Source organism: Impatiens glandulifera, chromosome 9 (assembly GCF_907164915.1).
Source record: "Impatiens glandulifera chromosome 9, dImpGla2.1, whole genome shotgun sequence".
In the NCBI taxonomy this organism is placed as follows: Eukaryota; Viridiplantae; Streptophyta; class Magnoliopsida; order Ericales; family Balsaminaceae; genus Impatiens; species Impatiens glandulifera.
In genome coordinates, this window is record NC_061870.1 from 23418232 (window position 1) to 23490320 (window position 72089).

Here is a 72089-nt window from a genome sequence, read left to right on the forward strand (position 1 = left end):
AATCAACCTCTTAAAGGACTTGATCAATTTCTTGATGAGTTTAGAGAAGAGGGATATGCTGGTGCCATGAATGAATCTATATAAATGGCAAGTGAAATAAGAATTGAACCTAAATTTGAGAAAAAAACGCATCATTCAAAGAAAAAACCCATTAATGTAAGTGGTAATGATGATGTGACACAATCTGGTGAAGAGTCTTTTAGAGTTGAATATTTTTTGTTTATAATTGATCAAACTCGATCTTTACTTCAAGTTCAGTTTGAAAAATATCAAGAAATATTTGGGTTTTTATTGAATTTAGATAAGTTAAAACGTGAGCCTTAACTAGTTTGATGAAGTCTTGTATGGAACTTCAACAATTTTTGAGTCACGATGGACGTTCAGACATTAATGGTGATGAATTGTATTTAGAGTTACTGGCCGTGAGATGCAATTTAACAAATGAAAAAAGAGCAATTGATATGCTAAAATGTTTGGTAGAACTGAATGATTTATTCCCAAATACTTACATTACCTATAAGATTTTGTTAACCATACCAGTAACAGTATCGGTAGAAAGAAGTTTCTCGAAGTTGAAATTAATCAAGAATTATTTTCGATCAATAATGTCATATGATAAACTAAATGGGCTAGCAATGTTGTTGAGAAAGAAATAGTCCATCAATTTAATTATACAAATTTGATCAATATTTTTGTCTCTAAAACATTTAGATGAGTGATGTTTATTTAGTTATTTCAAATATTGTTATTTTTTGTCTTTTTATTTACGTGACATATTATTTATAGAACACAAGTGCATATTACTCCACTTTAGTGATGTTAAAATTGAGTGTTATTTCAACCCAAAAAAATGTTTATGAAAGATATTATGTATTAGTGTTCTTTTATGTTAATGACGGTAATAATTGTCGTTTATGAAAAATTTACATTCTTTTGATTCATAGTCTAGATGATTATTTATGATTAATTTAATGTTATCATAAATAATATATAACTTATTAATTTCTATGAATTTTTTTCCATTAAATTTTACTTAATACGATAGTAATTTGATTTTTTTTCATCCGTTTTGATATAAATAATCATTGTAGATATACATTTTTTTTTGTATAACTAAACTAATATTTATTTATTTATAAGTTTTTTTTTTATAAAAATAAATTATTTTATTAATCAACTAGAAATGTCATTATAAATAAGGATAGAAAGTAGATCGGCAAATTCTAATGTCAGACAAAATAATTCTAAAAAATATATAAAATTTTGCGATCTGATCTAATCAGTCAGACGATTAGTTTCATGATTACTAAATTGAACTTTGAATTCGGGATTGAGCGTGACTAAAAGGCGGATGTCTTCGAGAATCGAAAAAATATCAACGAGTGATGCTTAGAGAAAATGACATCAGTTACTGACTTTAGGTTAGATTCATCAGAACATTATTCGAAGAGTTATCGATTACGATTTGAAGTTATGACTTCTGCTTAGGCTGCTGAGAGGGTAATTGTTTTAACTGATCTGATCAAAAGTGGAGTCCAGAATAGTTGTGGGTGCTGAATTTCTCGATCCTGGATTAAAACTCGCGTCAGAGTTAATCTTAATTATTCATTCAGATGATTTTTTCCATTTTATTTTCATCCTAGAATTCTCATCACATGTATGTCATTTCTACTATTAAAAAATTCACATTTATTAACACAACATAGTAAGATTGTAAAGTGAAGAGATCCAGTTTTTTTTCCTAAACACAAATTCATTTTTTCGTTTTCAAATAGACCAACACAGATTTGTTATAAAACTGCATACAAAAATCAGAATTAAATAACAATCAATTATTTAGGAAGCATACGTGTAATAATCAATTATTATTATATTGGATTAATATAATAATAATAATAAGTTAATATATTAAAGTGAAAGAGACAACATGTTTTGCAAGTGGTTTGTTTATAAACATACACATGTACATATACATGTCAATCAGAATTAAATAACATTCCTTCTGTACAGATCTCTATCCCCTAATTAATTTCATCGTTTTTGCCCCTTATATATAAATAAGAGAAATTGAAAGATAAATAAGAAGAAAAAGTTTATTTGGAATTCTAACCGAAGAATAAGCTGAGATCAAATAATAAGAATCTTAATCTTTATAGTTCAATCTTTATAGTTCAATTTTATTTTATATATAGTTATGTAGAAAAAATAAAGACGAATGTAAACATTAAAAATTTAACTATCTAATTTATAAATTTTTAAATAATTATTTTATTTATTTTTAAATAAATAAAATTAAAATAATTAATTTAAAGCTAAAACCTAAATAAAAAATTAATTATTAGGATAATTAAATCTAATTAATTAAAAATAATGACTAAATAAATAAATAAAATTATTTAGAATAAATATTATACTCATTTTATTTTTAGAAAATCAAAAGGATTAAAATAAATAATTTAGGATGAAATGTGGTACCCATTTTATCCTAAAAAATTATTTATTTAACCTAAACATATACAAATAAAATAAAATAAATTGACAAAAATATTTTTCATATTTATTTTAAATATTTAAAAATAAAGTCAAAAGGTGAAAGAAAAATCAATTTTAAACAAACTCTTAAAGTTCTAAAATAATAATTAAATTTACAATCGGGTGTAGCCGAAATTTAGGAGAATGGCTACATCCTACAACTTAAACCGAAGCCATCAGATGAGCGATGGATTGTCATCCAATGCCCATGATCTATCCCCGTCTCCCGCTGGAATAGAAGGAACGCGCGCCCGCGCCGCACCGGATCAGCTAACAACTGAAATGCAATGGAGCGCTCGATCGCGGACGAAACGCGATTAAGCGCTAATGGAACACTCTGCGTTCGCCAAATATTCTTGAAACAACGACGTTTCGCCTGTGGTCGTCGTCTTCGTCGCGATCACCGGAAGGATAAGAACGACAATCATCTTTGATTTTTCAAAGATAGAACTCCGCCCATAGTCCACCATTTTGGCTAATTTAAAAGGTGAAATAATCATCCTACTTCGGTGATCATTCCCCTACTTCGGTGATCATTTCCCCTGCTTCGGTGATCATTTTCCCTACATCTAGCCTAGGACTGAGAGATCCGACCGAGGATCCTCAATCAAGACCGAGACCTAGGACCGGTGTTCTTGAGTTAGGACCGAAACCTAGGACTAGTGTTCTTGAGTTAGAACCAAGATCTAGGGTCGGTGTTCTTGAGTTAGGACCGAGAAATTCGACCGAGGATTCTCATTTAGGACCGATAAAGTTCGGACTTAGGACCGAGAGGTCTGACTTGGGACCGAGACTCTTAGCACCCATAACCGAAAAACCCAAACATAAGACCGAGACTCCCAAAACCTAGGACCGAGAGGTCCAAACCTGGGGCCGAGAATCCCAAACCTAGACCGAGACTCCTGAGACCAAGGACCAAAGAAATTAGCCCAGAGCTAGCCCCGGACCAAAAGGCTTACACACCTCGAACGAGAAACCTAGTCTTATGTTAGTCTAGGACCGGTAGGTTTTTACACCTAGACCGATAATTTCATCTCAGAACCTATCGTCCTTAGCACCTCGATTGAGAGACTCCAATACTTAAACCGAGAGCTTTCGAGCCTAGGCCGAGGGTCTCTAGACCCCAACTGATAAAATCAAACTCAAACCCTAAGACTCCAATCCTAAGAATTGTTTGGTTCAACTTTTCAAAATTCAAAATTATTTTTGTAATTTGGGGAATCTAAATCATTTTCTAAAAAACCTGAAAAATTAAAAAATATATTTTAAATATTTTTGAGATATTTCCACATATAAATTTCAACAAGGGCTTGTTTGATGTTTATTTCTAAAAATGACTTATATTTTTTTTGGTATTTCTACCATAGTCATTATTCATAGCAGGTACCACCATTTAAATATTTATGTTTCAATACTTTAAATAACGCTAAATCTAGAAGTATAAATATGACTAGAAAAATAATTGATTAAAACTCAAAACGTGATACAACCGATTTTCAAAAACAAAACTCTAGTATAAAATATGTTTGTACACGTACACCTCCTTTAATTGATTTTTCTAAATCCTAGAGAATTTGAAAAACAAATCAAGGAGCACCCCAATTAGATTCTCGGTCGATATTCGGTTGTGTCTTTGGTCGAATTTTCGGTCGAGTCCTCGGTTGAATCGTTTTACCCTCCGTTTCCATACCTTGCAAAAATATTAATCAATTAAAATCCATCCATCTAACTAACAAACTAATTAAACAAATAAAGACTCAAGTATAATAAAAAAAATATCTTAAATACATTAAATATAATAATAGTCCAAACTATTTTAATTTAGATTATTCACTTAACTTATAATAAAACTCTGAAATCAATTATCTTTAGAATTCAATTGATACCTTAATTTTGCTTCAAAAATAATTGTTCATTAATATATGGATTTTATATGAAATAGACTCGTGATTTATAAAAATATAAATTATATAATTGAAGAGTAAAAAATGAGTGTTTATAGATAGTTCAAATTAAAATTTTATGAAAATTACCTCTCCTAAAGTGATAATTATGCTGAAATATTATCTCAATATTTTATGGAATTAAAAAGTAATGTATATAATCTATTTTATTTACAGGACTTAATACACTATATTCTTTGAGGTAAAAAATTTGACACTTGGAATTTTAATATTTGATCATTATGAGCTGCTTTTGAACAAATTGTTTGAAAAGAAGTAATTTTGTCTATTTATTATAGCATAAACATATTTATTATAAAACTTTAAAAACCTAAGGGTCTAAATAAAAGAGATAAATATTGAAACTTTTGAAGTTATGGGCCTTTTGGGCCCGTGGCAAGTTATGAGTTTACTCCAAAATCCAAATACATAATCAGTCCAACTATCCGAACCTATAATGATTTTTCCTTTTTTTTCTGGGATAGGATCCTCTACTACCAAATGAGCCTGCTACCCATGTTGCCTCTCACAAAGAGAGGGGCAATATGGTAAATAAATGAAACAGTTTTCATTTATTTACCATATTGCCCCTCTCTTTGTGAGAGGCAACATGGGTAGCAGGCTCATTTGGTAGTAGAGGATCTCAAATGTTTTTTCTAAAGTTTTATGCTACAAAACTAGCATGATTTTACAAGATTAACACAATTTTATACTTTCTAATCTCCTCGTACATACCATTAATTATCATATCAATAACTTTACCTAGAGTTTGCAAACGTCTAAGAACCCCTCTGCGAGAGATCGCCTTAGCCCAGTACCTTGGCAGGCCAAGAATATCCAACTTACTAGGCTAGAAGAGGGTATATCTCAAAACCTAATCGAGATATTGCAATTTGGGTAAGGTCTATTGAGTAAGTTGTCATTAATAAAGTATTTTGTTCATAAAAAAAATAATGTTCAGGTAAATATTTAAATCGAAACCAATTTAATAATTTTGGAGTGTTTAGTGTGAATATATAAATGTTGACTTTCAATCTCTACCAATTTCTTAGTTGCTGTAAGCCCAACAAACCTAGGTTAACCCATCAATCTATATATAAATGTCAGCAAATATGTCAAATTTTTTTTTTAAAATTGTGTTATATATAAGAGTTCAATCATTTACAAATAAAACAAAATAATTTATATCTATTAAGTTAAAACAACTCATCAATAATATTTGTTAAACTAGATAAATATATATATATATATATATATATGTATCATTTACATTTTATATTTTTATTTTAAGTAAGAAAAGGAAACAATTTCTTAAAGAAAAAGTTAAAGTGCTTCAATGGGTGGTGGGATCTATGAAATTATTAATGTTTTGACCCTCATGAAAGTGATATAATTGGTCACATTAATTAGTTTACATATACGTAAAGTAGAAGAAATATTCATTATTTAGTGGTGGGTACACTGAATAAAATGACATTGTATCTAACATTATTTTATTTTTCTTTCATGCTTACATACAAATTTAATTACTTACATAATACTTAAACCAAAAAACTTCATGAGAATGATATATATAATAATGGATTAATTGAAAATACTCACCTCGGGTCCTCTGGATATGAACTTGAAATCTGACTAATATAAATAGATTTTATATATTGATCAGTTTAAAATGAAGTTATAAACTAAAAACAATCAATAACTTGTGGATTTGGTTAATTGAACTTTTTCAGGGATAATCCATAAAGGTCTCAAAGTATTCATTATATTAAAAAATCATCATAAAACTTTAAACTATGATCAATGAAATGGTTTGGTACTTTACAAAAATCTTTAAACTAAAAAAATGTTTTAATATAAATAGTTTATAAATCACAACATTTAATGGGAATTGGAGCAACTACAATTGAACACGCCTGGAAAACTTCTACATTATAACTCGAATTAAACACCACATCTATATATTTATTTTATTAATTTATTTGAGAATTCATTATAACTTTTGTTATAACTTAATTAGTAACTTTTTTATAGGGTTTTTTTCAACATAATTTTATAATATTTGTAAAAATATGGATTAATGAAATATGTTTATCTTAAGAAAAAAGGTTTAGTGAGATTTTTTCCCTAACAAATCAATTTTGCTTAGTAGGCCATTTTGTTTACCTTGTGAAATAAAAAAAAAGTTTAAAATTTTCACCTAGAAATGGTTAAATAGCAAAATAAATTTATAATTTGTTCATGATTTTCAAAACCAATAAATACTTTTAAGACTTTATTTACATTATAAATAAGTTCTTCAAAATATATATATATATATATATATATATATATATATTTATTTAAAAACATGACAATTTTATATATTTATCAACAAAGTTATAGGATTTAAAAAAATTCTTAAATTTCTAAATTAATAAAAAATAATAATAATAATAATAACTAAAACAAAAACTCAATAATTTATAGACAATGTGTTTACATTATTTTCTTATTGTGTAAGAATGAAAATTTGACTTACCTTAATTTTTAAATAATATTATTATTTTTAATAATATCAAAATAATATTTTGAATTTTATATTCAAAATAACTCAAAAAAGAATTTAAATTCTAATTAAGGGTTAATTATTGTGATAATTAAATTCCAATTAGAAAAATTATTCAAAATTTCAAAATAATGTGAGGATAAAATATTGTATTTATTTTACCCAAACTAAATTAAAGAAGAGATAAAAAAATATTTAATTGTGATTTAATCATCAATTATGTTTAATTTATGAATTAAAACAATTAAATAAAATACCTTAAAATTCCCAAATATATCTAAAAAAATAAAACATGAACATAATTTTTATTATGATTCTATAAATATTTTTTGTGAAACTTTTGGTAATAAAAAACGTAAAAAAGGGAATTAAAATCTATTTTAAATAACAATTTTTTTATAAAAAATAAAACTCATAATCCTATATAGCATAAATTATTTTTAATCTTTGTAGGAGGATCTTGGATCATCAGATGAGCGTACAGGCTTCATCTAACAGTCCATACGTTCCCACACAACCCGCTGCAACGAATCAAGCGCTCGCTTGCCACACTAGATTAACTAACGGGATGGACTAACCCCGTTAGTCAATATCGTTGACCGCAGACGGAACGCAGACGTCGTTGACGTCGTTTCAACCGTCTTCTTCGCTGGAATAGGCCGCTCGCCAGATTTGCGATCATCGTCGATGTGATTCTTCTAGAAGCTCTAGCTTCCTCTATAGACGATCATATCCCTTGATTTTTCGTCCACATGCTCACCTCAACTCCTCCAGCAAGACACCCTTATCTAGAAACTTTATTATGCCTTGGATAAGGCTGTCAGCGAAATGGATAGAACTTAGGGATAAGTTCGTCGGAGGTCAAATTTGTCTTGAATTATCCCTCTCTGACCGACCTTAGGACACTATAAATAGTCCCCCGATACTTTGTAAAACAAATCATCAAACAATTACACATCAATAACACATTAATCAAGCTCTAAAGAATCCGACCAAAACTGGTTTTTGTCAAAACCTTCTTCGGCGACTCCCGCTTTGATTCAGGCTTCTATATAGCTTCCAACACCTCCAATGAGTGTTCTCAGAGTGTTGGTATGAATCTAGAAGCTTTATATTTCGATTTGTGATTGAAAGTTTGAATATTTTTCAAATTTTCTTATTTGATCGGGTTTGATCTTTTCTTACGCTTGATTATGAAACTTCTTTGTTTAGAACTATTTTATATAACATGTATGAACTTTCTGTTGAAAGAAATCAGATCAAATCAACATAAATCAAGAATTTCGAAAATTTCAATTTGAAAACTAGATGTTTAAAATTTGTGTGTTCTTGGTTTTAATCTGGATTTTTTGATCCAGTTAGTTTCTATACATGTTTGTTGATATGTTAGGATGATTTCCAAACAACTGTAACAATGTTTTGATCATGTTTTGATCAAATTGTATTTTTTAAAATTTAAGCTTAAAACCTGGATTTTTGAAAGCATCTGTTTGTTGATATGTTACGATGTATCCCAAGAAATTGTTTCATCATTTTTTTCATGTTTGATCAGATTGTGTTTTTGAATTTTTTTGGATTTTGATTCAATTTTTAAAAATTGTTTTAATGTTTGAATGATGTTCTTTTTTTGGTTGTGTTCAACTATATTCATCATTTCAAAACTAATAGAACAAAAATCAAACATTGAAATAGTCTAATTTGAAAAATCCCAAAATTTGCCATAAAAATGGTGTTTTTAAATTGATCTTTGTAAAGATCTTAAAATCATGATTTATGTTAGGGCTTTTGTTCTTTATGATCATATGAACTATCTGTAGCTTATGGATTATGATTCCATTATCTGAATCAAAAGTTATGGACTTATGAAATTTTTTACCAAAATAAGAACACCTCGGTCCTAAGGTTTTAGCCTAGGACCGGTAATCCTCGGTCCTATTTTTCAGCTAGGATCGAGAAAACGAACCCAAGGTCAAAATCTCCGACCGAAAAAATTGACCTAGGACCGAGAATCTCAGGACTACATTTTCTGACCTAGGATTGATGTTATTCATTTAGGACCGAGCCCTAAGACCAGTTTTTCAAATCTAGGACCGTGGAGCCCAACCGAGTTTTTAACTTAGGACCGACTCCTCCCTTAGTTTAAGACCGATTTTTCTAACCTAAGACCGAACCTTATTTTAACCTAGACCAAGAGCCTTTAGCATAGAACCGTGGTCTAGGACTGAGAGCCTCTAACCTAGGATTGATGACTATGACCAAGCCTCCTAGACTTAGGACCGATAAAGTTAACCTTAACATTAGACCTACGATTGAGAACTACCTAACCCTAGGACCGAGAACCTAGACCGGTAGACTTGACCTGGGACTGAGCCTCCCAGGTCTAGGATCAAGCAACCTGATTTTGGGATCGAGCCTCCTGAACCTAAGACCAAGCTCTTTGATCCCTTGACCCATACGACCCGAGCCTTAGTTCGGACCACCCTAGTTTGACCGAGCCTAGAACGACCAAACCGAACCCAGACCCTAGGACTCCGGTCCTAAGGCCTGTTTGGTTCCACTTTTCAAAATCCAAAATTATTTTTGTAATTTTTGAACCCGAATCCATTTTCAAATAATCTCGAAAGGTTAGAAAATAATATTTTTACATTTTCGTGATATTTCCTAAACCAATATTTTGGATAAGGCCCCGTTTGGAGTTTATTTTTAAATTCTAACACCTTCCTCTAATATTTTCAAGTTTTGTTAAATCTAATACCAACGCAATAGGTACACACCCCTTTTAAATAATTTTGTACAATTATTTACGCAATCTATATTCATCATTGTTTAGGACCCCTGGATTATTAATTAAAAGAAATAAATGTTATAATTTAATTTATCATAGCCATACTTTGTTTATTTTAAAAGAATTTTTAAGAACCGTCTTTAGGCGGGCGTAGAGAACATAGCGCGAAAGCCCTTTCTCAAACGTAAATAGATCACGAACCATTTTTCAGAAACTCTGGTATTAATACGTTTATACACGTATCATTTTATTGATTTCTATAATATCACTTGGCGACTCTGATTTTCAATCAAATAATCTTTTAAATTAACTATGTTTAATTTAAATCGGGTTCTAGTTAAATTATTATTTAGCCCTCAAATTTTTAAGATTTGAACAAATAATTAATTGTTTTTACATAATTAATTTCTTACCGCTCCGAGTATTCTCAAAATCTTTTAAAAACTAAATGTTTAATTTAAAATATGTCTGGCACGTAAACCAAAGTTGAAACGCATCGAACATTAAGCTACCTCGTGATATTTCCTCCATATTTTCACGCGTTCGTGTTCGCTTCTGCGGCGCGTGCTAAGCTATGGGGATGGGATAAAGATCCTAGGGTTACAGTTTGGTTACTTTTTATTTTATTTTCTCATGTCATATTTGTGGTTAGGGTTGTAAACGAGTCGAACCAAACTGAATAGTTCTAGACTCGAACTTGGCTCGTTTAACCTATATTCAGGCTCAAACTCGACTCGTAAATATTTAATTACACTCACGAGTGGTTTGAACTCAACTTGTTTAATTAGAGCTCGTTAATAGCTCATTTACCACCTAAAAATAGGTTTCTCGTTTTGAGAACTCCACCTTTTTAGGGTTATTAATTATTAATTTATTAATATATATTAATAAATATTAAACGAGATTTTAGACTAGCAAAGTCGAGTATAAATTATATCATGACTCATTTAAATTTTAAGTTTTTAAATAAGCTTCACTCAAATATACCAACTAATGAACTTTTTACTCAGCCTAGATTTGGAATAACTCGGAGTAGGTCTGCCCAATTGTTCATTTACTATTTAAAAAATAATAATAATTAAAAAAAAAGAAGAGAAAATAAAATAAAATCTTGTAACTAGATAATCTTTTCCACAAAAATGACTATAATATGCAATAAAGTATGATCCGTATTCATTCATTCCTGCACCTTCCACAAGCATCCAATTCAAAGTACCCACCCCACCTTCACTCTCTCCTATTCACTTCCATGAAATGCTTTCTATGAGCAAAATTTCCCATCATCCTCATTACAATGGAGATTAAGCTTTTCCTCATCCCTTTCATTCTAACCTCACTTCTATTCTTCCTCCTCTACATCCCCACCCATCTCACCATTTTCAATCCAAGTTCATCCATCATTCTCAGAAATTCAGGAGAACAATATCCAGTTACCTTCGCCTATCTGATCTCATCAGCTAGAGGTGACACAGAGAAACTGAAGAGAACCCTTATGGCTTTATACCATCCGGGTAATTACTATCTCATTCACGTGGATCGTGAAGCACCTGAAGAAGAACATAAGGAGATCGCTAGGTTTGTGTCAAGTGTTGCAGTATTTGTTGAATTTGACAATGTTTGGATAATTGGAAAACCTAATTTGGTTAGTTATAGAGGACCAACTATGTTGGGTACTACTCTTCATTCAATTTCTATTTTACTCAAGATTGCGAAATGGGATTGGTTTATTAATCTCAGTGCTTCTGATTATCCATTGGTTACTCAAGATGGTAAGGTGAGTTCAATACCCTTCTTCTGGTTTCTTTTTGTTCTTGATCTGTCTTTCTGTTTCATTCATTCTTTATTGTTGTTGTGTTTAGATCTGATCCATGCTTTCTCTGATTTGCCAAGAGATCTGAACTTCATACAGCATAGCAGTCATTTGGGTTGGAAATTGTGAGGAATTAATTTTAATCATTTTCTGTTGAGAAAGAAGATTATTATTATTATTATTATTATTTATTGATGTAAAATGGTTTAAATCATATATAAATTTGCAGTAATAAAAGGGGGAAACCAATAATAATAGATCCAGCTCTTCATAGCTTGAATGAATCTGAGATCTGGTGGGCAATCAAACAAAGGCCTCTCCCAACTTCATTTAAGCTTTACACAGGTATATATTGTGTCTATTTGAAAAATGTTATTTTTTTTTCATAATTTGTAAACATTTTTGTAGGGTTAGGGATTCTAACTATTGCAATTCGGAAATTTTTTTACTATCATTCACGCCAAATTTGATTTTGAAAAATTCATCCGGAACATCTTTTGTTTAATAATTTTTTATTTTTATTTTGATAAAGTGACATTTTTATATCCTATATAGGGTAATTATTATAAAGAAATACACTTAAACCCTTATAAAGTATTAAATATATGTAGACAATGTTACATAGGTTAGCTATGTTTATTAGTGTTTGGGCCGGAATTAAAGCGAAATTAGGGTGAGCATATATAAATTCCTGCTTCATTCCCGATCAATTACTGGTTAAACTGGAGAAATATCGTCCCAAATAAAACAATTCATATCCAAAAGTGTCGGATAATAATTGAAATACTTAGTTTGAATTAACTTCTAACTAAAAAACATTCATAGATTTATTTTAAAACACTATTTTTTTTTTTTTTTGCGAAGCATCTCATATTCCTGATGTTGATTTTCATAAATTTGTTAACATTTTTTTTGTCTGAACTGACTTCAAATTTATTTGTTTCCAAATTGGTTTTTCTACAACTTTTTTGTTTTATTTAGTACTTTTTGTATAAAGATTAATTGATTTTATTTGATATTATGATGATCTAAATTGTAGATTATATAGGTGATTTTGTCTTATTTGGTATTCAAATTGTTTTCTAAATTTTAATTTAAATTAAATTGTGTTTTTTGGATTTATTTGATATAAAAAACAATTTTGAATCATAATTTAAATTATTTTAAATTTTTGATAAACATAACAAATTGAGAATTTTATAGATTATAACAAAACAACATAATAAAAAGTGTTAATGTGATAAAGTTTGAACACAGGATCAGCTTGGACCATATTATCAAGATCATTTGCAGAATATTGCATAGTTGGATGGGACAACCTGCCTAGAACCCTCCTCTTATATTACACAAATTTTGTGTCTTCCCCTGAAGGGTACTTTCAAACAGTTGTATGTAACTCGGACAACTTCACCAGAACTATTGTCAATCATGACCTCCATTTCATAACATGGGACACTCCTCCTAAGCAACATCCTAGGTCCCTTCTTCTTAAGGATTACCGCAAGATGGTCCAAAGTGGTCGACCATTTGCTCGTAAGTTCAAACAGGACGATCCTGTTCTAGACAAGATCGATATGGAGCTCCTTAAGAGACATAAGGGCAAGTTTTCGCTTGGGGGTTGGTGTTCTGAGAAGCCACAATATGGTGTTTTGAAAACCGGTTCTGGTGCTAGACGGTTTAGGGCTCTGTTGAGTAAGCTGGTTTCACGTCGGAAATTGAATTTGAGGAAGCAATGCAGATAATCTTGCATTAAGTTCTTTCAGGTTATACACATGAAGATGATGATTATCATATTTCATGTCTGCATTGTTTGTGGCATAACCCATTTAAAACTGTTAAACTGTCACATTCACAATGTGACAATAATGTAAGATAAATATGTTTGGTTCCTTTATCGAATGAGTTAAACCCTAGACAAAAAGATTCAGTTTTTTTTATACATCTTGCGTGAGATTTGTGGGTATTTATTGATATTTTCATTTCAGATGGTTGTTTTACAACATGCTTGACATAGGTTCCATAGAAGCTATGGTAATTTCAGACATGTTTGACATAGGCTCACTAGAAAAAGTTACTGATGGTCCATTTTGGCATTTTTTTTATCTGATTTATTTGAATTAAATAGATTAATATTTTACAGCAATCATTTCTTACATCAAATAATGATTTACATTTATAATTAAAGGTATGTTTTACCTTATTTATTACAATATTTCAAAATCTTATCTTTCAATAATTTTTTATTTAAACTTATTAACAATGCTGAGAAAATCTCGGTTATGTTATATAAGACTTTGTCAGAGTTCAAATGTATTGAGGATGAACAAAGTTAAAGATGTGGAATCATTGACTGTACATAAATATTATGATTTGTGGATACTTATAAATGTTAGTCTTTGTCACAAGAATGTTGACAAAGAATGTATAAATACATACTCATCTCATATTACTGACACAATTGTCATTTTGTGGATGAAGTATGTAAATTTCTTTAGAATGTGTTCAGTCTAATTTATGAATGACCAAAAATATGAGTGGCTTGTAATTGAGAAGAAATGACAAAAGGTTATACTTTGCAACGAAGAAAATATGATATTTTATAATATAAATGTCCATAATAGTCATCAAAGAGTTGATGAATACTCTTTTAGTCTAGATTAATTAGGTACGCCAAATTATTGCTCTAGAGATCAAATCTGTGGCTTTGTATTTAGGTATGATCTAGAAGTGTGGTTGCACACTTATAAATTATAACTATTACAACATTACTCCATCAATTCTAGATATGTAAATACTTCATTTATGTTTGTTTTTTCCTGTTTTCTTTATTTTATTTGTTCGGGTCAAAACTATCCTTTTTTTTAAATGGAAATTTGTCCAATGGACCAAAATCATCCACTTTCATCGTAACACCATTATTTTCTAAAAAAAATCATTTTATTTCAAAATAAAATATCACTAGGGTTGTCAAAAATGAACTCGCTCTGTCAACCCGACACAAGTCGACCCAAAACATATTAGGTTAGGGTTTGAGGTTTTCAGGCTCGGGTTAAACCCAAAATCAGACCTTAAAAAAATTAAGTTGGGCTAGTTTGGGTCAACCCAAGTTAATCTGAAATAAAAAATCAGGTCACTTATAAACCTAAACTAGTTTTGTTATTTTATTTTTAAATTAAAATATTATTATTATTATGTATTTTTAATTTTTATTTAACTATTTTAGTAAATAATAAAAGAATAATTTTAATATTAAAAAAATCGTTTCAGGTTGATCGAGTTGGTCCGAATTTGGGTTCAAGTTGCTTGTTTTCAGGTTAGTTCGGATTCGAATCGGGTTCAAATTGAGATTTTTTTTTGTAATGCACTGATTTCAACCCAACACGAACTCACACGACCCACCCAAATTGACACGCCTAAAGATCAGGGTCCTCTATATATTTTATACAAACATTTCTTTTTCATGCTAAATTATATGCTTATTAAGACTGTTTACAAATTCCAGTATGAAATTTGACTTTTATTGCATTCACATTTTTTGTATTTTATTTATTAAAGTCTTTTTAATTATATAATAGTACAAGTTCATGATTGTAATAAATAACTTTGAAAAAAATACTCTTGAGTTTTAAAACAATATATATGACTTATAAAATTAATCTGACCACTGACTAATTCAATTACCTTCAAAAAAAAATATAATTAATCTTTTATTTTTTTCTACAATAATCTTTTATTCATCGGGCCAACGGTCATATTTGCACATTAAGAGAGAAATTTGATCAAATAACCTCAAAGATGAGGTTATTTGATCTGATGGTAATTTATTAATTTTATTGCGCTCGTGGTAATTTTATTTTTTTTGGACGATTTTGTCCTTGTCGCGAAACGCTAAGTGACTTAGCGTTTCGCTAAGTGGATTAGGTTTAGTATAAATACTCTAATTTTTCATTTCTTTCATTTTCTTTCTCTCTCTTCTTTTGTTCTCTCTTTCACGGCGGCGACAGCGGCGACGGCGGCAACGGCGGCGACGAAGGCGACGGTGCTTATGCAGATAAAGATTTGATTCATATTCAAACCTGGGTATTTAGGCGACGGTGCGGTGTTTAGGCGACCATGCTTCTTTTCTTCATTTTTTCAAACCCTAACTTTAAACCTATTGTTATATAAAATAACCTGTTCTTATTTGGTTCATATTGGTTTATATTTGGTATTTGATTCATATTGGTTCATATTTGTGGTTCATATTGGTTCATATACGTCGATGATAATATTTGCAGATAATCTCGGATCATATGGGTTCCGTTTCAGGGAAGTTTCTCCAAGAACTTATCGTTTCGCTAAGTGTTTACCGTTTCGCTAAGTGCTTACCGTTTCGCTAAGTGCTTATCGTTTCGCTAAGTGCTTACCGTTTCGCTAAGGACTTTTCGTTTGGTGAATTGTGATACACTATTTGATATTCAATTATGTTAAAACTACATACATAAACATGAGTTGTCTTAGCTCAGTTGGTAGAGTGCGTTTCTTTTGAGTATGTGGTCGTGGGTTCGATTCCCACAGACGGTGTTTTTATGTTTGTTTTTTTTTTTACTTTTGCATAAATCAAATTCTCATTTGTAGAGAAATGGTTATGTTTATCCAAGGACTTATCGTTTCTCTAAGTGCTCAGCATTTCGCTAAGGTGAGACTGAGCTCAGGATTCCTAAAGGCTCCAGTTAAAGCCATAAACCTTTGATGGTTGCAAAAGCCTCAGGTGGAAAGTTTACATGTTATGTATCATGTATGTATGTAATGTAAGAAAATAAGAATAAAATTGAAATTTGTTTGTTTGATTGATTGTAGTTTCGAGAGGGATTGGAAAGATCTGAACGTGATTGGGTTTGGGTTGATCGGATGGTTAGCACCTTCCAGTATTCCGGCGATCAACGACAACAGTTTGACCGGACTCTTCTTTTCCAGCATTGGGACTGAGCTTGCTCACTTCCCAACTGGCCCTGCTCTCACTTGGCACATGAGATTGTTCTTGGCATTGACTTTTGGACAAATTGGATTCAAGAGTAGGACCGAAGATTACTTCAATAAAATAAATTAATTCTAATTAAGAAAATAATAATATGTAAAAAGTGAACTACTTTCTTTGGATATTTGTTAATGAATGTTTAATTTTGGATATTTGTTAATGAATGTTTAATTTGCTTTTGTTTCATTTCTTTCAATACTATTTCATTTATGCAAAAGTAAAAAAAACAAACATAAAAACACCATCTGTGGGAATCGAACCCACGACCACATACTTAAAAGAAACGCACTCTACCAACTGAGCTAAGACAACTCATGTTTATGTATGTAGTTTTAGCATAATTGAATATCAAATAGTGTATCACAATTCACCAAACGAAAAGTCCTTAGCGAAACGGTAAGCACTTAGCGAAACGGTAAGCACTTAGCGAAACGATAAGCACTTAGCGAAACGGTAAACACTTAGCGAAACGGCAAGCACTTAGCGAAACGGTAAGTTCTTGGAGAAATTCCCTGAAACGGAACCCATATGATCCGAGATTATCTGCAAATATTATCATCGACGTATATGAACCAATATGAACCACAAATATGAACCAATATGAATCAAATACAAAATATAAACCAATATGAACCAAATAAGAACATGTTATTTTATATAACAATAGGTTTAAGGTTAGGGTTTGAAAAAATGAAGAAAAGAAGCATCGTCGCCTAAACACCGCACCGTCGCCTAAATACCCAGGTTTGAATATGAATCAAATCTGTATCTGCATAAGCACCGTCGCCTTCGTCGCCGCCGTCGCCGCCGTGAAAGAGAGAACAAAAGAAGAGAGAGAAAGAAACTGAAAGAAATGAAAAATTAGAGTATTTATACTAAACCTAATCCACTTAGCGAAACGCTAAGTCACTTAGCGTTTCGCGACAAGGGCAAAATCGTCCAAAAAAAACAAAATCACCACGAGCGCAATAAAATTAATAAATTACCATCAGATCAAATAACCTCATCTTTGAGGTTATTTGATCAAATTCCCCCATTAAGACAAGTAAAGTGACAACACACCACATAAAGAGCCGGTTCCTTAAGTAAATACATTTATATCCCGCAACTTCAACAGTTACTTTTCTTTTCAAGTACTTTTTTCTTAATAAAAAACAAAACAAAATGGAAACAACTTTCTGCCACACTTTTTTTACGCTCCATTTATTTATTTCTTTTTGCTATGACTCCTTTTATTTAATTTAAATCCCAATAAAAAAGACAATCAAAGCTCTGCGTTCGAGAATACTTAGATGACTGGCATTAACGATAATGTTAATAACTGACAATAACAAATCAATGTACATGTGTTAAGTATATATTCACTAGTTCTTTTTTTTTTTTTAAGTATGTATTCAGTCGTTATTCATTTTTTAAAAATATGAACTCAAAATAAAATATATACAATTTATTATTATTTAAATATTGAGATAATAAATGTTTGATATAAGTAGTAAGTTTTTTTTAACTAAGTTTAAGATCAAGAAAGATACAATTTCTACCTTCATTTATTTTTATTAAATTTTAATTTTAAATAAAAAATATTTTAACAATTTATCTTAATCTAATTTCAAATAACACATTCTTACTATACTTTAATTAATATATATATTTTTTTTTGTTAATATAGATTGAATACTCACATCTTAATCAATATACAAAAGTTTGTATACAAAATATATATATTTTAAATTAAATTGAACCAGTCCACATGTTAACCATATGTTAAAGTGTTTCTAGTTCTTAATAATGTTGCATAGTAATTACTAATATTTCAAAATAATTTAAGAACCAAATTGAATTAATCAATCTACCACAAATAATTTAAAATGAAGTAAATAATATTAATTAGTACAAAAAAAAACCTAAAACAACAACAAAATCACAGAATTTGGTCTGAAAGAGAAGGCAACCGCCGGAAAAAGTTAACCGGAATAGAAGGCATATCACCTCTAAACCTTGGATGCCGGAGCAAATAAAAACCAAAACCAAGCACAACCACCTTAAACGGCACCGCATAAAACATCAATGAAGCCAACAAACAAACCACCACAAATATCCCTGTAGCCCTTGGATCCTTCCAGCTAAACAAACCTTCCAATCTCTCTCCCTGCGCCGCCACATCGCCCAAAAGCGTCTGAACCCGTCCCCCAATCGCCCGAAGTCTATCATATCTAACTCGAATTTGCTCCGGCGACCTCACCGTCGGAAACCCATCAAGCTCCTCATCAAGATCATCAATTCCCACCATATCCAAACACGACAGCCGTGTATCCACCGCAAGTGAAATCCTTTGCCGGTATCGAAACCTCAATGCTAGTATCAAAAACGCATACATGAAAACCGTAGGTAAAATCAAATCAGGAAACAAAACGATTGCCAATAGTAATATATGCATCAGAATTGTCGTCGGTGGGTGTATCCATTTCCTTATTCCATCAACCCATTTAGCCAAAGACGCCACCTTGCACAAACATCCAACCACTCTGAACCAATTCGCCTTACTTCTTCTCATGCTCCATATATGAGTGTCCGAATCAAGCATATGTTGTACAACTTCCTGCCCTAATGCAGGTTCAGATCGGGCCATTCGAACCATTACGATTCTCATAGCCGTGTGCCTCAATATATCCTGTTGCGCAGGTCCTAATGGGTTTACATAATGCATTCTTGGAAGCATTGGAGTGTGATAGGCTTGAATTAAGCTTAACCAAGATGAACATGTGAATCTAACTGCAATTTCTATCTCACCCATCTTCTTCACCCCACCTGGAAGTAATACCATCAATGAGTATGAACCCACATAAGCTCTGTTTGTTTCTAATGTAGAAAGCCTCAATCTCAATTTCCCAATTCTCAAATCCTTCCCACTTTTCTTCATTTCAGCTGATTCGTATCTCCCATTGTCGAATACTCCAATTGTTAGTACAGTGCAGGGATCATATACATCCCATGTATACTGTTCGTTCCAACGGGGATTGAACCGGTCGAGAATTGTCCGTGTTCGGACCCACTTTGGTCCGTATTTCGCGACCACATAAGCATCGGTTGTGCCGTGTGAACCGTCTCTGGTCTTCACCGGGAGCAGATTCGTGGCGCCGCGGATACCCAATTCGAGTAGTCCAATTGGCGGCTTAGATAGCTCTTTGGCGGCTGGTCGGACATCGCTGGTGAAATGGGGAACCTCGTCAAGCACGTGATACCCTCCTTCTAAGCAAACACGCACGTGTATTCTACCGGCGTAAGGAGTGTTTTCGTCGCCGATTAAATTGAACCATCTTGATCTGGGTTCGGATTTGTCATCGGTTATCCTGTCAATGCTTGCCACGTGGATTTTTGATTGACCTATGGACCGACCGTTGGATAAGTCTTCGACTGTGATCATTAGATACGGCTCGAACGGCTCAGCCGCCACGAAAACTAGATCTTCATTCCATGTAGGGTTAGAGGAGGAGCTTGATGACCCGATTGTAGTCCGACCCGTTTTGAACAACTGTGAACCGAGCTGGGCTTTAACGTATAAATCTGGATTCTTGACTTTAGGCTCGGATTGACCCGAACCTAATCGGAGATCTTGGGTTTGGATAACCGTTACTCTCAGATACCACAGCTTCGGTGAGAGGTAAACTTTGGCTCGTGTCTCCGGTATTAACCCGCCTGAATCTGATTGCCATGCTTCTTGAAACGATTCATCGGCTTGAGTTCCGATCCAAACGGCGAGCATGATATCGGATGCCGGAGAATTTTCCGGCAATCCGTCCATAGTGTACCATTGCGGCGCAAGTGGACTGTCCGGTGGGACTCGTTTTGGGATTTCTAGAAGATCAAAAGATACAGTTCCGAGAGATGTTTCAATAGGGTTACCGTCTTCACCTTTCTTCTCCGACCAGACTGAGACTTCTAGCGAGGTTGAATTCAAGACTTCTTTGTTGAAGGCGAAAACTTGGTCCCAATCTTTCCCTTGTAACTGGGTTTTTGTTTTGATGCTGTGAGTTCCGATTACAAGCTTTGCATATTGTGAAGAATCGGCTTCTGGATTTGTTCGTTTCACCTTCATGACTCGTACGAATAGGAAAGGCATTGGATCGACAAGATCATAAGACCCTCGATTCCGATCGCCTGTAAATGACCGGAGCTCCCGATCGTTCGCAGATAGATCTGTTTGTTTTCTGGGAGTTATGATCTTGTCTTGTTGTTTCCGATTGTCTGTATCGTCGGGTTGCGGCGGCGGCGGCGGCGGCGTCGCAGGCGGAGGAGCTTCCTCTGTCTTTGGATTCTCAGCCGGCTTTGGATTCTCTTCCTTTTTAACTTCCTCAGATGGGTTCGGCTTATCGTCTTTGTTCTTACTCTCATCATCATTCTTCGCCTCCGTTTTTTCATCAGCTTTTTTCTCTTCTTCCTTCTCCGGCGGCTTCTCTTCCACTTTCTTCTCCACCTCCGTTGTTTTTCCATCCTCCGCCGGTGGTGGAGGTGGAATAATTTCATCAACAAACCAAACTTTGAGACCAATCTCGCCTTTGATCTGAGAAAAGACACTTCTTTTCTCCAATGGATAATAAATGAGTGCCTCCGATCCAGATTTCGCAAACATATTACCAGCAATTTTAACTTTACCAAGAAAAGTGCTTCTTTTTACCGTTTTCTTGTCATTATAAAGATTGACTTCAAGAACTTCAGACGCCATTGAATCGGTATCATGAACGAAAAACTCAAGCTTTTCATTCCATTCAGGATTTAGATCGCGAACAATAGTCTTACTCCTCTTCCTCTGGCCATCGAAATCCGCAATCGCATAAGCACTTGCGGTTCCTAACCCATCTTTCGGCATCAAATTCTTTGCATTACAGACTTCAACAAAGAGCTTTCTGACTGAACCAGCCGCCATTGAAGATACAGATAGAGAGGAGCGGAGGTCTGGGTTGTGAGTATTTGATTGATTTTTTTACCGTTAGAGAGGCGGCGAAAGAAAGAAAGAGAGAGAAAGGTTATTGTGAGAGGTTACTGTGAAGAGAGGGTTTTATTAATGGAGGAGAGTGGGGAGTGGGTGGGGAAGATGAAACGAACGTTGAAGTAGCAGGGGAATCTAGATCCATTTCAAATGATCTTGTCCGTTGGTTTGTTTCTTGCTCTTCTAAAATATATATTACTCAAATCTAGGGTACATTTCAAATTAAATTTAATTAATTATTTATATGTTTTGGAATATTTTGATTTAATTAAATTAATTAACTATATGTTTTGGAATATTTTGATTCAATTAAAGTATATAATCTTATTTATTAATATTCAATTGTTTTTAGAATCAACTATATTTCTTTATCTTAAATGTGAACACCTAATTAAATTTATTAATAGCTATATTTCATTAAATTAAATTAATTCTTTTAATATTACCCAATTAAATGTATTAATAAAAAATATATATAACTTTTTCAAAAAAAAATATATATAACTTTTTCAAAAAAAAATATTATATATATATATATATAAATATTGTTATTTTGATGATACTCATACATACCCAATATGTATCTCCCACACATATACATAAAAGTAAATATTACTCTTGCTCATAAAATAACACATATATAAAAGTAAAGTATTACCCTTATCATTTATTAATTTTTTTTTCTCTTTTTATCCGTTACACTTCCTTAATAATACAAGCACTGTGTGATAGTATCAAACTAACCATAGAAATATTATCTCAATTAAACTAATATTTAAATTTCTATTTACATTCATTAAACATTCCTATTAATAAGAATGATTCAAATTGTAATATAACTTTATACGGAAAAATACAATTTTTTAATTATTTTTTTAATTTAATAATTATATTTTGTGTTCTGTTAAATAAATATAATAAGTTTATATTATTTTTAATAAAAGTATAATTAGTTGATTAGATATTATATAACTTATGTTAACGCAAAATGAGTTTAACTAGGAGATTAAACTTTTTTAGTATTATTAAAAAAAAATCTGATGTTTTTGTGCCTTTGTGAGTGGCCGCCTAGCTGATCTTAAGTCGGCCCTTCCTCGATCCATCTATTTAAGTGAATTAGTCAGTATATAAAGTGATAAACTAATTAGTAGTGGTAACACTATTCAAGCACCAAAATAGTAATCACTCTTGGTATAACCCATACAATTGTTCATGTTGTTCTAGTGAAGGTCCTAATTGGTTTAACAAACATACAATGAAGTAAGATAAGTCATGTCTCCTCATCCATATATTATAAATGACACAAGTAAGGAGTACAATGTTTCAAGCGCATCACCATGTAAATGTGAACACCTCGTCAACAACTAAGTCAGAGAATCGTGGTTGTCAGCATTGGTTCGAGCTCTTATCTTTTCTTTTCATCTAAATACTTGAACTCAACATATCCTTGTTGCGAGGCCTCAAAATCAAACAACTTGCCTTCGTCATGTATGAATTTAATGGATAACAACGAAAGCATACACATAACACAATCATAATCTGAAAATTGACATGTTTGAACAAATTCAATCTGAATTTGTTTACAAGATCACTATAGATGTAAGAATCAGCTGGAAGATATGAGAAGAGTGAAATGAGAAAATATGATCCAATGATTTTTTATTTCTCTTAATAGTGTATTTATACTTATACAAAGTGGTCCCTGTACTTTCAGTTATTTAAAACTTCTAGCAGTTACTTAACTGCTCCTAACAACACTCTTAACAAATCTTAGCAGTTAATTAACTGCTCCTAACAAGACTTCTAACAATTCTTAACAGTTAATTAACTGTTCTTAACAACACTTATTTACACTTAACAATATTCATCAATTATTTCTTCACTCCCCCCTCAAGATGAAAATCTTGTAAGAATAACTTGAATCTCAATTCTTGAAATTGTTTGACTTCAAGTGCCTTGGTAAATATATCTGCATTTTGTAAACCAGAAGCAATATGTGTTAAAGAAATAAAACCTTCTTTATACTTATTTCTTACCACATGACAATCAATGTCAATATGCTTTGTTCGTTCATGAAATACCGGATTCTGCGTTATATGCATTGCAGCTTTGTTGTCACAATGAAGAACAATTGATAATTCAACCTGCATTTTAAAATCAGCAAGCAAAAAACTAATCCATTGTAACTCACAAACTGTGACTGCCATACTCCTATATTCAGCTTCAGCTGAAGATCTAGAAACAGTTTGTTGTTTCTTAGTCTTCCATGCTATTAATGCATTCCCTGCATATATACAATATCCAGAAAGAGATTTACGAGTGTCAAAACATGATGCCCAATCACTATCCGAAAAAGCAGCAATTTTAAGATTATTTTGAGATGAATAAAATAAACCCAATGATGGTGTTCCTTTCAAATATTTGATAACTTGAATTGCTGCATTAAAATGTGATTGAAAAGGCTTATTAATAAATTGGCTAAGCTGTTGAACTGAATAAGCAATGTCTGGCCTAGTAAAGTTCAAATATAACAGTCTTCCAACCAATTTTCTATATTTTTCACAATCACAAAGAGAATCATCAATTGGTTCTTTGGTAAGTTTAATACCTTTAGTCATAGGAGTGAAAGCTGGTTTACCACCAATCAAACCTAAATCTGAAACCAAATCAAGTATATACTTTCTTTGATTTATGTAAATTCCTGTATCAGTTTGCATTATTTCAAGACCTAAAAAATATTTAGCATTTCCTAGATCTTTAATTTGAAATCTACTGTTAATAGCTTCTTTAACATTATTAATATGTTGTAATGAATTTCCTGCTATAAGAATATCATCTACATACATTAACAAACAAATAATATGAATGCCTTCAGTTTTAATAAACAAACAATGGTCATTTTCAGACTTAATAAAACCAATATCATTCAAAATATTAGATATCTGTAAATGCCATTGTCTAGATGATTGTTTCAATCCATATAAACTTTTATTAAGTTTACATACCTGTTTTGGTGAAGCACCTTTAAAACCTTCAGGTATTTTCATATATAAATCTTCTTCAAGACAACCATGTAAGAAAGCATTATTTACATCTATTTGATGTAAATACCATTTATTTGCAGCTGTCAATGCAAACAATACTCGTATTGTTACATTTTTAGCTACAGGAGCATAAACTTGATGAAAATCTATTCCATCTATTTGATTATACCCCTTTGCCACTAATCTGGCTTTGTACTTATCAATACTTCCATTTGCATTTAATTTTGTCTTATAAATCCATCGACATCCAATTGCCTTTTTTCCTTTAGGCAATTCTGTTAATGTCCAAGTTTTGTTCTGATTTAAAGCATTTAACTCAGCATTCATTGCCTTAACCCATTCTGGATTTGAAACAGCTTGTTTATAATTCACTGGTTCAGTGAATTGATCAATATTACCAAGAAATTCTATATACTTTGAATCTGTACAGGTTGAAACATATGGAAAAGAAGGTGGTGAATATACTGATTTATTTTTTTCATTCATTTCAACTTGACTTGCAACATAGTCTTTCATCCACACTGGTGGATTAATATTTCTAGAACTTCTTCTACAATTATCATTTGGAACATCAATAGACACTACAGAAGGTATATCTTCTTGTGGAATAACATTCGGTTGATCAACCGATTCTAAATCTGGAGAGTTAAAAAACTTTTCATTTTCTTCAATAATTTCAGTATGCTGATGATCCAGATTAATCTCATCAGAATCTGAATTTTCTATATTGTCATCAAAAAAAATAAGGTAATTCACTTGATTTGTATTCAAATGTTTCAGTTGCATTTTCTTTGAATTCCTTTGAAAAATATAATTCTTCATGGAAAACTACATCCCTAGAGACATTTATATCTCCAGTATTGATATTGTATACTGTATATCCTTTTTTATTTAAAGGATATCCTAAAAAGATACATTTGCTAGCTCTACTATCAAATTTTGATTTGTTAGGCATAATATTTGCTGCATAACAAATACATCCAAAGACTTTAAGTGTCTTATATTCTGGTTTCTTTCCACATAATATTTCAATTGGTGTTTTACCATTTAAAACATTTGTGGGAGTTCTATTAATAAGATATGTTGCAGTCAATAAAGAATATGGCCAAAATTTTGATTCTAATTTTGACTCAATCATTAATGACCTTGCAACTTGTATCAAATGTTTATGTTTCCTTTCAACCACACCATTTTGTTGTGGTGAATATGTACAAGAGGTTTGATGAACAATTCCTAAAAAATTAAACAAATCTGAACATTTTTCATTCAAGAATTCAGTTCCATTATCTGTTCTAATAACTTTAATAGTGGTATCATATTGGTTTTTAACCATTAACATAAAAAACTGTAATTTATCAAATACAAGAATCTTGTTTGAAATTAAAAAAATCCAAGTACACCTAGAGAAATCATCCACTATAGTCAACATATATGGTGAATCTATAATGGACGGTTCTCGATATGGTCCCCATATATCAACATGTATTAATTCAAAAATTTTCTTAGTTTTAGAGACACTTTGTTTGAAAGGTAATCTGTGCATTTTTGCAAGAGGACATGTGGAACAATGAATTTTTTTATTAACCAAGTCAGGAAATACAGATTTTAATACACCATCTGCTGGGTGTCCAAGTCTCTTATGGAAAAGAGAGAAATCAACAACATTATTAACAGAATTGAAATGAAAGAAAAAATTGTTCAAAGATGGACTGTCTTCAAGAAAATATAGATTTCCAATCCTTTTCCCAATACTCACTTTGACCTCTTTATTAAGGTCCTGCAAAAAACAATTGGATTCTGAGAAAATACAGTTCATCTGTTTTTCTTTTGTAAGTTTGGATACTGCTATTAAACAATATTTGAAAGAAGGTGCAAATAATACATCCTTAAGTTCAAAGTTCTCAAAAAGTTTCACTGTTCCTATTTTAGTTATGTTTCTACAAGTTCCATCTGCTAAGTACATTGTCTTAGGCAAATCAAGATTTTTAATATCAGTATAAAAACTTTTGTTGTTACATATATGGCATGATGCTCCAGAATCAATTAACCATTTATTTTCTATGCCTATATGTTCATTCATGCTAAGGTTATAATCAAATATATTCAAATTAAATGAATTATGATAAGATGACTTACCTGCAGAGGAAGTGGAGCCACTTCCTTTATTCTTAATCTCTCGCATATTTTTCAGAAACTGTTTATACATTCGATATTCCTCCATCGACATGTCTTCAACATCTTCTTTTTCAGCAGCTGAATTTACTGCAATTCCTGTGTTCTTTCTCTTCACAGTTCCTTCTTTAGGTTGCTTCCACCATTCAGGGTAGCCTACAAACTTGAAACAACCTTCCTTGATATGTCCTTTTCCTCCACAGTGAGAACAATATGCATTTTTGTTCTTACTCTTTTCAATAAACTGATTTACAGTCTTTGAGTTTTCTTCTTTCATTATCATTGCTGACTCTTGGTAAGGCCTCTTCTGTTTTGATTTCTTCTCCACATTCTGTAGCATTGTGAATGATTTGTAGACGTCTGGCCAAGGATCTTGAAGCAGAATCTGATCCTTCACATACTCGTACCTCTCCTCTAGTCCCATTAGAAATTGTAATAGTTTCAGCTCTTCATCATCTTGAAGCATTTGTGCTTCAAGAAAACATCCATCACAATCATTTTTCATTCCTTGACATCTACATCTACGAAGTGGTTTCAATCCCATCATCTCATCCCATAGAAGCCTTACCTTAGAGTAATATTCTTCAAGATCTAGATCTGCTTGTTGCACGAAGCTTATATCCTTTTGTAATCCATACCTTCTCGGTCCATTGTTGCCTTCATAGCGAGATTTTACTTCAAGCCATAGATCACGACTTGTTTTCTTTGACTGGAATCTTCTTGCAATCTTTGGTTCGATCGTATTCATAATCCATGCTCTTACAAGAGCATCTACAATCCCCCATTGATCACCTTCATCAATTTCCTTTGGTTGCGGATAAGAGCCATCAATGAAACCTATCTTGATTTTGGCTTGTAATGCTAGTCTGACACTTAAACTCCATCCAAAGTAGGTTTCCCTACCAGTGAGAATTGCTGTAGTAATGTAGAGACCAGGATGATCAGCTGAATGAATGATAAGTGGATCATTGTTGTATTTTCTTTTTGCTGGCATGTGGTTGACGATCGGAATCGGTGTATCAACAGGAATCTGGACTGGATTTGTCAAAATCGGAATTGGAACAGTAGGGATTGACGGAAATAGCATCGGATTTTCGTTAGGGCTTGAGTTAGGGTTAGGGCTTACTGGTGGAGTTACGAAATTGGATGTCATGTCTTGAGTAACTTCGGATTGATCTTCTTTCTTCACTCAACTAGGCTCTGATACCATGAACAAATTCAATCTGAATTTGTTTACAAGATCACTATAGATGTAAGAATCAGCTGGAAGATATGAGAAGAGTGAAATGAGAAAATATGATCCAATGATTTTTTATTTCTCTTAATAGTGTATTTATACTTATACAAAGTGGTCCCTGTACTTTCAGTTATTTAAAACTTCTAGCAGTTACTTAACTGCTCCTAACAACACTCTTAACAAATCTTAGCAGTTAATTAACTGCTCCTAACAAGACTTCTAACAATTCTTAACAGTTAATTAACTGTTCTTAACAACACTTATTTACACTTAACAATATTCATCAATTATTTCTTCAGGAGCTGTCAATATAATTTTTTTTTATTAAGAACACTATGAATTGTAATCATCATCATCATAGAATGCAGTCATTCTCATTCACTAGCAGTTCAGTCTAGAGATCAGCCACAAGACAATTGATTATTTCATCAATATTTTTATCTGAACTTCCACTCACATTCACAGCTTCATTAGCTAACTTCTTCCATTTAACAGCATTTTCCTTAATATTGTTTCCTCCATCCATGACTTCCCTAATGCACCTCAAAATTTCTCCTGAAACCACAAAGCCTTGATCATCATTAGCTTCTGAAACCACTCAAACTCCCCACATTCTCTCCACACAATACGCATTTGTAGTCTGGTCCAAAAATTGAGGAATTGCAACCATTGGCACCCCTAAGCTCATTGCCTCCAAAGTTGAGTTCCAGCCACAGTGTGTCAAAAAGATTCCGATTGAACGATGATCCAATACCTCTAATTGGGAACACCAGGGTATCACCAGCCCTTTATCCAATGTTTCTATCGCAAAATTCTTTGGCAGCATGTCTTGCTCCGTTTCCCTCACAACCCACAAGAAGTTCTTAGTGCTTCTCCTCAAAGCCTCAGCAATTTCAGCCATTTGTTCTGAACTTATAGCGGAACCACTCCCAAACGAGACATAGATAACAGAATCAGTATCCTGACTGCTTAGCCATTTCATGTAGTCTTGATCATCACTTTGTTTGTACATGTTGAATCCATGTGCAATGTCATTTTCAATCCTTTTGTCAAGGTAAAAAGAAGGCACAGTTGGTCCAACTGTTCTTACATTCCAAATATTTGACATCCACTTCACCACCTATAACAAAATCATGCATTTTAAAGCCGATACTATTAAGATATAATAGGGAAAACGATGAAAATGTGAAGGAAATAATCACTAATCACCTCTTGTTCCAATTCATTGTAGGTGTTGAATAAAACCCGATCTGCTCTGCCAATATCCTTGATTTGTTCAACAAGGGTTCCTACGAGAGGTGAAAATCGGCTAGTAGTGGAACCCATTGATGGAACATATGGACTTCTCATCTCAGGTAAATCAGGTAATGGAAAAGAAGAGATGGGTAATGGTTCATTTACAAGCTCATGATACAATGGATATAAACTTGCAATCATAGTACAACACATTGTAAAAAATGCAAATGAAGCCAGTCCTTGCTGCTTGGCTATATCGATAGCCCATGATACAGATTGATCATACAATAAACACTTAACTGGGTGTTTAGTTTGTTCTAACTTCTTGATGACTTGAATTAAATTAACAGGTGCAGTAGCATCAAACCTTTGAACAAAGCCCTTGTATCCTCCTGGTCCTGCATAACCACCTTCTTTATAATCATCGTATATTGGCTCAAATGAAAAGGACTCATGATGTACAGCGCTTCCAACTGATGCAAGTGATGCTACAGTAATTTTGATGACTTTAGAGGCAAAACGCTTAGCAATTTGAAGTACAGGGTTTATGTGACCTTGTGCATAAAATGGGAGCACAATGATGTGGGCTTTATAAGCAGTTGTCGATGCTTGGTTCTCCATTAATGTGTAAATGATTGATAAGATATATGACAATATAACTCACGTTCAAAAGGGGAAGAAACTATATATATAAAAATAAAATAACAAGTTTTATTTCGATTACACTCCTAGTCCTCGTGGGTGGAGCACATGGAGCTCGTGGATCGCAAGGTTTGGTTAACTATCCATTTTATATATATATATATATATATATATATATATATATATAATAGTTGGAAAATTATAGAATAGAAAAGTATGAACATAATTTTTTTTTTCTCTATCATCTTACCCAACAAAATTTCAGCTAAAATAACATCATGAATTCTAGTGGTCTGCCATGTGGCTAGGAAAGAAAAAAAAAAAAATTTAAATTTGGCTTCATTTATTTATCTCTAAAATCTCTCTACCCAAAATTTTAAACCTCAAACCCCAACTCATGGTATCGTTTTTACAGATCTAGTTATTTAAGGTTTATGGAACCCCAATCCAATGTATCGTTTTTACAGATCTAGTTATTTAAGGTTTAGGGATTTTTTTCAATTCGTTTTTAAATGATAACGAACTGTTTTATCTTTCAGGAAACCAGCACTGAAGCACCGAACCTGAACAAATCCCCCTATTGAACCCGAAAGGTACCCCGATTGTGTATAAAAAATGTACATTTTAATTTTTGTATATTTTGATATCCCAAAATGTTCTGAAACCATCATTTCGGGACTAGAAAATAGAATTTTTGGGGGAAATTTTCCAAAATGTCCCGAAATAATGGGTTTGGGACCCGAAATGGGTGGTTTCGAGACCAGAAATGGGTGGTTTCAGGACCCAAAAGGATGGTTTCGGGACGTATTTCTTACAGTTATACTTGTTTTTTGTAGTGAAATTCATAGTGTTGGAATGACATTTCCTCCGAAGAACAACTTTTTCAATTCTACACATCATATGCCCACTTAACTGAATTCGATATTACCAAGTTATGGAGCAAAAATGTAGGTGGTAAGAAGAAATACTTCAACATTGGTTATGCCAAGAGTTTTATGAAAGAATCGAAGACCAAAAATAAGTTTCATCAGCCTAGACCAATAACGAAGAGAAATTGTAAAACAAAAATTAATGTTGTTGTTCGGAATGAAGGAGAATATGTGATAACAAGTATTTGTCTTGAGCACAACCATACATTAAGCCCTAAGAGGATACGTCATATTAGATCCTACAAAGTAATAGACGGAAATGTGAGGATAAGATTGGATACAAACGATGAAGCTAGAATAACTGTTGCCAAAACATTTCAATCCCTTGTAGTGGAAAGTGGAGGGTATGAAAACATGTCTTTCGATGAGAGAACGTATAGAAATTACGTTACAAAAGCACGAAAGTTGAGGTTAGGGAGTGAGGATGCTGAAACACTCACTAATTATTTTTTAAGAATGCAAACACGAACTCAAACTTCTTCTACCTTATTGATTTGGACGAGAAATCCCAAATTAAAAACGTGTTTTGAGCAGATGGTAGGTGCATGACTGTCTTTGAAGATTTTCACGATGTTATCTCTTTCGATACAACCTATTTGACAAATCGCTATGACATGCCTTTCGCTCCATTTGTCGGGGTTAATCATCATGGTTAATCTATTCTACTAGGATGTGGTTTATTGTCAAGTGAAGATGCAAATTCTTTCACTTGGTTGTTTAGAACTTGGTTGGAATGTATGGATGATCGACCTCCAAATGCCATAATCACAAACCAATGTTGATCCATGGAGATTGCAATTGAGAAATTATTTCCTAAAACTCATCATCGTTTTTGTTTGTAGCATATAATGAAGAAACTTCATATAAAACTTGGAAGTCATACTGAATACCATCTAATAAAGAAGAGGCTGAAAAACATAGTATACAACTCCATAAATATTCAACAATGCGAAGATGATTGAATTAGACTAATTGAAGATTATTAGCTGGAAGATAATGTCTAGTTAAAATCTTTATTTTTGGAAAGATCTAAATGGATACATGTTTATGTGAAAGGACAATTTTGAGCTAGGATGTCAAAATCTCAACGGAGTAAAAGTATGAACGCCTTCTTTGATGACTACATGTAGTCCAAAACATCCCTCAAAAAATTCGTTTAATTCTTTGATACCAACTATTAGTGGACTTGCCTTTGAAAGGCAATACCAAACCTTCTACACTTCAGATATATTTAGGTTGGTTCAAGAATAAGTTAGAGGGTTGATGTTGTGCGACATCTCAGTCATTGAAGTGGAAGGGACAACTTGTATATTTAGAGTTGAGGAAATTATTTTGGGGGTTAATGGAGAACATGTAAGTGATGTTTCTTACAAAGTGTATTATACCGAAATGGACTATAATGTTAAATGTCAATGTCAATTGTTTGAGTTCAGAGGTATTTTGTGTAGGCATATCATGGTTGTGTTGAAAAAAATGATGGTGAATGAGGTACCAATGTGTTTTATAATGGACCAGTGGCGTAAAGATATTAAGCGTGGCTATCAAACTATCACCAAATTTATGATTCAGATATGTCCGTGGAAGAAAAAAACCCGTCCTAATAGTCTAACTCGATTGATGCAAATGGTTCAACAAGTTGAAGTAAAATCTGAAGACAATTATTTTTTTGGATGAACGACATAAAAAGATTGATGGAACAGTTTATGTCAGTTAATCATGGAAGCACAGAAGCATCTTCATCTCCATTTCCATCTCCTACTCTATTTCCATCTCCAGCTACATCCATTTTGATGCACTCTCCTAAAAAAGTTAGAAGTCGAGGACGACCACCAACAAAGAGGAAACAATCTTTAATTGAGAAAATCTCCAAGAAGTCGTCGAGATAAAAAATGAAGGGAAATACGGCCACAACATCAATAGTGTTGGATTCAACACAATAATAACAACAACAATGGAATGATCCACTATTGACTCAATTTTCATTCACATCACTTTTTTCCTCTCAAATATGTGTCGAAGATAATGCGTGTGGGGATAAAATTCATCGAAGATAGTATTTATATGATCATGTTGTAACTTTGAATTTTTTAAAGATTTTGTCATAATGCACCCCGAAATGATGGTTTCTCGTTGAAATGATGGTTTCTCGTCCTGAAATGGGTGATTATCGTCCTGAAATTGATGTTTATCGTCCCAAAAGGGTGGTTTCGGGACCCGAAATGGTGGTTTCCCGAAAAGGTGGTTTCAGAACCCGAAATGGGTGTTTATCGTCCCGAATTTGTGGTTTCTTGTCCCGAAATCATGGTTTCGAGACAAGAAATGGGTGTATATCGTCATGAAATCATAGTTTCGGGTCCTAAAAAGGGTGGTTTTAAGACCCGAAATGGGTGTTTATCGTCCTGAATTGGTGATTTCAGGTCCTGAAAGAGTGGTTTCGGGTCCCAAAATAGGTATTTATCATCCTGAAATGGTGGTTTCTCGTCCTGAAATGGTGATTTTTTTAGCATTTTGTCACAAAATCGAAAAGATTTGAAGACTATAAAATCGAAAAGGAATTGAAGACTATAAAATACCACAATGTACTACTTATTTACATACAACTTATACCCTTTCAGGAGAATATTCTTTTATAATTTCTAAATATCTCTTAAAAATATTGTTCAACTTTTTGTTTAAAGTTGACTTAACGATGAACACACATAATTTTACTCATAAAGCTTCAATCATTCCGCTTGCCTACAAAAAAAATAAAATTCAGCAGTTATTAAAGAATTATAAAACAATCAAAATGTGAAATATGTAACTTACATTTGTTTTGGTTATACCACAATCCTACTTTGCATCGCCCAAATAAGTTTGAATATGTCTCCTACAGTATATTGCGCAATCTGTTGTATTTGAACTGTCTTGCCAAACTAATTTCAAAACTTTGAACGGGAATTTAGCAATTTTGGTTGCGATGTTTAGGTCGATTGTTTTGAAGAACTCAACGAAAGTTTCTATCTGTTTTACCAATGAAGTAATAAACATAGATTTGAAAACACTTAAACATACAAACACGTTCAACTTACCAGTTTCCGAGTTGTGACATATTTATCTTCCCATGGCATTTTTTGGGGGCAGTGAGAGATTGTCGATGATTTTGATTACTCTATTTTGCATATTGACGCAAACAACATAATAGTGACTTTCATATAAAATTTAAAAAAAGATCTGCAAGATTCATATTAAACCACTAAAGTCATATTAAAATATGATATATATATGAGCAAAATTAAGATGATATTAAAATATTGGAATTACAAGATGTTGGGAAAAATTAAGAGTTAATTAACTTAGAAGAAATTGTTGGAAAAGATTAAGTAAAGAGTTAATTAATATAAAATGCTAAATATTAATCAATTGAGTTTTGATGATGTTTAGATATGAAAGAAGCTAAGTCGTCTAATTGTTTCTATGCAGATGCATCAGATTTGGCTAACTTAGACGTGGTCTAAGTAGGCTAATTAGACGTGATACATAGTTAGATGTGCCAGTCTAACAGATACGTAGTTAGACGTGCAAGTCTAACAAATACGTAGTTAGACGTACAAGTCTAAAAGATACGTAGTAAGACATACCCATCTAATAGATACATAGTTAGACGTGTCAGTCTAACAAATACGTAGTTAGACGTGTCAGTCTAACTCCTTCAGATTACTCTGAAGTGACACGTAGTTAGACGTGGGCGTCTAACTCCTTCAGATTAGTCTGAAGTGATATGTGGTTAGACGCTGCAGTCTAAATCCATTAGATGTGGTAGTCTAATGGGATGTGAAGTTAGACGTTGCAGTCTAACTCCATTAGACGTGGTAGTCTAATGGACTCGATGTTAGACGTTGACGTCTAACTCCCTTAGACTTGGCAGTCTAATGGAGCACGCCTATTGCCTCGCTTCAGCAGTCGTTTGAAGTTATCATATGTCTACCCACGATCAACTAGTTGTAGGACTGCAAATAAGTCAAGTCGAGCTCAAGCTTGTTGGAGCTCGAGCTCGACTCGATTAAGTATTTATTAGCTCGACTCGAACTCGAGCTCGAACGAGCTTATAAATTTGAGCTCGAGTTCGACTCGACTATATTACCCAAAAGCTCGACTCGAAAACTTGAACCAAAATTGAATTATATATAATAAATTAATTTTTTTATGTATTTTTTAATATTATATATATTATATAATTTTATTATATATAATATATTAACGTTTTTTTTATATTTTTCAATATTATATACAATATATTCATTATTACATTCTTAATATTTACTTTTATTATATATATATATATTAATATATTTTATTATCTTTTTAATATTATATATAACATATTAGTTATTATATCCCTAATATTTAATTTTATTATATATAATATATTAATCTTTATTTATCTCTTTCATTATTATTTATAATATACTTTTATTATATATAATATATTAACATTTTTTTTTATCATAAATCCCTAATATTGTTTGTTAATTTTTTTCTATCCTCAATCAATTGAAAATCGGTGTTTTTTATATTTATTCAACTCTATCTATATAAACATAATTTTTTCCTAATACATGAAAAATTATCTAAAAGCAAAAAAAATAACTATAAAATAAGTTAAAACAAATTTAATTACCAATAGGATTTTATAAATTAATAAGATGTGAAGATTGAATAAAGAAGAAGAAAAAGAAGAGTAAAAAAAATTATGAAAACTGAATAAGAAATATATAAAAACTAAAGAAGAAGAAATAAGAGTGACGAAGAAGAATAATAACTAAAGAATAAGAAGAAGGATAACTAAAGAAGAAGAAGAAAAACTAAAGAAGAAGAAATAAGAGTTATTGAAGAAAAATAGTAACTGATGAAGAAGATGAAGAGTAACTTGAAGAAGAACAGTAACTGATGAAGAAGATGAAGAGTAACTTATGAAGAAGAAGAGATGAAGAGTAATGAAGAAGATGAAGAGTAGCTGATGAAGAAGAGATGAAAAGTAACGGTAGAATATTGATGAAGATGAGATGAAAAGTAACAGTAGAATATTGATGTAGAAGAAGAGATGAAGAGTGACCGTAGAATATGATGAATGAACTATATATATTAGAAATTAAGGTTTTACTTTAGGGATTATGGGCTTTCATATTGGGCTTTGAAGATGAAGGGAAAAAATATTGTGTAAAATTTTAATATTAAATAAATAAAAAATATTTAATTATTTCGAGGCTCGAAAAAGCTCGACAAGCCATCGAGCAAGCTTTATATGGGCTCGAGTTTGACTCAAATAATAAACGAGTCGACTCGAGCTCGACTCGACCTCGGTCAAAGCTCGACTTAAGCTTGACTTTGACCGAGCAGCTTGCGAGCGGCTTGACTCATTTGCAGCCCTAACTAGTTGTATGCTACTCCTGCTCCACTTTCTCTTACAGACCAGTACGCCAACTATTTGCATCCAATAAATGAACGCCACGTACACGAAGATTCTTCTCACTACTTGTTCAGTACAGGACAGTTGCAGAAGGATATCCAGCGCACTACCGTTCAGTACGACCACGTTCCAGGAGCACATAATTTGCTATACTCTGTCCTTTAGGCGACCATCCTATGGGCGCATGCCACATGTCCATGAAGAAGATTCGACCGTTGGTGTCCCTCTACTACAAATAGATGCTCAAGAACAACATACGAATATCTCGGTCTACCGGTTATCAAATTAAATTCTTCTCATTCATCACTCTTGCACTTACTGATTGTACATCTTTTTAAGTTCAAGAGAGAGAATCAAAAACACTATTTAGCTGAGAGATATTATTGATCATATTGTAAGTTGAACAGAGTATGTTCTGTTAAACAAAGTATTAGCTATTCAGTAAGTTGTATTTGATTCAAGAAGTTTAGTGAAATCCTTCCGGTTGTTGGAAGAATGGGTGACGTAAGAGAGTTAGCTCCGAACATCCATAAACAACTTGCTGTGTTCTTTACTTTTAGTCCTTACAATCTTTTTGGTTCAAAGTTTCAAACCCAAACAAACAGTTCTGCACTTGAATCATTTTCAAGAGTTTGTGAAGGTTTACAAAGAATAGAAAGAGATATTAATACCTAGCAAGATTTCTATCAATCCGTTTAGTCAGACCCCGTCTCTATTGATTACACCGATCTTATCACAAGATTAACAATTTTCATTTCTTCGGGTGTTATATCGAATATTCTCATTTCTTCAATTACTTGTTCATTAAAAGTTTGTGAATCTCTATAAAAGCCCTGCAAATCAAATTAACATCACAATTAGACCATTGGTTTAAAAACAATAAAAGATATAGTGACTTACAAAAACCATTGTCGAAAAAACAATTTCCCATGGGAATATTGTTTACTATAATTACATATAATGTGTGTCCATGCAACAATAATACCACTTTTAACATTACATCCATTTTTCATTGATTGAAAATGCCCTATGTTGATCAAGATATGCTCGGTTTCATACAACACTTCCTTCCTGAAACCACATAATGAAGAAAACACATAAACCACCATTTCGGGAGGATAAACACCCATTTTGGGTCTCGAAATACCCATTTCGAGTCCTGAAATTACCCATTTCGGGTCATGAAATCACCATTTCAGGTCACGAAACCACCCTTTCAGGACAATAAACACCTATTTTGGGTCCCGAAACCACCCTTTTGGAACCCAAAATAATCATTAAACTAACTAAGAAATAAAAATATCATTAATTACCTCGTCTTCTCATCATCTTCATTTGCAAAAATGAACCCCAAAATGATTTTATCTCGATCATCTATTTAGAGGAGGTATGCTACAAACATTAACATCATCAACTTTCAAGAATATGGGAAGAAATACAAGATTGTGTGAAGAATAAAGCAAAAGGAAGATCCTTCTATGTAAGTATGTTGAAATGTTATTTTGGAGTAGTTCCTTTTTCAATTTAAGCTCGATAGAGTTAGTATAAGTTCTTAATACAAATAAAATTCTTTTTTTTGAGATCATATGAAAAATGTAACCGATTAATCTACAATATCTAGAAAGAAAGAAATTCAAGAACTCACAGTGAAAGAAGTAGAACCGCTAAAGATATTTGGAGAGATATAACTTCAGATGAAAATGCACTCATTCAATCCTAGAGAGGAATCGAAAGGAATGAAGAGAATAAAAAACTCTTCCAGATATGAGATATTTCATTTGAGAAAGTCACAAGTAGAATAAAAGTAAAAACGCTATAAACGCTAATTGATTGTTGTTGTTGTATGTAATTCAATTATTATTTCATTGTCAAATCTAAAAATTATCTAGATCTGATATTAAACTTTTGTAATTTCTTTTTCCTCTTTTGGGTTTTTTTAATGAAATGAAACTAATTTGTTTTCCCAAAAAAAAAGTAAGATTGATTTTTTTGCTTGTTCTTCATCATATATAGAGATTGAAGGCGTGCTGGAATTTTCGCATTCCGCAGGGGATTTTTTCTGACTACCCGAATGACTTTTTCTTTAGTCACCAATTATGGTCTTTTTACAATACTAACCACCATTTGTAATCGATTTACCACTTCTAGTACTCCCCATTCGGGTACGACCACTTCAGGTACCCTCACTTCGGGTACATCTTCATTTGTAGTGGGTGTATAAACTATCTCTTATAATTAATTAATTAATTAATTAATTTTTATATTTGTTTTTATAATATAAGGTAAGTTTTATCTAATATATATATATATATATATATAATAATAATAATGTTTTTTCAATCACTCGCATTACATATGAAACTATTCGTAAAATAATGTAAGTTCTCATAATATTTTTTTATATTTTCTTTTTCATAATATAAGATATATCACCCTAGTATATTTAGTATAAGTATATATATTCTTATTTAAAAATTATAACAATATTAGTTATGATTGGGAGAAGAAATTTAAGAAGGAATGACGTGGCGTAATTTAATTTGTTAAAACATAACAAATTTTTTCTTTCTTCTCTCTCATCACCCTTTATCCATTTTTTCAATAGTGATTGGTTCTCTCCCTTATCATTTCTATCAAATTTTCTCCCCTATTACTATTCTTAGTCTTATTTAGTCTATTTAACTTGTAAATGTAAAAAAATAATATATATACATACTTTATATTTTATAATATTAGCTTATAAATTAATATATATATATATATATGAATATGATCATTGAGTTAATGTATTAGATTAGTAAGGAAACATTAAACGCCCATATTATTAGGTCCTCAAAATGTCATATTATTTGAGTGTAAGGTAAACAAATAGTTAAATTACTATTAGAATTCAAATTATATTTATCTAATTCGTAATTTAAATTATTATAATACGAATTAAATTTGGATTGAATTTGTATGATTTAGATAATTCAATTTTATATTTTTTTTATTTATTTAATTGTTTAATAAATTTGTTTTTTATTATTATTTTCTATTAATTAATTATGTTTATTTGTTTTTTATAATTTTTGTTAAATTATTAATCATAGATCTTGTTATAATTAATTTTGTCTATTTAAAATTTTATTTTATTTTATTTTGTTAAAAATTACTGATATGTTAATTTCAAATATTTTAATTAATAAATTAAAATATGATAGTTACTAAAATAAAAGAAAAACAAATTGAAATATTTTAATAATAGATCTTATAATATTTTTTTTAAATAAATTTTTAGATTAAATTATAAAAAAATATAAAACATTTTTTAACAAAACACTTTTTATTTTGTAACAAATAAAGTAGCTGAATAAATCAATAGTCTTTTATAATAATTTCAATAATAAATATAATAAATTAAAATATAAGAAGATAAGTTGAATAACAAATTAAAACATATTAAATACATCAAAAATATATATTATTTATAATGGTTACACAATATTTTTACAAATTACCTTCAAAATAACACCATCATTAAAGATGGTAGATACACATAAAAGGTATATTTCATAATGGTGGAATATACCTAAATCTAGGTAACTAAAGACATAAGAGAAAGTAGTTAAAAAAAATGAGTTTTTCTTCACGTTTGCTTTTGTTTTGCTCTTTGTCTTGTTCTTGTCTTGATAGATTACCTAAATTCTCAAGAACAACATCATCATTAAAGATAACATATACATATATAATGTATCTTCACCAATTATGGAAATATTTAAACCTAGGTATCTATAGAGAGAAGAGAAAGTAGTTGAAAAAAAAATTCTTCCTAATGCCTACTTTCGTGTTATTATTTTCTCTAAAATTTACAATATGACAGATTACCTGAATCCTCAAGAAAAACATCATCATGAAAGATGACATATAAATATATAATGCATCTTCAACAATTGTGAAAGTACCTAAACATTGGTATTTAGGGAGTGAATATAAATTAGTTGAAGAAAAAATGTTTTCCTCGTAACACTACCTTCATCTTGATTTTTCTCTCTCTCTGTCTTCTTCTTTTTTAAAATCAGATATCTATCGAAAACTGATGACACCTAAAACGAATTTTCGTCACATACTTCTTTAAAAAAATATATTAATCGAAAGCCGAGCAGACCCAAGACAAACTTTTCTCGTCTACTTCTTCAAAATCAGATATCTATCGAAAACCGAGAATGTTAGGATTTGTATCTTCTAAATCCGACCAGCTTGAAACAATCTGTAAAAATGCAAGAAAGAAGAACACAAGAAGACACATATTTATAGTGGTTCACTCATATTGAGCTACGTACACTTCAACTAGCACTAGATTTCACTATGAAGAAGAAGAAATACAGAGTTTTTTTTGCCTCACACTTTATTTTTTTAGAATTATGTCTTTAACTTGTAAATCCTTAATAATCACATATTTATAAGGTAAACATTCAGATAATAAACCTAAATAACTCTTGGTCAGGCCCAAGCCCAAAACCAAATACAAACCCAATAAACTCTAATTAACAATGTAGAGTTTATTATAAGTGTAGGCTCCATAACTCAACAATCTCCCACTTGGAGACTAACTTCATCATCTCTCGATCGATAGTGGCTTTCCATCCGGTGTCTTAACGAAGAAGACCAACTGAAGTTGCACACAACTTCAGTTTCTCATTTGTCACAGCTTTCGTCAACATACTAGCTGGATTCTCACTCTCGGGAATCTTCTCAAGAGCTAATACTCCATCTTCTAAAACTAACCGAATGAAATGATAACGAATATGTATATAATTCATTCTGCCGTGATAAACATGACTCTTTGCATACAAATAGTGATTTTAGCAATAAAGTTAGATTAGGATGGAGATTCATCTGAGAATTAAGGGACGATGATTTCGACGTCGGTAACTGAGAACCTAGAGTAAAGGATTGGATAATAGAGGTTGGTTCTGCTGGAGGAGAGGAGACGAATCTGAACTCTGCAGGAGAAGCATATGATCAAAGTTGTTGGATTTCTAATTTTCTATGCCGCCTAATGTAGTTTAATTGAGTTTTTTTTTTTCAATGGTTCAAATTTTGAATTAAGCCACCAATTATTACAAATTTAATCATTTAAGTTACTTCATAGACAAACCGTATTCTTATTCTTCATGTTTTTTAATTAATTTACTACATATTTTTGCAAATTGCTACTTTCCTCCCCACCCTCCGTCCCATTCCTCACTTACCCCCAAAATTACCTATTTATCCCTATCGTTTTTATATATTTATTTTTTATTTTATTTTATTACTTTACTTATTCAATTTAATTATTATATTTTTCTTATTTATTTAATATTCTTTATATCGGTTTTGAATATTTATTTTTGTTTTCTTATTTCGGTTAATAATTCTTTTTTATTTTAAAAAAATATGAATTAATTCGTTTTACGTTAAATCTTATTTGTTATAATTTTTTTTAGTTATAAATAACAATAAATAAAAATAATTTTATTTTATTAAATCTATTTTGACAAGATATTGATGTGATTTGATTAGGCAAGCCTTGAGAATTTGGGACCTATGCAAATTTATAATAAAGAAATAAGAGATTAAAGAGGAGATAATTTTTTTTATATATATATATATATATATATTGTATAATATATATTTAATATTAAAGGAAAAAAGGGGAAAAAATAAGATTAATAATATAATACTGTTAAATATTAAAAGGGCTCTATGCAACTGAATAGGTTGTCTTACCTTAGGGTACCCCTGAATTAGTAAAATCAAATCTTCTTTTGTTGACAACTCACTAAATAACAAATCTGTTTTTGTTGATAACTCACTGAAGAATCAAATATGCTTTTAACATAAGGAATAACCACAATTTCGGTTCATTTCAGATAGTTGGTCATTTTAGAATGATGTTCCTAGTGGGAGAGCATCTCCAACAATAATCGCAATTTTACACCCGAATTTGAGAATGATGTTCCTAGCGTGGATTTAGGGCGATAGCCACACTAATCGAGTATGGTGAAGAAGGTTGGTTTCAAGTATGATATGATCTTATGGAGGAGATTCGACAAAATAAGCGTCAATATGATCAGCTTTATCCAGATCGAGAAATGACAGATAATCTATTATTTTTATTAAAATATTTCGGGCAACCGACATTAGAGAGGCATTGGATGGACTCTATGACTTTAAGAATTGTCATCGCATCAAGGTACAACCTTGTACTGCATACATTTGCTGAGAATAATTGGAGTTGTTTTACTCACTTTCCATTAAGGTCCCTCCAATTCCAGACCAAGAGCGCCGGGAAATAGCTATCGCTCATGTTGGCCAACACTTCGTGCAAGTTTTTTTACACACTCATTACCCTGTACCACCCTTTCCAATGTGGTGGTGTAATCATTCATCTAACGAAGCTAAAGGATGGGAAACTAGTTATATAACACATGCTAATTAACACGTGCTAATTTGTGGTACGAAATAACGGGTACAGGACCTAAAGCGAGTGCAGAATTTGGAGGAAATATTGATTAGAATTTGTATTTTTATTTACTTTGGTGTATTTTTTTTCTATTATTACATGTACTCTTTTCTAAACATGGTCAAAATATTTAATATTAAAAAATTAAAAGATAAAAAAGATCTAAAGAATATTAAATAAATAAAGTAGAAAAAATATATTAAAAATTAATTAATTAATTATATTTAATGATAAGAAAAACCTAATAATTAAATAAAATAAAATAAGTAAAAGTAAATAAAATAAGAAAAATAATATATAAAGACGGTAAGGGTAATTTTAGAGGCTCAGTGGAGAGTGGGGTGGGAAAGCACCTCCTTTTTTAATTAGTTTATGTAATTTATATAAAAAAATAACAAAGTTCTTCTTTTCATTTTTTTTTTTACAATTATTCTAATACACTTGTGCAAATGATTTGCACTAGTAATGATATAAAAAATCAAGAAAAATTATGTTAAAAATGTGACTTTATAATTTAATTTAATATTTTTTATCTAATTATTAAAAAATATGACAAAACCTACTTTTATCCACAAATTTTATTTAAAATTATTTTGTTATTTTTTTTAAGCATACCTAAAATCATATAAATTGAAAACATTCATTATATGGAAATAAAAGTAGTTTTTTAATAAAACAAATCTTCAAATAATGAATTTGAATTAAATTATCAATCAAATATAAAGTTATATTGAGTCTAATATTACTTATCATTATACACTTATTTGAAAAAAATAAGAATATTAAAAAAATTATTTAAACCAATATTTTCACCAAGGGTTACTTTTCTCACGCCAATATTCTAGAGATTCGAACTCTGATTTTTAGTATGAAATATTAACACTTTAACTGTAAGACTATTTATGATTGTTAAAATAATTTTATAATTTTTTTATATATATATACATTTTGTAAATTAAATTTTGAATAATTATATAAATTATTTATAGGGTCTAATATTACTTATTAATATATAATTATTTAAAAAAATAAAAATATTAAAAAATTCAACTAACCAATTCATTTAAGTTTTTATATATATAATAATTTTGATTATTTAATAATCAAATTAGAGGGTGCATTCATCACCCTCGGTGGAGGAACCCTTAGATTTTCTCTTCAATGTTTTCTTTACTCTAAGCCGGCATTCCCTTCACCCTTAGATTTTCTCTTCAATGTTTTCTTTACTCTAAGCCGGCATTCTCTCCATGGACGAACCATTAAGTTTTTGTCACCAATATTTGCATTACTTAAGCCAGCATTTCCTTCATAGACGAACCCTTAAATTTTTTTCATTAATGATTGTTTCGTTTGTTTCAACTAAGAATGTTCGCGCAGTATGAAATATTAACATTTTAACCACTAGAACACTTATAATTGTTGAAATAATTTTTTAATTTTATGTATATATATATATATTTTGTAAGTTAAATTTTGAAAAAAATATATAAATTATGTAAATTTTTTCATAAACATAAAAAAAAAGTATAATAAAAATAATTATATATCTTATACTAATATTAAATACAAATCTTTTAATGATATAACATTATATATAATAAAAATTATTAATTTTATTAATTTTTCTTAATATATTAATAAAAATAATTTTATTTATATTTTTTTCTCTTATATATATATATATATATTATTTTAATTAAAAATATTTTTCACCTAATTTATTTTTTAATATATAATAATTATATAATGTTTATTTATATCATTTATTCCTAACTAAATTTCTTTTAAAAAAAAATAAATATTTGGTTGTGTTTATATATATATATATATATTTTAATTAAAAATAATTTTTACCTAATTTATTTTTCAATATATAATAATTATTTATATCATTTTTTTTTCTAACTAAATTTTTGTTTAAAAAATATTAAATATGTTGTTTAAAAAAAGAAAGTATAAGAGAGAGGAGAGATGAGAGAGGAAAGAGGAGAAAGAGAGAAGAAAGAGAATTGATGACGTAAATTATTGTGGTGTTTTTGTTAACCTTATTACATCATTATATAGACTAGTATGAAACCCTACGTTCTAAGGGAAAAATATAAACGAAATTTTTATAAAATATTTAATTTAATAAAAGAGAATATATTTATATGAAGAGAAAATATATAATATATAATATATATATATATATATATATATATATATAATTAGAGAAAAAAATAGAAAAAATAATTATTATTAATTGTTTCATAATATAAGTAAATTGTATAAAAATAAATAATAAACAAATAATATATAAATAATTGTGGAAAAATTATGTAAGGAAAAATATATTTATATAAAATTAATTATAAAATATATACATGATGTGAGAAAAAAGAATGATTGATTAAAACTGAAAATAATAATAATACAATACAAACTAAAAGGCTTGATTTAATTTAAACTATTGAAAACAAAATAAAAATTTAAGTTAACACAATATTAAACAAACATTCATAAAAAAATAAATGTATAACTCTAATATAATTTAAGATATCCTATATTATAATAATAGTTAATAATGTATACTAATAAAAAAACAACTTCCATAAAATGAAATTAAAAAATTGTAAAATAAAAAATAAAAACTAAATTTTTTGTCTTTTTTTCCTATCTCTTCAACAACTTTGTCTGTTGCTCCTCCTTAATAAAATTTAATTAACATATAAAACACATTTCAAAAACTTAAATAAGACATTAAAATAGATAATAAAAAAACAATTTATTTGATCACAAAAAATTGAAAAAGTACCTCTTTAACAGCTTTGTTTGAAATTGATGATCCTCCCTAATAAAATTTAATCAAATATATATAAACTTTTCAAATATCTAAATAAGACATTAAAATAGATTAAAAAAATAATTTATTTGATAAAAAAATTGAATAAGTACCTCTTTAACAATTTTGTCTCAAATTGATGTTCCTCCCTTAACAAAATTTAATTTAATATATAAAACACGTTTCAAAGTTGAGCATAAAGATATCCAAAATATATTAAAATAAAATACATTACATCACAATAAAATACATAACATAAACATTACAATAAAATAAAATACATAATAAATATTAATCACTTTCAATATACAATAAAATGCATATTTTATCTTTATAATTGTATATTGAACGTGATTAATATTTATTATAAAGATAAAATATGCATTTTATTGTATATTGAAAGTGATTAATATTTATTATGTATTTTATTTTATTGTAATGTTTATGTTATGTATTTTATTGTGATATAATGTATTTTATTTTAATTTTTATATAATATATTTTATTTCAAGTTCCAGTTTATGTAATGTATTCTATTTTATTTTAATTTATAATAGCTATTTAAATTATTTAATTTAGTGTATTTAATTTGAACTATATATATTATATTTATAGATTTAAATAAAAATAAAACATATGTGTTATTTTATTTTAATATTTATATAATATATTTTAATTGAATTAATTAATAGTTTAAAAGTGATGATATTAATTAATAGTTGAGAGAGAGAGAGGAGTTAATTAATGGGTTGAGAGAGAGAGGGAGTTAATTAGTGGGTTAAGATAGAGAGTGAGTTAATTAATGAGTTGATTAATGATTTAGAGAGAGAAAGGTGTGTAGTTTGGGAATGTGAATGAAAAGGTGGGTAGTTTGGGAAAAATTGTTTGAAAGGTGGGTAGGACAGGAAATGGTTCTGGAAAAGAAGATGAAAAGTTGGGTTGATTTATTATATTGATTTAATTACAGTTACACGGTTTATGTTTTTCATAATTATTGTTTTTGTGTTAAATTTTATAATTATTATAATATGATAACTGAAAGTTAAATTTTATATTATAATTAATATAATATAATAACTGAAAGTTAAATTTTATAATTAATATAATATATAATTGAAATTATTAATTTTATTCTAAGTTTTAATGTTTTATAATTAGTATTTAATGCTAAACATGATAACTACATTTTTTTCCCTATTTTATAATTAATATAATGGGATAACGGAAAGTTACATTTTATAATTAATATAATATATATTTGAAATTCTTGATTTTATTGCCGGTTAAGTTTTATATTATAATTAATATAATATGATAACTGAAAGTTAAATTTTATAATTAATATAATATATAATTGAAATTATTAATTTTATTGTAGGTTTTAATATTTTGTAGTTAGTATTTAATGTTAAACATGATAATTTTTTTTTTCTATTTTATAATTAATATAATAGAATAACTGAAAGTTACATTTTATAATTTTATAATTAGTATAATATATATTTGAAATTCTTGATTTTATTGCAGGTTTAATGTGTATATGTAAAATATTAAATTTTAATATATTTTAATAATAATTATATCATTAATATATATATATTAATTAAAATTAATTAATATATTTACAGAGAAAGAAAAACAATTCATAAATGAAGAGAGAGAAATATAAAAAAAAATACCTTTTAATATGAGAATTATTTTGGAGAGAGCGTGAAGTACACCCTCAACATTTCAAATTAAGCGTTATTAGATATATATAGATTACACATGTGTTTAAGACATTCAAACCATATTCCATAATTTAAATAAAACATACTTAATTTAAAATACAAATAGGTTCAAATTGGATCATACACAAATTTATATTTTTTTGAAAAATAAATACAAATATCTTTTTTCAAATGTTCTTAAATCTTTCATTAAATTACACATTTTTTAATTAATCAAAACAATTTCGATAAATCAAAAGGTGTATCTCGAAAATAATATTCAATTTTAAAAATATGTTTAAAACGTCTCTAAATATCAATTAATTTAAAAACGTGTGTTAAATTAATTAGAAAAAAGAAATGATACGATAAAATAAGAAAACATACTTTTCTCCATTTGAAAAAACTCCAATTTATTAAAATTTTAATTTTTCAAGACTAAATGGCAAAATTTAAAGTTCGGGCTAAATTTAATAAAAATAATCCAAGTTGAAGCGTCAGGATAAAAAAATATATAATATATATTTGTGAGCAACATCAAAAGGAAAGGAGACTAACAAACTAAGATTTTTTTTTTTTTTTTTTTTGGCTGATTTCACATGATTTCTATTTTGTTTTTTTTCAAGATTTTAATTAGTTTCTTAAAAATTATTTCTCTCAATTCGCTACTATTCTAATTAGGGATGAGAATTATTAGCTGTATATTCAATATTTGTGAATGTCTAATATTTGAATTAGAGTATTTTGATTTAAGTTTGAGGTCGGGAGGGAAAAAAAAGTACTCAATTGGGTTTGGAGTCAGGAATGACGATAAATAGTGTTCGAAATCCAAACCTGAAACTCGATGCACAACTATATAAATATTATATTTGTTAAGGCTTATTATAACTAACTAACCAACCAACTTACGGTTCACATTTCACGTCATAACAAACTTTACATCAAATTCATCATTTTTTACCCATAGTCCACTCCAACTTTATTTGTTTTAATATTTCTAAAATGATATTTCTCTCTAATTAGTCATTATTATTCTTCTTTCATCTTTTTTTAAATAACAAAATATTTTGTTCTTTTTTCTCATTCTTTAACTTAAATCTCTAACTTTTTTTTTTTTTTGAATTTTTGAATTTTATTTTTATTTCATATCTGGGTAACAACAAAGTTGTTATTTTTTTCAACATCTACGATATAAGTAAATAATGTTTTTATTTGTTTTATTTAACATTGCGATTTTAATAATTTTAAAGTTCAGCATACCCGATAAAGTGGGGATAATGATAATTTTAAAGTTCAACATACCCGATATCGTGTCATAAGAAAAATGCATTGATAAAATTGTGATATTGAATCCATGAAATTCATGGAAGAGGTTACATTTGTAAAGCTATAGATATGGTCTAGACTCTAGAGATCCACAAGAAAAGTGATTATTTCACCAAAATTTAGGTCTGAACTTCCACCCTCATTCACAGCCTCATTAGCTAACTTCTTCTTGACAGCATTTTCCTTAATATCGTTTCCTCCATCCATGACTTCCTTGATGCACCTCAAAATTTCTCCTGCAGCAATCAAAAAGCCTTGACTATTGTCACCATTACCAGCTTTCGGAATGATTCCAACACCCCACATTCTCTCCACACAATACGCATTTGTAGTCTGGTCCAAAATTTGAGGAATTGCAACCATTGGCACCCCTAAGCTCATTGCCTCCAAAGTTGAGTTCCAGCCACAGTGTGTCAAAAAGCATCCGATTGAAAGATGATCCAATACCTCTAATTGGGAACACCACGGTATCACCAGCCCTTTATCCAATGTTTCTATCGCAAAATTCTTTGGCAGCATGTGTTGCTCCGTTTCCCTCACAACCCACAAGAAGTTCTTAGTGCTTCTCCTCAAAGCCTCAGCAATTTCAGCCATTTGTTCTGAACTTATAACGGAACCACTCCCAAACGAGACATAGATAACAGAACCAGTATCCTGACTGCTTAGCCATTTCATGTAGTCTTGATCATCACTTTGCTTGTACATGTTGAATCCATGTGCAATGTCATTTTCAATCCTTTTGTCAAGGTAAAAAGAAGGCACAGTTGGTCCAACTGTTCTTACATTCCAAAGATTTGACATCCACTTCACCACCTATAACAAAATCATGCATTTTTAAGCCGATACTATTAAGATGTAACAGGGAAAATGATGAAAATGTGAAGGAAATAATCACTAATCACCTCTTGTTCCAATTCATAGTAGGTGTTGAATAAAACCCGATCTGCTCTGCCAATATCCTTGATTTGTTCAACAAGGGTTCTTACGAGAGGTGAAAATCGGCTAGTAGTGGAACCCATTGATGGAACATATGGACTTCTCATCTCAGGTAAATCAGGTAATGGAAAAGAAGAGATGGGTAATGGTTCATTTACAAGCTCATGATACAATGGATATAGACTTGCAATCATAGTACAACACATTGTAAAAAATGCAAATGAAGCCAGTCCTTGCTGCTTGGCTATATCGATAGCCCATGATACAGATTGATCATACAGTAAACATTTAACTGGGTGTTTAGTTTGTCCTAATTTCTTGATGACTTGAATTAAATTAACAGGTGCAGTAGCATCAAACCTTTGAACAAAGCCCTTGTATCCTCCTGGTCCTGCATAACCACCTTCTTTATAATCATCGTATATTGGCTCAAATGAAAAGGACTCATGATGTACAGCGCTTCCAACTGATGCAAGTGATGCTACAGTAATTTTGATGACTTTAGAGGCAAAACGCTTAGCAATTTGAAGTACAGGGTTTATGTGACCTTGTGCATAAAATGGGAGCACAATGATGTGGGCTTTATAAGCAGTTGTCGATGCTTGGTTCTCCATTAATGTGTAATTCTGCAAGTTTAGCAGAATGAAAATGAATAAACGATGGTAACATGCAAATGAAAATATATACAAGTGCTTGTAAGGGAGGATGGTGTTAATGATGATCGTACTTCCATTCAAGTTGTGATTTTAGCTTCGAAGGAGACGAAATCCACAAGTTTAGCAGTCAAGCTTAGCTAGGATGGAGATTCACTTAGATATTGTAATATCTGAATTTAAAAGTAAATATAAATGAATTCATATTGCAACTTCATTAAGTTGTAGGTGACAAATGTTTTATTTTCAAGAAAGATGAGCAAGTGGCCTATTCTAATGGAGAAGTGGTGGCATAGGGGAGATAAATCTATATGAGAAAGGATGACATATTAGTCACTTTTCTGTCAATATATTTATTGTTCTCTCATTCTTTTTTCGCTCGTATGGCCAACCTGCAATGTCACAGATCACTGTTTTTCGAGTCATCAACTACAGCAGTAATTGTTTCTCTGCAAATTGAAGTCGTGTATAACGTTTCAGTTTTGTGACCTCGAGCAACAACTTCCACAAATTAAATTGTGACCTTCTTCATCAAACTGTGTAATAGAGATCAGATTGCGCATTAAACCTGGATTGTGTCTCACCTTATTAATCTTCCAAACAGAACCATTTGTCATCTTCAATTTGATGTCACCCATGCCAACAATATTCAGTGGCTTACCATCTACGAGATAAACTTTCCCACAGTTTCGAGTCACATAATTCTCTATTAATATTTTGTGAGCAGTGGTGTGGAAAGACGCTCCTGAGTCCAAAATTCATGAATCTATCAGGTTATCAACATACAGAAGCAGATTCTGTAATAACGTTGGCTTCATCATTTTTATCATCACCGTTTTTCTTCGGTGTTTTGCAGTCCCTCTTTAAATGACCATGTTTACCACAATTCCAGCACTCAAATGTCCTTCCAGACTTGGATTGACTCCTCCTGCTCCTTGACATAGATCTACTCTTACCTCGGTTGAAATTTCTATCATTATCTCTACCCATGTTTTCCACATTCAGAGCAGAACCTTTGAATGTTTCACCAGAATCAATTTTACGAACCTCTTCAGCAAGAATACGATCTCTAACTTCAACAAATTTCAGTTTAGCATTTCCAACTGAATTACTAATTGCTGCCCTCATAGGTTCTCAACTATTTGGTAGAGATGCTAACAAAATCAGGGCACTAACTTCATCCCCAAAATCAATCTCAATAGATAGCAATTGATTCACAATTGTATTGAATTCATTCAAATGAGTAGTGACAGAAATAACATCAAGCATTCTTAAGTAAAAAAGTCTTTTCATTAAGTGTACCTTGTTGTTAGCAGATGGTTTCTCATACATATCAGAAAGAGCTTTCATCAGACCCATGGTGGTCTTCTCCTTTGCTACATTATGAGAAACCGTCTTGGCTAGCGTCAATCGGACAACTCCTAAAACCTGTCTATCAAAGAGTTTCCATTCAGCTTCATCAATCTTCTCTGGTTTCTCACTCAAAGGAACATGAAGCTTCTTTCCATAGAGATAATCTTCAATCTGCATTCTCTAGAAGGCATAATCTGTCACATCAAATCTTCAAATCTCATGTCCTATACTGTTCTCACTTGTCATTGTTTCCAATGCTCATATCTAGCCTAGCTGCTATGATACCAGTTGTTAGGATTTGTATCTCCCAAATCCGACCAGCTAGAAACAATCTATAAAAATGCAAGAAAGAAGAACACAAGAAGACACAGATTTATAGTGGTTCACTCAAATTGAGCTACGTCCACTTCAGCCACCACCAGATTTCACTATGAAAAGAAAAAGGAATACAGAATTTTTACCTCACACTTTATCTCTTTAGAATTATGTCTTTACTTTGTAAACCATTAATAATAACATATTTATAAGGTAAACATTCAGGTAATAAATCTAAATAACTCTTGGTCAGGCCCAAGCCCAAAACCAAGTACAACCCCAGAAAATTCTAATTAACACTTGTAGAGTTTATTATAAGCAGGGACGAAGCCAGGATTTGAAACCTACCCGGGCTAATTTTTTATTAAAAAAATCTATCCGGGCTAGTTTTATAGTTTGCTGTCACCAATGCCTTTTAGCGACGAAAAATAACCTTTTAGCGACGGAAAATAACCAATAACGACGGTAATTTACCGTCATTATTGATCAAATACATAAGGCTCCCCGGGCTACAGCCCGGGCCAGCTTGCACTTGGCTCCGCCCCTGATTATAAGTGTAGACTCCATAACTCAACACCAGGTTCATCCCAAACGACGTTAACGGGATGTCTATATAACGTATGGAGCGAAACTCCCTTTCCCTAGGTTCCATGTCAAAAAGAATGAAGATATATTGTTACGAGCGAAGCTCACTTCTCTCTCCAAACGCCATGTAATGCGGAATGGAGAGAAGCGGTACGGAGCGAAGCATACTTCGCCCAGGCGTCCCGTTGAACGGAATGAAGAGATGCTTTTAGAGCGAAGCATACTTCGTTTCGAAGGTTTTTAATACCTTAACGTTCATGTAAAACCTCCCAACACACCCATGAAAAGATCGTTACCTGTCATGTAAAAACATTTACTCATGTATGTATGTGAAATACAAAAATTAACAAAAAAAATTATATTAAAAATAAAAAAAATTATGAAGAGACGCTTTTCAGTTAAGCATACTTCGCTTCAATTACTTATTTTTATATAAAAAAAATTTTAAAATTTTATTTACGATGAGACGCTTTGCAGTGAAGCATACTTCGCTTTAATTAGTTTATATGTCTAGAGAATCGAGCGAAGCATACTTCGCCAATGCGCCATGTAAAACGGAATGAATATATTGTTTTCAAGCGAAGCGACCTTCGCCCAGGCGCCATGTAAAACGGAATGAATAGACTATTTTCGAGCGAAGAATCCTTCGTCCGGGAGCCATGTAAAATGGGATGAATAGACACTATTCGAGCGAAGACTCTTTCGCCCAGGTGCCATCTAAAAAGGAATGAATAGACGTTTTTCAAACGAAGACTCCTTCGTCCAGGTGCCATGTAAAAAGGAATGAATAGACGTTTTTCAAGCGAAGCGTACTTCATTTCAATTAGTTATATGCCTATACATTCATATAAAACCCCTAGCACAGCCATATAAATACCTTTTAACTGTCATGTAAAAACATTTATTCATTCATGTATGTGAAATAAATTAATTAAAAAGTAATAAAAAAAATAAAAAATTATGAAGAGACGCTTTTCAGTGAAGTATACTTCGCTTCAAGAGTTACTTAGTGATGCTTACTTCACTTGTATTAACAACTTTAATATATATAAACCCTAATATCATTATTATAAAAAACACTTCCGCCCAATTCATCTCTCTCTCTTCAAGCTTCTGCCTCCTTTCACGGCGATTCGCATCCGACTCCCCGTCTACCAGACCAGAAAATCTTGACGTCTCGACAATGGTACGTACACCAAAATAGTAAACTTTTCTTCATATTTATGAAACCACTAAACCCTAGGATTATGTACCCACAATGAGGTCAATATCTCGTTCATATTTAGGAAACTCTACTCCGAAAATGTCACGTTCAATGAAAATCCTTTGTATTTAGGAAAACGTACATAGGGTTAGGTTGTGTATATTATTTCCACAAAACCCTAGTTTTTGATATTAACAAAGCCTTTCTTTTAATGTACAGGCAACAAACAACGCAATCGTCCAAAACACTCTAGGCAAAGACTAGATTTTTTTTTGCCCAAATCAATTATCTAGTGAAGATATAGTACTATTCTTGACCTATATCCATTTTGTTCATATTATATAAATTTTCATTGTAATGACCATGTTTGTTAGAGATAATATTATTTTTTTTACACAGTTGTTATTGGTGCAATATGCGGACACTTGTGGTGCCACGCTGTCAATGAGGTGGAGAGACAATGTAACTCATGTCATAGATTCCACCGATGCTAATGGTCGATGTGGTCGAACTATCAAAGTATTGAAGGCAATATTGAACGGGAGATTGGTCATTACAATTGATTGTGAGACTCTGTTAGTCTTAACGCAATATTCATTTTCACATATATGAAACTAAATACATATTGCTTTTGTACAGTGATAAAATCATCAATGAAATCAAAATGTTACGTTGATGAGGAACCGTACGAGGTGCAACAAGGTAATCATGGGACCGTGGGCGGTCCAAGAGCTGGCAGAATGTGGTATTTGAACAATGTAAGTTTGGTCTGATTCCTCCTCTATATCTTCATTATTCTCCATGATAATTGAAATTGTTTTGTTTATTTTTCAGCTGCTGAAACTGTTCGACAGTTACACTTTTATTTTTGCAGAGGATTTCATCCCAGCTTACAAATAGGATCTGATAGGATTTGTAATTGTTGGAGGAGGTACCACTAAAGAAATAGAGAATTCATTTGTTGAGCCCGAAGATGACAAAACTATACGATGAGACGAGGCACGATGTTAATGAAGTCATTTGGATATTTGAGGCAGTGGATCCTTTGTCAACATATTTGGATGAATATGGTGTTCCTCACACAAGCTTGCTTGAATCTATTTATGTTTGTGATTTGCAACCTTTGTTTACTTAGACTTGTTTTATTGACAATATTGAATATTTGCATTCCTAATGAAATTTGTTTTCTATATTCGTGATTTCAGATTTCATTTTTTTGTTCTTAGTATTGTAGTTTTAAACAGTATTCATTTAATATATGAACAATGGAATGAGTTTTTAATATGAAAATTACCAAATATGAAATCTTTGAACATGAAAGAATCATATAATGTAAAATATACATTTGATTAATAGTAGACATAGCAATCTATGCAGCCAACGCACCTAAAGTATTTACAAATCTCAATTAAATGTGAAGCGCTATACATGTTTTTCAATTGTCAAATATTGTAAAGCAATCTTCGCTATTTGATCAAGCGCTTGACATTGATTAATATTAATTTATAATTATGTTATTCATTTTATTATTATAATCCAAAAATTATCAAGTCACCTCACCCCACCTAACACATTTAATGTTGCCATGCAGTCATGCTGACTAGTTTTGTACGATTTTCTCTCTCTCCAGTGAAGTAGTATTTCGACTTTTCTTCGCCGGATTTCTATACTTCACGATTAATATCTGCAATAATCCATTTTTCTAAATTATAATCTGGGAGTGACAATGGTACGTTTTTCATAACATTTTGTTTATTTTTTAAAAACTTGACTAGAAATGTTCTATTCTTGTTAATTATCAGGAAGGAATCCACACGAACGAGAATGATAATCATGATTTGATATACTTTTGTGTTTGTTTTCTTTAATAATATAAGATGTTTCTATTCATATTGAAGTGAAACACTCTTCACTTATAGGATTGTTGTAAATACTATTGAAGTGAAGCGCTCTTCACTTATATTGCGCTGTAAATACTAGTGAAGTGAAGCGCTCTTCACTTATAGGATTGTTGTAAATACCAGTGAAGTGAAGCGCTCTTCACTTATAGGATTTCTGTAAATAATAGTGAAGTGAAGCGCTCTTCACTTATAGGATTATTGTAAATACTATTGAAGTGAAGCGCTCTTCACTTATAGGATTGTTGTAAATACTAGTGAAGTGAAGCGCTCTTAACTTATAGGATTGTTGTAAATACTATTAAATTGAAGCGCTCTTCACTTATAGGATTGTTGTAAATACTAGTGAAGTGAAGCGCTCTTCACTTATAGGATTGCTGTAAATACTAGTGATGTGAAGCGCTCTTCAATTATAGGATTGATGTAAATACTATTGAAGTGAAGCGCTCTTCACTTATAAGATTGTTGTAAATACTAGTGAAGTGAAGCACTATTCACTTATATTTCATTCATTTTACAAGCATCTTTATATTTTGTTGAGATCAATATTTATTTTCTCCATGTTCTATAATTGACCAGCGAATCTGCGAGTTGTCGGCGTCAATTGAATTTTGATAAAAATGGCCAACCTTTGGAGGACATTGCAGCCAACTTGATTCCACATTTAGGTCGGGAATTTGAGAGGGAAGAAGATGCCTACAAATTTTATTTAGCATACGCTAAAATAATAGGGTTTGGTATTAGGCGCAGTTCAAAACATGCTGACAAAGATGGTTTTTTACTGGATATAGTTTTTTGTTGTAGTGCACAGGGTGAACGGGAAAAAGACAAACGGGATGTTTATGTGAAACGTACCCGTTCTCTAACGAGGTTCGGTTGTGAAGCGAAATTGAGGATAAAAAGGGCAGTAAATAGAAAGTTTGAAGTGGTAACTTTTATTAGTGAATAGTGTCATCCTCTTGCAAGTCCAAAGAAAACTCATATATATAGATGGCATAGAAATATTTTTGTAGCTGCAGGCTTACATATTGAGATGACAACTCATGTGGGAATCCCTCCAAATGCATCCCATGTTCTAATGGCCAAACAAATCGGTGGCAGGGACAATCTTGGTTTTCTTCCTGATGATTACAAAAATTACTTGCGATCGAAAAGAACCAAAGACTATAATTTTAGGGATACATGGGGTGTATTAGAGTATTTGCAGAAAAAGCAATAGGACGATCCATGTTTTCTATAATGTTTTTCAACTTGATGTGGACGATTTGATAACGAATATTTTTTGGTGTGATTCCAACATGCAATCTGATTATTCATATTTCAGAGACGTTGTTAGTTTCGACACGACCTACAAGAAGATAAGAAAGGTCGTCCAGTTGCGCTTTTTGTAGGTGTGAATCATCACAAACTGTTAGGATCTAGATCGCCGCTGGTGGACCGGGGGTTGGATCGGTGGTTGGACCGGTTAGCGGTTCTCACTCGTAGGGTGGTGGTTAATCCGGTTAGAGATTAACACCGGGGTTTCAATACTACACAACCTGTCACAAACCCTTGAACTAGGTTCAAGCGCGGAAGAGGTTTGCTTTCAGGTTGAAGCTGCACGCTTGTATGATAGGCACGGTCGGATTCGGATGATGAAGATTTGGAGATGGTGGGTCGGTTTCGGTAATCTGGATATTCGGTATGGTTAGTATAAAGTCGGTTTGGAGCGATATGGTTAAGTTAGTCGGTTATATAATGAAGCCGACAGAAAGTAAATAACACAACAGATTTTATGGATGTTCGGAGATAAAACTCCTACGTCACCCCTTCCTCTCGAAACCGCGAGAAGGATATTCACTAAGGAATACAAGTACAGGCCGATCGAGACTTATTTCCTGCTCGATAACACTCTTACAATTTACACCGAAGTTGTAAAACACACTTTAACTTTCAACACTTAGGCTTTCTAGAATAGCACACTCTTATCACTTGTAGTAAATGCTCTTAGCGCTCGTTATCCCAATGTATGTCCCGCATTTACTCTTCTGCAACTGCCTCCTTTTATAGGTGAAATATGCCAACGGTCATATTTCACTGCCTTGAATCTGATTGGCTGATCAGCGGTGTAGTGATTCAGTGTCTCAGAAGTTCAGACCTGCGGTCGTTTCCTCAGACCTGATGGTCAAGCTCAGGCCTGGCATTATGTCTCAGACCTGGCGGTCTGTTCATTCGGTGTGCAGGACAAGTCTGTCGGGTTTGTCTTTTACTTGATATAGACACTGTCTGTTTGGACAGTTGTCTGTACTTTGAAGATTTCCTTTCTGGCTTATCCCGAAGTAGAAGGATCCGGTAGTACTGTTTTCTGCAGCCTACAGTCTTTCCTCAGACTTGCATGGATATGGAAGTATTCAGTCTGTTCCTTTGGTATCATTCTCAACAGATACCCAAAATGTCTTCTTGCACTGGTCGGTCATTTGACTTGGCCGAATGTGTTTTGGTATTGATGTAACCGGACTTCTTCCGGTTATTCTTGTCTTGTGGATGATCGGCTGTTTGATGGTTCCGGTTTTGAGCTTTGGCCGATCCTTCCTTTGTGCGGTCACGTTCCGAATACTCTTGATCGGTTTGGTAGCTTGACCGGTTAGGTTTCTTCAGTCAGTTCTCTTGTTCATCCGGTCCGGTTCCTTGTTCCTGCATGGGAAATTTGTTTAAGTTAGGTTTATTTGAACCGGTCTGAATTTATCTAACAATTTCTCCCTTTTTGATTATTTTATTTAAAATTATCAAAATCATGTAAGTTTGCAACCGTAGTCCGGTTGTTTTGTTTGGCCGGTTTTTGAAAAAGACTTAGAGAATTTTCGAAAAAATTTTGAGAGAGAAGTTTTGGAAGAGTCTTTATCTTTTATCTAACAATTTCTCCCTTTTTGATTATTTTATTTAAAATTATCAAAACTAAGTAGAAATGCAAAATAAGGCCGGATTCAAAAATAACTTTATATATATTTATAGATGACCGGAAAAGACAAAACATATAGAAATACTAAGACTAATAAGAAAAAGAAGGATAGTCCCTATTCAGAATCTGTGAAGTCATAGGCACTCTTCTTTTTCTTCGGTTGTTGTTGCCCGGTCTGTTCGGAAGATCGTCACCTGTTAGATCGGGACCGCAGTTGTTCTTCGACTTCATCCTCGACTTGGTCGGCCTGCTGCGATGTATCCGTAATGACCGGTTCAGAGACCTTTTGGAGCATCTCGGCTATCCGAACTTTCTTAGGGGCCTCCCTCTTTCTCTTTTTCGGTGCTGAAGCGGAGGCGGCCCTCTTCTTCTTCTCGTTCTCCTTTGCATAGCCCTCCAGCCTCCGTGCTTCCCTTTCCAACCGTGCGGCATCTTCCGCAGCTTGATTGACCACTTTCTCAGCGAACCCTGGGAATATGGCCCCAGCCTTTTTAATTCGTGCGGCTTCCACTTCCGCTTCGGTTAGTTGAGACGATCGCGGCGCCTCTTTATCTTTGCTAGCTTCGGCGTCCAGCGCATCCTGGACCCTTTTAGCCACTTGAGCATCAGCCTCTATAGCCGCGGCGTCCGCGTTCTCCTTAGCCTTTAGAATTTCGGCCATCTGTTCGGTAAGTGCCTTTACTTCGGCCACGAGACTCTCGTTTGACTTTTCGAGTTCTGAGACCCGGTTAATTGTCGTGTCGACTTGTTCGAAATCCTTCTTTAAGTCGGAGGTCATACCCTCCAGAGTTGCGGTTCGCTGAGCCCATTTGTCGCGCTCACCGGCCTCTTCCCACAGTCCGGTGCCGAGTTCTGCTAGTCGTGCTTGATGTTGATCCAGAAGCTGCTTTGTCACGTCGGTGAACTTCAGGGCCGAATCAATTATGTTGTTGCATCTATCCTTGAATGGTTGAAGTTTGGACACGTCGTGTTCTTGTACGCGGTCATCGATCCGCTCCGATATGGATGCTTCAAGCTTTTGAAGTCGGTCCTCAACCCATTCTTTAGCAGCCCATTCTTTAGGATGGTCCGAAGCGGTGACTTCCGGTGGTGGGGGAGGCGAGTGCTCGGTGGGATCTGGATCGGCACTTTCACCGGGGTTTATCGGTGCAACATTTTCATTTGGAGGTTCTAATTGTGCTGCATCCTCTAAGGTCGGTACCTCAACCTCCTCCAATATCGGTACCTCAACCTCCTCCAATATCGGTGCCTCAACTTCCCCCAATATCGGTGCCTCAACCTCCCCCAATATCGGTGCCTCAACCTCCCTTGGAGGTGTTGGACAGTTAACTGGAAACTTATCTATTACAGGAGCAGTATATACCGGTACCTGCATCCGGCTGCATATCGCTTCCAGCCGCTCGATTTCTTGAAGTATTTCCCTTTTGCCTTTTTCAAGCCGTGTTAACACCCGCGGCGCTACGGTGTTCACCGATCCCCCCTCGATATACTCTTCCTTAATTTTCCGGATGCGCTTTCTTAGTTTCCAAAGTTGGCTTCTCGGTATCAGGAGACAGGTTCGGCTTTGTACCTCCTGAATTGTGTTAGATTTTGTGAGGCGCAACATCAGGTCCTCTACTTCCTCCAATCTGTCGATGCATTCCTTTTGCGTGAAGCTCGGTAGGATTTCTTTATATCTTGTACTGAACCGGTGCTCATGCCACTCAAAATATAGGTCTATAACGTCCTCGTCTCGCTTGTCAATGCCCTGAAAGATTTTCTGGGCTAATCTATCGGCCTCTGCTTCGTCGGCCTCCTCCCTCTCCGTGTTGTAGCCTTCATCATTGGCTATTTTATCAACCCCGTCTTCACCCTCGGTGGTCTCAGGATTGGTGAATGGTTCGGCATCGTTTGGACTTCGAGCCGACTGATCGTCGTCATTGACCGTTCTATCATTGGTCCTTTCCGTGTCGGTTTCCCCAGAGGCCCACTCCTCATCTTCTGTTTGTTGTGGTGGGTCTACAAAGGTTATCTTTTCTTTCCCCTTTCCTCCGGTCTTTGCTTTTGCCGGGGCATCTTTCTTTGCGGTTCTCTTCTTTCGGCCACCTGTGGAATTGGAGGCCGGCTGCGTTCTTGTAAGGAATTGCCTCGATCTAATGAGGCAACATTTTGCTACCGCAACACCGGGACCGACCTTGAGATTCAAGTGGAGGAAGATCTTACCGAGGGGCACGGCGTATCCCCACGACCGGGTTGAATCCGGTTTCACCATGTCCATGAGGTTGCCGAACACTGATCTTGCCCAGTTAACCTCTTTTCCTTCCATCAGACCGATCAACATCTTGATTTTGTTTTTGGTGAGGTTGCTGAAGTTTCCTCCCCTCGCCAGTAACGCCCTGGCGAAAATGTCACATGCCGGGATATACTCCGGCCTCAGCATTTGTTTACTCCCGGATGTTGTGATCGGCTCAGTGGTTGCCGATAAAATGTGGCAAGCCGCCTCAAAGGTGTCCTGCTCTATTTCTGCCGTTGCATCCTGGCCAGTTGTTGGGAGATGCAAGCTTTCGGCCACCAATGCTTCGGTGATCTCGATTTGGGAACCGCAAACCGTCGCGATGATCTTGTCGTAAGCGATGGTTGCGGTGTTGAAGAACTCTTCGACCGCATCTTTGTAAATGACGTGAGGACCGCCTAGGAAATATCCCAGACCGGTTTTAATCAGCCGGTCAATGACTGCTTTCGCTTCGGTCGTCCCATTCAGCCGGATTTCCTCGAAATCCACTTGAGAGTAGAGTTTGAACAATGCCGACTCACGACCCATGTTAAAGAGTTTGAGAAAGTGAGAGAGATAGCCGCTTCAGATGGCCGCTTCAAGAGAGTTAGACAGCTTAGAGAGAGAAAGTGAATTCGCGTGAGAATGAAAGAAAATGACCGAGGGTCCCTTTTATAGACGCGGTTTGGAAGCCCAACCGTCCCATCATTAATGGGCGGGAATTTTCCCTCCAAAGTGAAAAGTCGCCAAACTATGGGCGGTAAACAAGAAAGGTGGGCGGCAAGTTTGAGCGGGAGATTTCCCTCCAAAGTCCTTTTGCCTATGTCATGGATGACGCATTCTTTTCTTTGAGGCCGAATGGTTGAGCGGTTTCTAAGTCTAACCAGACATTTTATTGATCAGAGTGTTAATAGTTTTAGGCAGATTTTATAAGACCGGATAGGAACGCAGTCATAGTTTGAAGATCGGTTACTTAGATAAATATTCAAAGAATTGAGAAGACACTGTCATTTAAATGGAAATGATATTAAAATTCAAAAGATAGCAAAGAAAGGAAACCGATTATAAGATTCGGTACAGATATAGGCATACAAAAACAATGTAAAGTATAGCCTATTCAAAAGACATTCGCCAGAGTCGTTCTCTTGCCGAATCACTATTGAGGATGTTTGAAGAAGAAGCCGGTGTGCCCGGTCCGAACTCTGGTCGGTACCCAAGAATCAACTTGCTGATATGCGGTGCATATCCGAGACCTTTCTTGGTCAGCACCATATTCTTTAAATTTTTCCATATGACCGATGACCAGTTGATGGCCGATTTGCAGAGAATGTTGGTCATGATGTTATAGGTATTCTTGGAATACCGTTGATTAGGTGACTGACACAGAATTGACCGGGTCACAATTTCTAGCAGTAGCTGACCGTGACTAGCAAGTCGGGTTTTTGGCCCAAAATTTTCTACCGGAGAGGGGGTGGCCGATAGATATTGCGCGGTTTCCAATCCCGCACGGTCCTGAATAGTCGGAAAGTCAGAGAAACCTTCAGTGGGTAGACCGAAGAGTGAGGCAAATTCATCCTCGTCGATCCAGAACGTGTGGTCTCTGACAGTAGAGACGATATACTTCTCCCTGATGCAGGCGCTTCGAAAGAAGGCCTTGACATCATCTATAAGAATGAGATCGGCCTCTTCAAGAAACGGTTGAAGACCGGTTTCAGCAAGGGAGTCATACATGAGTTTCTCCTTAGTAGTGCAATCCCTTATGTCCGTGCAAGATTCGAAATCGATGCATAGAAAGTTTCCCAGAGTTCTGCTCGGCATGGTTTCGGTATAGAGAGAGAAACGGGATTCAAGAAGAAGAGAAGTGATTTTTTTTTGTACTTTCGGATGTGATAAAATGAGGAGAGGATGGCTTCTTATATAGGATCGGTTTTGGAGGGCAAATCTAAGCATTGATGGTCAGTTTTGTTTTATTAAGGAAAGGAATCTTTACCTTTTCAAGGCGCATGGGGAAGTGGCAAATTGCAAGGCCCTAGGTAAATGTTAGTTGGGAAGTAACCAGTTCGGTTGGATATTAAATGTGCAGGTGGTTGGGAGTTATCTTATTGATTGGGATTATCTCATTAAATGCACCCAACACATAACCAATATTAATTAGATAGAAACTGAAAATAGTAGAGACAATGCCGAAACATGTCATACATCAACGATGAAGAAAACAAATAAAACCGAAATTGACATGGATGAAGCCGATATGATCAAACTTGAGTTGGTTAAGGATACATCCGGTACATGCTGCAAAACGACCGGATGCAGGAAGGAGTCACTTAGCGGGCGCGGGAATTGAATTCTTGAGGGAGGTTGAAGTTCCTCCTCCTCCATTCTCTTTCAAACCGATCATAGAATGAATCGGTCGTCCCACTGGTTAGTACTTGGGCCTGGTTCAAACCCTCGCTAGGACAGGTTGGAACACCAAGTTCCACCAGAAGGGTGCTTATTTGGGGAATAAGACCGACCGACCGGATGTTGACCATCCAGATGAGGGTGTCGAATAGCACCCGGGACCAGTTGACCGGCGTGCTGGTGATGATGGCCGCCATCATGTTGAAATTCGCCGCGCAATAGGTGTTGGTGACATCTCTTCCAAAGATGCCCCTTCCTATTACATCGTTGAGGAGCTGATACTCAGCCCTCAAGAGAGACTTAGAGCCATGATCATCAACAGGCTCATCCGACCGGGCAAGGGAGAGGGAGACCTCTGCCTTAATATCGGCCGGAGGGTTGAGGTCTGTGATCCCTTGCTTGGGCAAACCGAAGCACCGAGCGAAGTCCTACTCGGTGAAGTCGAAGATTATACCCCCAACCTTTGATTGGATGTGGGTATCAAAGTGGGGTGTGCCCCGGAATACCCTGGCATTATAGTAAAATTCCAAGACGGATTCAGGGTAGATAGTTTGCTTGTCATCCAGAAAATACTGGAGGCCAGTATCTTCCAGTTTCTTGATCATCCGATACACCTCATAGTGTTCGGTACCAGAGCAGGATTTAAAATCGACTTGGAGGATGTTTGGGAATTGAGACATGGTTAGGTTGCCTTAGTGAGAGGATGTTCTTGTGACTTGTGAGTGTTGAGGTGAGCGTTTGATTCACTTAAATACTAGTTTAGGGGCTATCCTATTGTCCAGGCATTAAATGGGATGACATGTATTAACTGCAGGATAAGAGATTTTGCATGAAATAGGCAAGTTTGCAGTCTAGGTGTCGGTCATAGGCCTGAACCGTGAAAGATATCAAAAGATCTTCACGTCTTTTTAGGCGCGACCATGTTACTTTGAAAGGGTAATGATGCAGAGCAGATATCCTTAACCTCTGATAACTATTCCTCTTCTGTTTGAAATTCAAATAATCTAGGGTAACCTGCTTCCGAACCAGTCAGGTATCAGTTGTTCATCCCGATGCGGTTATTTGGTGCATGCACCAAGTAGCCGGTCGGTTTACTCCATCTGATAGACTGTGCGGTTCTTCCACAGACACCCCGAAGATTCGAAGTTCGACAGCTTAGGAAGAGTTACCGGTTTGTCTGCTTGAACCGGTTTCCCTTTAAGCATCCTTTGGAAGGATTTGGCTAATGTCGGTTAAGCCGAGAGTAAGCCTGAATTGAGAAAACTTAGCTTCCTGCAGCGGCTTCGTGAAGATATCGGCTACTTGTTGATCGGTCGATACGTATTCCAGCCGGATATGCTTCAGCGTGACATGCTCTCGGATGAAATGATGCCTTATGTCGATGTGCTTGGTTCTGGAGTGGAGAACCGGATGTAGGTGATCGCTATGGCACTCGTGTTGTCACAGAAAATCGGGGACTCTTCGGCTATGATACCGAAGTCCTTCAGCTGCTGTTGGATCCAGAGGAGTTGAGAACAGCAACTTCCGGCCGCCAAGTATTCAGCCTCCGCGGTTGATGTAGCCACCGATGTCTGTTTCTTGCTGTGCCATGACACCAGTCGGTCACCTAGGAACTGACATGTTCCACTGGTGCTTTTCCTGTCGATCTTGCATCCTGCATAATCTGCATCTGAGTAGCTTGTTAGATTAAAGGAAGAGTCCTTTCGGTACCACAGACCGACATCAGGAGTGCCTTTCAGATACTTCAGTATCCTCTTTGCGGCTGTGTAATGGGATTGCTTTGGATTTGCTTGAAATCTCCCACAAACACCAACAGCAAACAGGATGTCCGGTCTACTTGCTGTCAGGTACAGTAGGGAACCGATCATGCCCCGGTATGCAATCTGGTCTACCGATTGGCCCTCGTCATCCCGGTCCAGCTTAACTGATGAGCTCATTGGAGTAGCCGCCGAGGAGCAGATGTCCATACCGAATTTCTTTAGCAGCTCCTTGGTATATTTAGGTTGACTGATGAATGTTCCTTCTTTAAGTTGTTTAACCTGAAGACCTAGGAAGAAACTTAATTCTCCCATCATACTCATTTCAAACTTATCAGTCATCATTTTTGAAAACTTGTCACAAAGTTTGGGGTCAGTGGAACCGAAAATAATGTCATCTACATAAATCTGAACGAGTAGGATATGTTCCTTCTTTTCAAATTTGAACAATGTCTTATCCACCGAACCGATGGTGAAATCATGCTCTAATAGAAATGCGGTTAGTGTATCATACCAGGCTTTAGGTGCTTGCTTTAGACCGTATAAAGCTTTGTTTAGCCGGTATACATGGTTTGGAAATGCAGCATTTTTGAAACCGGGTGGTTGTTCAACGTACACTTCTTCACGTAGATCACCGTTCAGAAATGCACTTTTAACATCCATTTGAAAAACTTTGAAGTTTTTGAAAGCAGCAAAAGCAAGAAAAATCCTAATGGCTTCAATCCTGGCTACAGGAGCAAATGACTCTTCAAAGTCAATGCCTTCTTCCTGTTTGTAACCTTGAGCCACTAATCTGGCTTTGTTCCTCGTGACCAAACCGTCCTCATTGAGTTTGTTTCTGAATACCCATCTTGTTCCTATGACCGATTGATCTTTCGGTCTGGGAACTAAGTACCAGACTTTACTACTCTCGAACTGGTTTAGCTCTTCTTGCATTCCCAAGATCCAATCCGGATCTGACAATGCTTCATCTATTCTTTTCGGTTCAATCTGGGATATGAAAGCTGAGTTAAAATATCCTTCCAGAAGTTGACTCCTAGTTCGAACAGGTTCTGAAGGGTCACCTATAATTTGCTCAGGAGGATGTTTACTGTTTCTTCTGAGATTCAGTTCAGGGATGTCTACCAAATTACCAGTAACTTGACCAAGGATAGACATGTCGGTAGGCTGAACGAGATTGTCAGACCGACCGACTCCCTCGGATTGAACCGAAGTGTCAGCTTCCTGTTGTGGAACAGCTTGATCTGGCTGGGTATCAATGATACCCATTTGGTCATGGACAAACCGCCTGAAGACCAGAGTCTCATCTTCACTATCAGAATGAATATCGTTATTTTCCAGTCTGTTGTGTAGATCAAAGCATGAAGCAGTATTGCTTTCAACCGATTCATCGAAAACAACGTGAATTGTTTCCTCCATGGTTGCAGTTCTATTATTATATACTCTATATGCTTTACTTACTGACGAGTATCCTAGCATAATGCCGGTATCGGTCTTTGCATCAAAAGCGGTGAGTTGAGTTTTACCATTTATATGAATATAACATTTACAACCGAAAATCCTGAGGTACTTGAGTTTAGGAACTCTGTTAAAATAAACCTCATACGGTGTTTTGTTGTGAAATCTGTTAATCAAAGACCGGTTTTGTGTATGGCATGCAGTGTTGATAGCCTCAGCCCAAAATTTCTGAGCAATGCCGGAGTCGGCTATCATGGACCGTGCGGCTTCCTTGAGAGTCCGGTTTCTTCTCTCGGCCAGGCCATTTTGTTGAGGAGTCCTAGCACTAGACAACTCGTGTCTAATGCCGGATTCATCAAGATATGCAGTTAATGTACTATTAGTAAATTCGGTACCTCGATCACTTCGAATGCTATTGATACGAGTTGATTTTTCATTTTGCAACCGCTTAAGAAGTGTGATCAGGTTTGATACAGTTTCACGTTTAGATGGTAGAAATATTACCCATGTATATCTAGAATAATCATCAATAACTACCATGGTGTAAAGCATACCTCCTAGGCTAATGACCTGAATCGGTCCAAATAAATCAATGTGAAGAAGATCTAGGCATCGGCTAGATTGAATATTTCCATTACTCTTAAAAGATGACCTAGTTTGTTTACCCATTTGGCATGCTGAACATACCTTATCCTGGTTAAATACTATATCAGGAATACCTTCAACTAGCTTTTTACCACGAATGTAGTTTAAGGTTTTCATGTTTAGATGGTTTAGTCTCTTGTGGCATAGCCAGGTTTGATCAGTCTTAGCTATCATGCATATAGGATATTCTATTCTTGTTATCCAGTCTACCTTATAGATGTTACCTATCCTATTTCCGGTTAGTAGTACAATACCTTGAGAGTCTTTAACTAAGCATGCATGTTTAAGGAATTCTACCGTGTATCCGGCATCACACATCTGACTAATACTAAGTAGATTAAAACGTAGGTTTTCAACTAGAAGTACATTATCAATAGTTAGATTACCATGGACAATCTTACCCTTGCCCACAGTTTTACCTTTTGAGTTGTCACTGAAGGTAATTAGAGCACCGGTTACTGATCTGATGTCGATTAGTAAATTGCTATTTCCGGTCATGTGCCTGGAGCAACCGCTGTCCAAGAACCATTCGGAGTTTCCTAGCCGTTTCTTTGGATCCTGCAAAATGTAAGTATTTACAACTGTTTGGTACCCACATTTACTTGGGTCCACATGCGGTTAGTCCCTTAGGTACCCAAACTTTAATAAACCGGACGGTCTTCTTTGCTAGGGTTTTAACTGTCCTTTTTACACTTGGTCTGGTGTATTTCGGTTTTCCTTCAAATGTCCTAAACGATGATGGTCTTTGGTTCGGTGATCTGTAGTTTGACCTACGTGGTTCAGGAAAATCTTTCTTATATTTGAGGATTTCGGCTTTTCTTTTCTCAAGGTCAAGCCATGAATCGGTTGGGCCAACATAATCGTATTTTAGCTTCTCTTCCCTATAATATGCGGTTTCCTCTTCTTCAGCTGTACAGGTGCTCTTAAGAAATTTTATAAAGGGGAGGTTTCCTTTTGTAAGCCTTGCTTTCTCTATGGGTTTTCGGTCTTTAGAACTATTCCATGTGTATCCAAGACCACGCTTACAACGAGGATGCCTATAGTGTTTATTCATATTCTTTACTATATCGCTAGATCTCTTATAGGCGGCCATCGTATATTGAAATCGGGCATTTTCTTCCTCGGTTAGTTCTCTAGTCGGTTCACTAGGTTGTTTGGTCTTAAGATCTAACTTGGTTTCTATAGTATGGGTATCGTCAGATTGTATGACCTCTGGTTCGGTTATGATGGGTACCTCTGGTTCTATTGGAATAGGTGTTATGGAGTCGGGCTTGATGTTGAGGTGCTTAGGTAACATGGTCAATAGGTTCTTATATTCTTCTACCATGTCATTCAATGCATTGTATAACTCATCTTTAGTAAATTCCTCACAGGGGGAGTCAAATACCTGTTCCTCATTGGCCATGAGGCACGTGAGATCATCGTCACTGTCACTGCGAGCCCATAGACTTCCTCCATCGTCGGCTATCAGTGCTTTCGGTACCTCACTTCCTTCACCGGCTTGTTGGTAATTGTTTCTGTCATTTTGATATTCCGGTTTCTAGGTGTCCCTTCTTGGTTTCCTACATTCCCACTTAAAATGTCCCATACAGTTACAGTTATAGCATCTTACATTGGATTTGTCACCATAGTAGTTGTTTGTCGGTTGGCTCCTTTTCATGAACCTCCCAAACTTCTGTGCAAGCATTGCCATGGCATCCTCAGTGAACTGTTCGGCGGTTCTGATCGGTACGGGTGCAGGAACCGGTATCGGTGCAGGAGTAGGAGCAGGTGCAGCCGGTTCTGTAGATGTGATTAGTGCTCTGGTTGATGTTGAGGCCGAAACTTCCTCTTCAGTTCTGGATCTCATCTCGAATTTGTATGCCTTTAGATCTTCGAATACGTCGTATAGTTTCATCTTATGTAGGCTCTTTGATTCCCTCATTACCATTGTCTTTATATCCCAGGCACTTGGAAGGGATCTCAAAGCTTTCATAACTACCTCTTTGCTCTCATACTTCTTGCCCAGAGTTGCTAGTTCATCTAACACACCAGTGAACCGGTCACTGTATTCCTTCATAGTTTCTCCTGGTTTCATTTTGATGCTTTCAAACTTCTGTGTGGCCATCATTATTTTGTTCTCCCTTGTTCTTTCATTTCCTTCAAAGATCTGGATGACCGTGTTCCATGTCTCCTTCGCAGTTTTGCAATCTCTGATCTTGCAGTATGTGTTTCTGTCTACGCTGTTGGAGATCCGGTTTCTTGCATGGTTGTCCAGATTGTTCCTTCTCCTATCTTCAGCCGTCCATTCTTTTCTATCTTTATCAATGAATATCGGTCCTTCGGTCAGAATGGATTCCATTTCATCATCCAAGGTGACTAGATGCAGGTGCATGCGTGCCTTCCAGTTGGCAAAGTCATCACCTTCTAGCATTGGAGGCCTATCCTGATACATGTTCGCTTGAGTATTGAAACTAACTGCTCTGATACCAATTGTTAGGATCTAGATCGCCGCTGGTGGACCGGGGGTTGGACCGGTTAGCGGTTCTCACTCGTAGGGTGGTGGTTAATCCGGTTAGAGATTAACACCGGGGTTTCAATACTACACAACCTGTCACAAACCCTTGAACTAGGATCAAGCGCGGAAGAGGTTTGCTTTCAGGTTGAAGCTGCACGCTTGTATGATAGGCACGGTCGGATTCGGATGATGAAGATTTGGAGATGGTGGGTCGGTTTCGGTAATCTGGATATTCGGTATGGTTAGTATAAAGTCGGTTTGGAGCGATATGGTTAAGTTAGTCGGTTATATAATGAAGCCGGCAGAAAGTAAATAACACAACAGATTTTATGGATGTTCGGAGATAAAACTCCTACGTCACCCCTTCCTCTCGAAACCGCGAGAAGGATATTCACTAAGGAATACAAGTACAGGCCGATCGAGACTTATTTCCTGCTCGATAACACTCTTACAATTTACACCGAAGTTGTAAAACACACTTTAACTTTCAACACTTAGGCTTTCTAGAATAGCACACTCTTATCACTTGTAGTAAATGCTCTTAGCGCTCGTTATCCCAATGTATGTCCCGCATTTACTCTTCTGCAACTGCCTCCTTTTATAGGTGAAATATGCCAACGGTCATATTTCACTGCCTTGAATCTGATTGGCTGATCAGCGGTGCAGTGATTCAGTGTTTCAGAGGTTCAGACCTGCGGTCGTTTCCTCAGACCTGATGGTCAAGCTCAGGCCTGACATTATGTCTCAAACCTGGCGGTCTGTTCATTCGGTGTGCAGGACAAGCCTGTCGGGTTTGTCTTTTACTTGATATAGACACTGTCTGTTTGGACAGTTGTCTGTACTTTGAAGATTTCCTTTCTGGCTTATCCCGAAGTAGAAGGATCCGGTAGTACTGTTTTCTGCAGCCTACAGTCTTTCCTCAGACTTGCATGGATATGGAAGTATTCAGTCTGTTCCTTTGGTATCATTCTCAACAGATACCCAAAATGTCTTCTTGCACTGGTCGGTCATTTGACTTGGCCGAATGTGTTTTGGTATTGATGTAACCGGACTTCTTCCGGTTATTCTTGTCTTGTGGATGATCGGCTGTTTGATGGTTCCGGTTTTGAGCTTTGGCCGATCCTTCCTTTGTGCGGTCACGTTCCGAATACTCTTGATCGGTTTGGTAGCTTGACCGGTTAGGTTTCTTCAGTCAGTTCTCTTGTTCATCCGGTCCGGTTCCTTGTTCCTGCATGGGAAATTTGTTTAAGTTAGGTTTATTTGAACCGGTCTGAATTTTCTAACACAAACAATCTATTATTTTTGGTGCAGCTCTATTATACGATGAAACTGCTATGAATTTTGAATGGTTGTTTGAGACTTTCACCACAACTATGCGTGGGAAAAAACCTAAAACCATTCTTACAGAACAAGAGGCTAAGGCCTTAGCGTCTACATGGCCCGAAACAAATCATCGTCTCTGTATTTGGCACATATTTCAAAATGTAGCCATACATCTAAGATCTGTGTTTCATAATTTCAGAGAATTTTCGAAGGATTTTTCTTTATGTATATATGATTTTGATGAAGAGGTAGAGTTTCTTGAAGCTTGGAATCAAATGTTGACAAACTACGGGCTTGAAAACAACGATTGGTTGAAGCGTATGTTTTGCATTAGGCGAAAGTGGGCATTAGTGTATGGATGACATATGTTTTGTGCTAATATGACGACAACACAGAGAAGTGAGAGCATGAATCACCGTTGGTCAATACTAGAGAACTCTTCTCCAGGTCGAAACATCTGACTACATGTTTTGAAAAATGACCAGGGCAATTGGAGACACCCAATGTAAGAAGAGAACCAAACCCGATTTCTTTCACAGCTTCCTTCTGTTCTACGCTCAATTTAGGAATCATGTGAAAAAGGCCATGAGGTGATGATCTTGTTAGAAATGTTACTTTCCTTTTTTTGATGGTTTTGGTTTTTGGGGGAGGTGGTGGTAAATCTTCATTGACAGGTGTAGCTGTAGAAATATCTGTAACTTCGACAACAATTGTAGAAACTGATTCATTAGTCGATGACTTCGTATTCATCTTCGTCTTCGTATATCTCTTCCTCTTACTTACATATATATTCATGTAAAACCTCGAACGCATTATTTTCAGTGAGAGAACATAAATCAGTATTTTACAAAACAAATGGAATGAACGGGTGTAATATTAATCAAAAAACTATAAACACAATATGAATAACCTACTTCTCCGGTTTATCGTCGGCATTGTCGTTGGATACAGGATTGGGGGCGGTTTCGTTTATGCTGTTACAAACCGCTAAGACGGTCTTTCGAGAGTCGGAAGTATCCACTGACATGTTGTTGCCTTCGTTTTGTTGTGACATTTTCATAAGAAATCCTTGTAAAATATAAGAAAACTCTAAGGATTCAAAGTTCAAAGAAATATGATCGCTCAGAGAGAGAGAGAATGTGAATAGTTATGAAAATGAAGAGTGGGATTTGTAGCAGGAAAAATATGTTTTATTCCTACAT

The 72089-nt window shown here is 33.7% G+C and overlaps 5 protein-coding genes and 1 pseudogene across 5 annotated transcripts; 2 read left to right on the plus strand and 4 right to left on the minus strand.

Annotated features, from left to right (window-relative positions):
* Positions 1-10982: 10982 nt before the first annotated feature.
* Positions 10983-13557, plus strand: LOC124914484 (beta-glucuronosyltransferase GlcAT14A). Its single transcript, XM_047455041.1, has 4 exons — positions 10983-11577; positions 11668-11743; positions 11848-11963; positions 12876-13557. The coding sequence occupies exons 1-4, from the start codon at positions 11103-11105 to the stop codon at positions 13358-13360; spliced, it is 1152 nt and encodes a 383-aa protein (XP_047310997.1). The 5' UTR covers positions 10983-11102; the 3' UTR covers positions 13361-13557.
* A 2792-nt stretch (positions 13558-16349) lies between these two features.
* On the plus strand, positions 16350-16707 carry LOC124916042 (photosystem I subunit O-like). Its single transcript, XM_047456777.1, has 2 exons — positions 16350-16375; positions 16458-16707. The coding sequence occupies exons 1-2, from the start codon at positions 16350-16352 to the stop codon at positions 16705-16707; spliced, it is 276 nt and encodes a 91-aa protein (XP_047312733.1).
* A 1690-nt stretch (positions 16708-18397) lies between these two features.
* Positions 18398-21721, minus strand: LOC124916774 (FT-interacting protein 7). The gene has a single exon (XM_047457541.1). It carries the CDS (start codon positions 21557-21559, stop codon positions 18557-18559), a length of 3003 nt encoding a protein of 1000 aa, XP_047313497.1. The 5' UTR covers positions 21560-21721; the 3' UTR covers positions 18398-18556.
* Positions 21722-28423: 6702 nt separating this feature from the next.
* Positions 28424-29156, minus strand: LOC124916506 (annotated as a pseudogene).
* Positions 29157-29230: 74 nt separating this feature from the next.
* Positions 29231-29932, minus strand: LOC124916043 (flavonol 7-O-beta-glucosyltransferase UGT74F1-like). Its single transcript, XM_047456778.1, has one exon. The coding sequence runs from the start codon at positions 29930-29932 to the stop codon at positions 29231-29233; it is 702 nt and encodes a 233-aa protein (XP_047312734.1).
* Positions 29933-48712: 18780 nt separating this feature from the next.
* On the minus strand, positions 48713-50233 carry LOC124914992 (UDP-glycosyltransferase 74E1-like). Its single transcript, XM_047455631.1, has 2 exons — positions 49577-50233; positions 48713-49487 (listed from the first exon to the last, which is right to left on the minus strand). Exons 1-2 carry the CDS (start codon positions 50222-50224, stop codon positions 48756-48758), a joined length of 1380 nt encoding a protein of 459 aa, XP_047311587.1. The 5' UTR covers positions 50225-50233; the 3' UTR covers positions 48713-48755.
* Between the last annotated feature and the right edge of the window lie 21856 nt (positions 50234-72089).

What these genes read in the sequence shown, in the direction of transcription:
- LOC124914484 (XM_047455041.1), top strand. Translation starts at nt 11,103, where the DNA reads ATGGAGATTAAGCTTTTCCTCATCCCTTTCATTCTAACCTCACTTCTA. An exon ending in AGTCATTTGGGTTGGAAATT is followed by an intron (nt 11,744 to 11,847) that starts GTGAGGAATTAA and finishes ATAAATTTGCAG; the next exon opens with TAATAAAAGGGGGAAACCAA. An exon ending in TTCATTTAAGCTTTACACAG is followed by an intron (nt 11,964 to 12,875) that starts GTATATATTGTG and finishes GTTTGAACACAG; the next exon opens with GATCAGCTTGGACCATATTA.
- LOC124916042 (XM_047456777.1), top strand. Translation starts at nt 16,350, where the DNA reads ATGGTTGCAAAAGCCTCAGGTGGAAA. An exon ending in GCAAAAGCCTCAGGTGGAAA is followed by an intron (nt 16,376 to 16,457) that starts GTTTACATGTTA and finishes GATTGATTGTAG; the next exon opens with TTTCGAGAGGGATTGGAAAG.
- LOC124914992 (XM_047455631.1), bottom strand. Translation starts at nt 50,224, where the DNA reads ATGGAGAACCAAGCATCGACAACTGCTTATAAAGCCCACATCATTGTG. An exon ending in ACTATGAATTGGAACAAGAG is followed by an intron (nt 49,488 to 49,576) that starts GTGATTAGTGAT and finishes ATTTTGTTATAG; the next exon opens with GTGGTGAAGTGGATGTCAAA.
- LOC124916043 (XM_047456778.1), bottom strand. Translation starts at nt 29,932, where the DNA reads ATGGAGAACCAAGCATCGACAACTGCTTATAAAGCCCACATCATTGTG.
- LOC124916774 (XM_047457541.1), bottom strand. Translation starts at nt 21,559, where the DNA reads ATGGCGGCTGGTTCAGTCAGAAAGCTCTTTGTTGAAGTCTGTAATGCA.